At 34.6% G+C, this 72,089-nt stretch overlaps 1 pseudogene; it reads right to left on the bottom strand.

The window, feature by feature from the left end:
• Nucleotides 1-12,108: 12,108 nt before the first annotated feature.
• LOC139897458 (E3 ubiquitin protein ligase RIN2-like) lies at nt 12,109-25,432 on the bottom strand (annotated as a pseudogene).
• Between the last annotated feature and the right edge of the window lie 46,657 nt (nt 25,433-72,089).

Genomic DNA, 72,089 nt, shown 5'->3' on the forward strand with positions numbered 1-72,089 from the left:
AGTTCCTACTTCTGTCTTCTATAATTATTGTCATCTCCAGTTAATGTTTTCTTTTATTTGCTGCGATTTATACTCCAATTTCTATTTCGGAGTTTTGTCCCTTCGTTTCTTCTTCTTGTGACTAAGCATTGCTTGTAATGGTCCAGAATTCGTAGATATGAATTTCAGAATGAACATTGTTAATGTTCTAAGAAGAAAATGGTAATGGCACGATCTTGATTTGTTAAATTACCAGAATACCCTGGAAAAGACAGAATCATCAAGAAATATTTTCTTGATATTTTAGAGATTAACTAGAATACAAGAGTCGTATGACATAGCACATGATGACGTTATGATCTGTGAATCATCACGTTCCATTTAGAAACTCAGCATGACTTACTGTAATATAATCATGTTGATCAAGTGTCATTATATTATACTAACTCATGCTTCAGCTCCCAACACCACTTCAAAAATATTCATATTTTAAACTCAAAGGTTTCGAAATTTAGAAACTAAAATAGTTTCTTTTATGATGTAACACATATATCATAAGGAGAAAATTGATTTCCGATAAGAATGATTATGGAATTATCTCCAAAAATATGGAGGATATTTATAATGAAAGATACGATGATATCTTAGAATTTCTAATATCGAAAGATGATGAAGAAGATTTTGCCCGTAAAAGTTTAGAGTCAGGAGCAAGGTATTCGTTAATGACTTCAGCAGACACTGAATCATTTGGATTCTTTGAAGGCAGGTTTAGTCTTTGTGATATGTCCATAGCCTCCTTCATGGTTTGCTCAATTCGTTTTCCAGTTCCAAACTTTCTCTTTTTCTGAGCTTTGCCAACACATTATTCTTTATCATCAAACTTTTGGCTGTTAAGGTCGTTTACAGTTTTTGCTGCTTCATCAGCATTTTTCAAAATTTCGAGAAGCTAGTTCGCAGTTTAGGGTGTTTTTCAGAAACTTCACATTCGAAATATGTAAGTCCAGAAGATAGATGTTATATGTACACATATAACTGTTGGCGTAGACATGCTGCAAGATTTTAAAATACTGTTTGCTAATTCCCGATGAGTCGTATGACAATTCTCGTTACAAGATGCGGATGAGTAAATGATAGGGTTCTGATAAATATAACGATTTTTCAGAAAATCCTAGATCATTACGGTTGCTGATAAGTTTACTGCTAATTTGGTGGAATATGAAAGGTTCCCCAGTAACAAGAACGTATATGTCAAGGTTATAATAAGGCAGATCTGAAAAGTCGAAGTTGACTGGTTGGAAGTGTGGTAAAACTGGATACTTTGAAAAGGATTTGCAAGATTATTTTTAGTAATGACAACATTAAAGGATCTTGCACAGTTTTGAAGTCAAAGTATAGCTTTGAAAGATGTAGTGATCTAAGAATGATGTCACTGGTTTAGAGTTATGACTTGGATTCTGATCAATTAATATCAGGATATGTAATTGAATTTGTATGAAAACTATTGTATATCGTTGTGAGCATGGTTAATAAATTTGTGAATCAAAGTTGAAGAATGTACAGTGTAACATATTAATTGCGAACTTATATATTTCCCGGGTATTACCTACCCGTTAAAGATTTCACAATTAATACTTTGTATAAAAGAATTTTTATTACCGTCTTTATGAAAATATATGTATATATATTTTCTTCAGATGTAACACAGATTTAATGAGTAAATATCATATTAAGCTCATTTAATTTTTGGCTGGATTAGAAATGAATAATCTCTAAAACATTAAAGATTTCATAATCTTCGTGGAGTATTTTACTAATATAATCAATACTTCGTTATTCAGTTTTATTGATATTTCCTCAGTGAATCATGTTGGTGCTTATGGAACTCTTGCTAACTTCGCAAGGTAAAAATGATGTTTTCTGGAAAGTTTCGAGTATATCGAAAATGAAAATGTAAAATCAATTATGTAATTGAATAATACACTTGGTTTATTATGAAATGGAATTCATTAAGTTGAAACAGAGATTGTAGTTAATAATGGTTAAGTTGTTAAGGAAGGATGTACATCATTGCATATTAGTAATATGAACTAACCGAGTAGTACCTACCAGTTAAGATTCACACGTAATAGCTTAGTACGAAAAGATTTATTTTGATTTCAAAATTCATATATATTAAATATACATAAAATTTCTTCAGGGGAAATGAGTTAATACTTCATCGGTTATTGTTGCTGGTATTTCTTGGTAACTACGGTGCGTATGACGTTGATGCTCGTGGAATAGATTGTGAAGTTGAGGTTTGCGATGCGAATATTGTTGGTGGTGGTAATGGTACTGTTGGTGTTGTTGTCGGTGGTACTGTTAATGCCGGTGATGCTGCTGGTGCTTGTAACCTTTGCACCATATTCTCCCAAGCCACTACCTGAGTGCGAAGCTCGTTGACTTCTTCTACTACACCGGGGTGATTGGCGGTTCAGACGAGCGGATGAATAAGATCCAGAATTTGAGATAGTATATTATCGTGACGAGATACTCTGAAAATGAGAGAGAAAATGGTGTCTCGAACAGGTTCGCCGGTAAGTGCTTCAGGTTCTTCGCCAAGAGGGCAATGTGGTGGATGGAAGGGATCGCCTTCTTCTTGTCTCCAATAATTAAGTAGGCTACGAACCCATCCCCAATTCATCCAGAATAGATTATGGCTAATTGGTTGATCCATTCCGGTTACACTGTCTTCGGAATTCAGGTGAATATCCATATCGGAATAGCTGTCAGAGTTTAAGGAATTTGAACTAGATACGGGATCCATCTTGTATAATTAGGGAGATAATTTTTGATATGAATTAGATTATAGAATTTAGTTTGGTATTTCTTCAATACATAATTTACATATGTATATATAATACCAAATTTCATAAATCACGGAAAATTTTTGGAAGATGTCAGGAAAAGTTTACAGTAACAGATACGCTAAGATATGAATTTTGTCTATACAATATTCATGCAATCAATGCAGTAAAACGTGTCTAGACTAGGAATGATAAGCAGGTAATTTTCGACAAAAAAATGATAAGCAAAACTTTTGACATGCAGACACGGTCGAAGTTCAGACTTACTAATGCATCCTAACAACTATCAGTTAGACACACTCATGCAAGACCTGGTTCACTAGGACCAACGCTCTGATACCAACTGTGACGATCGCTCCAAATCCATATGGACGAACACATCATTCATCGATTTCATTGCGAGGTATTTGACCTCTATATGATATGTTTTGTAAACATTGCATTCTTTTGAAAAGGCACACCATAAAAGAATATTTAAATCAAAGGTTTTCTACATCTGATGATATCTACATATAGACAATCATCGTAAATAATAGTTTACAATGGTACTTTCGTTGATAATGCAGTCAAAATAAGATACATGGTGATGATTTGGTGAATGCAACGTTTCCTTGAAAAATATGTCATGTAAGACTCCATGCACATAGCTTGTCTAACATATAAGCAAACAGCGGAAGACTTCTAGGGAACCTGAGAATAAACATGCTAACAAGTGTCAACACAAAGGTTGGTGAGTTCATAGTTTTAATGTTTTGCATAATCTGTACATAAAGGTGGATCACAAGATTTCAGTTGTTTCATCCAGAAACGTTTATCAAAAGTTTGTCAATAGATTCTACGTAACAGAGCACCCTGGTAACTAAGCTTTAACGTTATAAGATAAATACCCCATTCGTTTTAATACACGTAAACCAACGTGTCCTAAACTCAAATAACACACGTCCATTAAAAGGCTAGCGCTCTAGCTCGAACGGGGATGTCAAGCCCTATGGATCCATATACTGTTATTCGTGCCCACCAGTCCATATCCTATGTACTGGCAGCTACTAGTTACCAAAGCTAAGGGATTTTTGATTCAAACTCAGTGTAGATTTAAGTATGTACTTGTATCCATTGTGTTTAAAATAAATTGCATGTATTCTCAGCCCAAAAATATATATTACAAAAGCAATTAAAAAGGGAGCAATGAAACTCACTTTAGCAGCATATAAAGTCGTTCACCAAGATGTGACCGAAACTCAGATTACCAAATAACCGTAGATCTCAACCTAGAGAACATATGTTGGTCAATAAATGTCTATCAAGCTAGGTCAGGTCATAGTGTATCACAATCCTAATGCTCGAGATTGACATACAAAAGTTATCCAATGTTGTTTCAAAAAGTCAATTTTGACAATAGTTCAACAAACGAGACGTACCTTATATAAAGATTCATTTACTCGGCTGGTAATATTTAAAAATCCATTTTATCAATCTTGTAAACAAGTTGTTTAAATCTTAATTACAGATTCAACAGCAATTTCAATTATCGTCAATCATAATTCAGTTGATCATATCTTTTAATCCGTTCATCGAAACTATTCGATATCTAAATGAAAAGTCATTGATTTTTCGCCAGCTTTCCAAAAACATGCATATCATATACTTTTTACCAGTAATATATGTATTTAATTCGTGATTCATTATAAACTGTTTAGCGATGAAATTTAGCATACAAGCATGTATAAATATATATACTCGAGCACTAGACATGGATACACAATTAATATATAAAAGATAAAATATGAGTGCTTACGTATCAATATTGAGATTCAATATTGTAGGAAAGTACGTAGACGCAACAGAGATGATAAACACTAGTTTGACTCACAAGCAAAACCCTCGAACAATACCCATAACCTCCTTAGTAATAACTCATATTTTCCTTAGCTCTATCCCGCTTGAAAACCCATTTTGAAAGTGACACGCTCATGACCTCGTCATAGTATTTTATGTATAATACTAATTAATAATAATACTACTATAATATTAAGAGTAATAATAATAATAATCTTAATAATAATAATAATAATAATAATAATAATAATAATAATAATAATAATAATAATAATAATAATAATAATAATAATAATAATAATAAATATATATATACGGAGGAATATAGATAGAAGAAGAAAGTGTGCACAAACTGAAAGAATTCGATCAAATTTATAGATGTGGCCTTCAATCTCAGCTCATGCGATCGCATGAGAAGTGTATGGGGAACTCATGCGATCGCATGAGGTCCCTGTCCAGCTCAAAAGTTGTTTGTCACATTGTTTGTCGGCATAATTATTAATAATATATATAATATATATAATTTAATTAATTAATTATATATTATATTAAATTCACGTGCATAGTTGACTTGTAATTTTTGTTCCGATAAGTCGTACGTCATCACTTGACTTATGTCCCGGTTCCGGTTTCTCGAACGCATTTTCGTACGCTTAGAAAACTAATACTTTTCGTTTCGCGAATCGTACCTTTGTCAAAATATAGTCTTAAATTATCCATAAACTATACCACTCAAAATGTATCTTAAACTTTCGAGTGTTTTAGTCATTTACTTCTATAAATCATCGTCTCGTAGTATATACATATACATATATACATTTTTCATTTTCCAGTGGTTTGAGGGGTGTGCGTGTTAGCGAGAGGTCTCGAGTTCGATTCTCGGCTTGGATATCTATTTTTTTAAAGCCTCCTTTAAGGTAGTTTCATGTTCTTTATTATTATTATTATTATTATTATTATTATTATTATTATTATTATTATTATTATTATTATTATTATTATTATTATTATTATTATTATTATTATTATTATTATATTTCATGTTCTTTATTATTATTATTATTATTATTATTATTATTATTATTATTATTATTATTATTATTATTATTATTATTATTATTATTATTATTATTATTATTATATTTCATGTTCTTTATTATTATTATTATTATTATTATTATTATTATTATTATTATTATTATTATTATTATTATTATTATTATTATTATTATTAGTTATGGTTATCATGTTGATTAATATGAATATTATGATTTATATAGTTTACATTATTATCAATTATATAAGTAGTATAATTATTATTATTACTAAATCAAACTTACATTTATAAGTATTAGAATTATAATTATTATTGGTAATAATATAATTATGTATTACTAACATTAGTTATTAGTATTATCATCGTTGCGAATACAAGTATTAGTAACATTTATAAATTTTATTAGTATTATTAACAAAAGTATTATTAATTAGGATTACCACTAATGATAAGATTGTATAATTATTATTATTATTATCAAGTGTTAGTTATTATTATCAAAATCATTATTTTCAATTACCGTTACTATTAAATTAATCACTTTATGAAGAACTACTATTATTATCATTATTATGAGATTTATTATCAAAATTTTCATTAATATTAACATATATAGAAATATTAATACTAATATTATTATCATTAATATTAGTACTATCATTATTATTATTGTCATCACTTAAAAAAAATTATCTTAAAATACTACTTTAACAAAAAAATGGTAATTATATAAATATATTTAATACATATTACATAACAAAAATTTAATATCTTTTATGTACAAAATGAATATATGAAAAATATATATATATATATATATATATATATATATATATATATATATATATATATATATATATATATATATATATATATATATATATATATATATATATATATATATTTAATATAAAAAGGATGTAACTAATAAAATTATATATATATTTGTTTGGTTACAAATATGTGTGTTAACAAATACAAATGATATAGGTTCATGAATCTGAGGCCAACCCTGCATTGTTCAATATAGTCATATGTATTTTTACTACAAAATACATTAGGTGAGTTTCATTATTCCCTTTTTAAATGTTTTTGCAATATATATTTTTGGGACTGAGAATACATGCGCTTTTATAAATGTTTTACGAAATAGACACAAGTAATCGAAACTACATTATATGGTTGAATTATCGAAATCGAATATGCCCTTTTTTATTAAGTCTGGTAATCTAAGAATTAGGAAACAGACACCCTAATTGACACGAATCCTAAAGATAGATCTATTGGGCCTAACAAATCCCATCCAAAGTACCGGATGCTTTAGTACTTCGAAATTTATATCATATCCGAAGGGTGTCCCGGAATGATGGGGATATTCTTATATATGCATCTTGTTAATGTCGGTTACCAGGTGTTCACCATATGAATGAATTTTATCTCTATGTATGGGATGTATATTGAAATATAAAATCTTGTGGTCTATTAAAATGATGGAAATGATTATTTATGTTAAACTAATGAACTCACCAACCTTTTGGTTGACACTTGAAAGCATGTTTATTCTCAGTTATGAAAGAAATCTTCCGCTGTGCATTTGCTCATTTTAGAGATATTACTTGGAGTCATTCATGACATATTTCAAAAGACGTTGCATTCGAGTCGTTGAGTTCATCAAGATTATTATTAAGTCAATTATAGTTGGTTGTATTATGAAATGGTATGCATGCCGTCAACTTTCATTGTAATGAAAGTTCGTCTTTTAAAAAACGAATGCAATGTTTGTAAAATGTATCATATAGAGGTCAAGTACCTCGCGATGTAATCAACTATTGTGAATCGTTTATAATCGATATGGACTTCGTCCAGATGGATTAGAACGGGTCGCTTCACACATGACTCAAAAGGATGTATTTACAATGAATGTAAACGCTTTAAAAAAATTCCCCACCGGTAAAAAAACAAATCTGGTTCCACCACTGTTAATGTATTCGTCAACAATTTACTTATTTTTTTTCATATATCTCGATCATTTTCATTTAAATTAGTTTCAAACCAAACAATTGTCGTTAAGTTCTAGAAATTTAATTTAAAGAATCTACAATAAGGATCAATATTGTAACCGAAAATGTATAATATTCGTATTATGGAGTATAAATTTTTTACCCGTAAAACTTATGTTCAAGTTCCGTCACTGATCACTCACAATCATAATACATTATTACAAATCAACATATTGTCACATTAATGTCACCTAAATATTTTTTTCTCAACACTCACCATCCCATTTCATTTTCATCCATAACACACTTATTCATCATCACACTGACCTACTTTAATAATTTTATTGAACCAAAATAATGCTCTTCGCAAAAGTTTATAAAATATACAACTCCCATCAAAGAAAATGTTAGTGATTTCACAAAATGGTTGGCGAAGTGTACACAAAGATTGGCTAGACACTGCCATGAGCCGATGATTAGAATTGGTCTTAATGATCTTTAAAATATGTTGAAGTTCGACTCAAACTCGTTTAAAGTTGACTCGAATCTAGTTTTTAACACTTCATTAATAATTTGACTCATTCACACCCATTACATTATCTCTCAGGCATAACTTCGTAGTCTAGCTTGTCTTGGTCACAAGGTCCATTTTTTTTTTCAATCAAATAATTTCTGACATCAATGTTCAACAATTATTGCTTCATTTTCAATTACGTGTATACGTGGATTTTTTGTGTTCAAATATTTTACGTGTGCCATAGACACATTATCTCAATTTTTATTGTCCAATGAAATACTCGTACAATTCCATACACTAAAACGATGAAATTGCTAAATGTTCGACGTAACATTATCTACCTAATTCAGTAACGTTAGTACGACTTTTCTTTGTTCAAAAAAAGTTAAAAAGAATACTTAACCGACTCTAACTCTATTCTTATGACTTCTAGATATTCATAAATCAGTTAATTATTTATCTTGTAAGAAAAATTAAAAATTTTAATTTGTGTACTAACAACTTAGCATCAATGATAATAAATTTATTTAAAAAATGCGATAGCCGATAGATCTAAAAGGTGTTACGGAGTATTCCGTATTAAATATGCGTCAATTTGTCAAATTCATTAGTTTATGGAGACAGAAAAAGGGTTGGAACACGATGTGGATTATGAACCACAGAAAACCGAAACACGTAACAGAGATGGCCCATCCGTTAGGGTCAATAAGCACGTGCTTTAAACATTTCTGACAAACAAAAATATTGTACTACTGTGCAAAAATACAACTCAGAAACGGGGCCAAGGCTCCAGCGGGACCCACTTACTGCTTACCCATATATGCTTGGGGGAACGCGGATAACCTTTCAATAATTTTGTTTTTCTTTTCGCAATATAAAATAAAAATATAATATATATTAAATACTGAACTTGAGGGCTTGATGGCTAAGGACACACTTTTATCATCGTAACACGTAGAGCTTCCATCGCCGAATCTATGTTCTCCATGATCGTCTCTACGATCGTAATAGACAATCAATACTAGAGTTTTTTCCTTTCGTCAATCGTTTTCGACTATTGGTCGGAGGGCAAATCGTTTACCACCCAGTAGCGGAGACAGGGAGGGGACAGTAGACCCGATTCCAATGAAATATTAATAGTTCATATTTAAGTATTTTAGCTAAACCTCCCTTAATTATTCATCTAACACAATTGTTTGGGTTACCTACCTTCCAAACATAAGTACAGAGCAATATTAACTGAAACATATCGTACAAATTTACTTATCAATTTCTTGATGGGCCATATCAATTTTCATATTGCAAATTTTTTCTTTTTGCAAAGTAAATATATTCACTCAACGAAAAGTTACAATGAAGAGGGGGATCCATACATCTCATGAATCACCCCATTGCTTAAGAGTATAAACAAAGCACACGAAGATTACAAGCTATTAAAATAGGGATGCAAAGAGAGCATCAATACTATACAAGTCATGGAATGTTAAGATAGGAACTTAGGTTAGAAAGCAAAGTGAGCCACTCAAGCTTCCTTCCTCTCGATCTATTGAAAATCCACTCGAAAGACTTAATTTGAATTTCATACTGCAAATTTTAAAGTAGCATTTTTTACTGTTTAATAGTTCTCAAAGTTTCGTAAAGTTGTTATCTATGTATGTTTAAAATAAATATGATATGTTTTACGTAGGAAGTTGACATCCTTTAGTTTTATTTCGTTTGCCTCTTTTAATTATCGAGTAAGCATCCCCTATCGTAAAATCCTGGCTCCGCCTACCACCCGAGATCATCATCTTGGCCACGAGCTATCCACGATTTACGGATCGGAGTTTAATATCGTTGACACCTAAAAAAAACTCTCTTATATCGTAAATTGGATGTATTTTTCCTCGAAAAATTATGCATGAACACAAACAAATAAATAGATACATTCGTACAGTATAAAGTAAAGAATAAGAGAATGAGATAACATTACCTTATAAACCCTAGAAACTAGCAAAGAGAAAATAGATAAATCATTATAGATACAAATCACGTATACATAAAGGAGATGAAGGAAAGAGCGCATAAAGTTAAGGAACTCAACAACATTGTCATCTGAAAGTTATCACACCTAGAACTTCCCAAATAGTTATCGTTACCAGTCATCATACGAACCTTTAACCCACCGTTTGACATTAACCGCCTACCATTTTTTCCCCTAAAATAATAATAACATAATAATTAATAATAGCTATTAAAATAGATGATAACTTCATAAATAATATGACCTAATAACTGGTACATGCAAACCAAGAACGAAATGGTTCGAAACTAGTAAACAAACTAGACCAATCTAAAAACGAGCTAACTCAAATCGAGTCCAAACATGACCAAAAGCCGAACGACACCTAAACCAAACTAAACAATACAAAAATATACAAGCGTCCACCACAACCAATAGACTAAACAAACGAAACATATAAAAAAACTAAAAATTCAAAACGCTAAAATTAGTATCAGTAAAAAACCCTAAATCCTAAAATTAGTATCAGTAGAACTGGTATGCTTTATAGTTTCGAGGTTCGTCGCCTTCTTAATTGTATCTCTCGGTTGAGGTGATTACATTTTTATTGAAAGTGGCTCGGCTATACTTTGTATATAGTTATCATTTTTTATTTTTTTTTTGAAAAAAAAAAAAAGTAAAATTAGTAGATGAGTAAATTAGTAATTAGTATATATTGGATTTGGATTATTCGAGGCCCATTTTTATTGAAGAACTATGAGGCCCATTTTTTATGGGACTTCAATTATTTAAGGCCCATTTGCTATTGGACTAATAACCATATTATCTTGAAAAGTATATTTGGGCCTTATCATAAAGCCCGGTCCATTTACAATAAGTATATTAGCCCACAGATAGGAATGGTACCCGGCTGACGTCATGCTGACGCCAGCATGGCGTCAGCAATTTCGTCCTGTAGTTTTTTTTTTTTATAGTAATTTTTAGTAATTTTTGGGGTTGCTGTCTTTCTTTTAAAAGTGTATTCAACATTAGCAGGATTGGGCCATGGCCCAATATGGCCCAACTACTAGTTGCAATATAATTGTAATATGAATGAATAGTGTAGCCAGTGATGAAAAATGAGAGGGCTTATCTCTTGTGATGTATCATGATTGGATGAAGGCTAAGTTGCAAGTTGAGTTAGTGTTCATTTAGATTGTTAACTTTGTACGTATGGCTTCGTCCTGTATCGTTGTATGGCTTCGTCCTGTATTGTTATATAGGGTTGTAGCTTTGTTTTTGAAGTTGTATTGTTCAAATGAAAAGGAAAAAGAAAACTGCTGGGTGCAGTTTTAATAGAATGGTTCATCTGGGAAACAAATAATGGATATTTGCTTTCGTATTGTTTCAAAGGAAAATTAAAAAAAATTTGGTCGTTCCAGTTTTAGTAGAATATAATGGTTCATTTGGTTAGCAAATGATGGATATTTTGCTTTCCAACATTTAATCTGTGTGCTGTAATGAGTACAAGCCTCAAAAAATGACAGTAGACAATAAGTAAAAGACAACAACATTATCCTTTAACTTTCATTCCAAAACGGAGTATATATTAACAATATGATATATATACTATTCCACGCCCATTTTCAAGACAAATATGCTGAACAGCTAAAGCATAAACTTCCATGCCCATTTTCAATTGTAGAACTATTGATTAATTTGTACATAACTTTTCAACGGTACATGTATAACGGGTACATATCACAAATACATCGAATGTATCCATGCAAATACGTATATTCAAGTGTATAAAAGGCCATTAGTTATGTATTGGTGTTTTCCTGTGAGGTGGTTGATAGTCCATCAAAACAACATCATCATTTTTAAGACCGTTAGACTTCTTCTTTTCCGGTGTATTGGGATATAGGTGGTCTTTCATGATCCTACAAATACATTAACATATGTTACTTGGCTATTTACTTATATTGTTTTAAAGTTTGTTTACAGGGCCCTATTTAATTCATTGGTACGTACTCGAGTACATGCTACCAGTGAAAAATTATTTGGGCTTTTAACAAGTGATACAAAAGAATAATATAAATTTTTTTTAGTGACACTATTGGATATACTGTAATTTTTTTTGAACTTTTAACTAGTGACACTAGTAACCAAGGTTGCAAAAGACGTGAGACGGGGTCGAGACGGTCGGGTCCTAAAAAGGTCGAGAAGTTCAAGACGGGGTCGAGACGGACGTTGACCAAAGTTGACCTTTAAATATATAAGTTTATAAATGTATATATGTGTACATATTTTAAAGTCAAAAACTTTAATTGACTAACTTGTACTCATAAACGCCATCACCGTTAATATAATACAGAAAATTCAAACAAAAATACGACAAATTTGACCGATATTACCGACTTTCTGGATTTTCCTATTTTTGAGAGATTTTGACCTGATTTTTTCAACTTTGACCCGAATTTGACCGGTGACTGTGATATTAGACGGTTTTCTTCGAGACGGGACGGGCTAATCACCAAACCGTCGCAACGGGCGTCGAGACGGCTCGAGACGGGGTGTTTTGCAACAATGCTAGTAACTATGATTCTTAGATCCGCCGGTGTTTGTTTATCCTCAATATAAATCAATATATTGCCTTTTATATTTAATTTAGAAGAAAGTTACTACTAAATTTGAAGCATGTTAAGGTTGTTGGTCAGCGGTCAAAGGTCAAAGTCAAAACTCTCCATACTTTATGGAAGAATTTTTCTCACAGACCAACATTTTATTTAGGAAACCGGATCCATGTTTGGTTCATGATTTCAATTACCAAGTAACTCAAAACCTATACAACTATTAATTAACTGTGTGAAAACTTAACGTTAGGGTTTTTACTATTCTCATTCTCATATATACTTGTAACAAGTAGTAATATATATGTTCAGCTTGCTACAGTTGACAATCATCTAAAATTGTATATGCACATTGAAGATTCAACTCTACTGATTTTTGCTATGTTTTAAGAAAGGTTATTAGATTCGAAATGTACTATATATAAACATTTACATACATTGATATGTAATTTTAAAATAATTTGATCTTGTGTAAATATATACTGAATAGAAGTTTATACAGTAATAAATAGTTTGAATGGTAGTATCCTCTTCCACATTTTAAGTAGCTAATTTGGTATGTTAATTTACTATATATTGATGCATGATTAATGATTAATTACCTTGACACATTTTCCTTTTTGCACTTCCACATGATGAGAGGAACGAGATTCAACAATTTTAGTTCCTGCATATTGATAATTCCTTTTTAGAATATAATGCAACTATAATTAAAAAACATATAATACATGTAGATGTGTTCAAATTAATTCAGAACCACTCATCTTTAAGTATAAATCACCGGTATATATATTATACAAAACTCGTTAGCAAACAAATTAATTTACTACCATGATATTAATAATAATGATATGAGTACTACGTACTACTAGTCTACTAATAACAGAAAATAATATTGCCATGCATGGATGTTAAATGTATCTCTTATATATATATATATATATATATATATATATATATATATATATATATATATGATGGTGTCAGTGAGAGCCATTTTAGTACCCCCCCTTGACCTTTTTTTGTAGATAGAATGTTCAATGAGTGGAAACAAGCAACCTTACTAAGCTAAGAAAGGTGCTTGTTGAGTAAGGCCGGCTTTCTTCCAATGCTTGAGCGCTTCTTTCTCATATTGATCATTCAATATCCTTGACTTTTCAATAAGGGGCGCGTTAGCTAGGCCGTTTTCTTGCAGGAGTGCTAGCGCGCGCCCTTACGTTTTCTTCGCTTGCTCTGCAGTACGAGCCTCATACAAAGCCACGCCCCTTTAGTGCTTATCCATGGATTGATCCACTATATATATATATATATATATATATATATATATATATATATATATATATATATATATATATATATATATATATGATCTATTAATCCCTACCAAATGTTAGTTTCTACAACAAGAATATGTTAATTATGGGAGGGAGGACGCATTCTTGGCCTTGAATAATCCGAATAAAGCACACCAAGATGTTCGTTTTGAGACGAACCTTCTTTAGACATCTCAACGATCTTCTTCTTCTTTTTTTGTTCATTTACTGTCAACGAGTGTCTCGAATGTGAATTCGTTTCTACAGGCTCAGGTTGAGTCCGTGTTCTATCTACCATCAATTCTGTAACCTGTTTACCATTAATTTTATCATCGTTAGTACTTCTGTAACATGAATATGAATATATTAGCCTTCAAAATACAATTAATTTCTGTATAGTATTACATAAAGAAACGAAGTGTAACCTGAAGAGAGATGGTAGGTTTAACAATGGCAGAAAAAACACGGGCATTGGAGGAATGCATGCAAATAAGTAGAAAAACAGAGGAAAATAAAGCCAAAGAGGCCATTGAAACCATATTAATTTGATCCCTGTTAATTCTTAACTTCACTAAGTTAAAACTTGGCAATAAATACTAGGAAACTGCTGCAAGTCAGTTTAAATAGGAGTTATTTGCCAACATTTGTTAGTAGGAGGGGTCAAAACGGGTGAGTTGACCCATTATATTATCAAATTTTCTACACTTTAATTAATTATATTTGTTTAAGACCATTTACAAACCCTGTCTGTGATATTATACACATAGGATGCACTTTTTAATGAAAAGTGGGTTTTTGGTGGTGAATGTATTTGACATTCATTAACTAAAATGTTAAATTTTTGTGTCAAATATTTATAGAATGATGTGGTAATTGAGTGGGAAAATAAATAAATAATAAAAAAATATTAATCTTATAAATATGATTGTTTTCGTCATGAACTTCGACTAACGCCTCCTGTTGGTGCATTATAGTCCCCGAGTTCATTACGATCACGTTGGAATGCTTTAACGTTTAACTTTCACTGTTGGAATGCAACCGTACGGTTGCAGGTATGCAACTGTACGGGTACACAGGGCAACCGCACGGTTGCACTTGCTGTGTATATATAAAGGGAATTACGGGTTCTTTGTTAGGTTAACGTTCCTAGCCGCACCTAAACGTCCAAATCGATTCCCTGATTAATGGTGTATCCTAGGAGATACACGCATAAAAACATCAATTTTATACAGAAAACTCGATCAAAGAGCACAAGACATAAGGAAATTTGGCAGTTTTCAGAGTTGCCGCCCAGCGTTTATCAGGCCGCCCAGCGTCAAGCGTAAGCCCTGCAGGCAGCTTCTATGCATAAGCCCTTTAACTCAGCGCGTGAACGGCACGCAGCCACGTCAGCACACGCCACCGACATTCCGGATACTTCACGTAACAGAACCATTCAGTGGTTGACACGTGTATCCCGTGAAATTCGGACATTCTACGCCTATAAATAGACCCCCTGGGTCACCACATTGGACATCATTCTGATCTGAACTTCAGTCAGAGAGAAGTACACTTTCTCTCTCACACAGTTCTTTCTCACTCTAAAATAATATTAGCCGCTTAGCAGCAGTGTGCTAGACGGATCATTACAGACTGATCCACAGATTGATTGAGGCCACCCCACAGATCTTATATCTGTGTTCCGGGTCTGCAGAGATTATTTCTCGAGGGCAAACAACAATCAACAGTATACGCCACACGCTGAGCAGCTAATCTTCTGTACTAGTACCTTACAGCAGCTATACGGAAAATCGTACTAACATCTAGCATTCATCTAGGTCCATCTTTAACACCCTAAAGTCGTTTATCATCTAAAAATCAAAGTATAATTGTGTGTTTTGAGTATAAAACTCTATATCGAGATTTTCCACACTCGATATAGAAGATTAGATCGTTTAATCCTGTTTACACGATCCTACAAGTGGTATCAGAGCTAGAGATCATCGAAATGTCGATTCAATTGAAGGTAATTGCTGAATTTGTGTTTTAGATCTCGGTTTTGACTTTTGTTAACTTTTTTGGGTTTTTGAGATTTAGCACGAATTGAAGAAAACTAAGAATGAGGAATTGTTGGTAATCATGTAGTGATTAATTCCTCAAAGTCTCAGCTCTCGAATCAAATTATTTTTCAAGAGAGTAACCCTAATTGGGAGAGCCGTTTGGCGATCCAGTGCATAGGGGAGATCATGCTGGATCTCCCCTGGTCACCAATGTTTCTCTGTTTAAATTAATATTGTAATCTCGACGTGTATTATATTATGTTGATTTATTCGTGTTCATAATGTTTATCACTTCATGTTCATCATTTATCTCAATCTAAATGTAAATCGATGCTTGTTTATGATCAAAAGATCTATGTTGGTGAATCAAGGGAACAACACCTCCAAGTGACGCCGCGGTAACCAGCATTACTTTCCGTCAATTCAGTCCAGCTCGACTCACGGAACATTTTGACGTTGGGTTGTATTTAGTCTAACTCTCAGGTTTTCTAGTTTTTTAGTTCGAGACAGCTGTCATGTTTATTTAATGTATGTTTCAGTGAAAGAGCTTAGTTATAAAGTTTTCATTTTTATTCTCGAATAATAAAAGAAAAAGAATATAAATGTATATGTATGTAATACAGTAATAAAAAGATACGATTGAAGAGACAAATGCATGCAAATTATATGGTTTCGATGAGACTTGTGAACTCCAAATTAAGTGCAAAATACTCACAAGATAAAGAAAAAGTTGTCCCCCGTTTTCTTAATCTGTCGTTTTCATCAATGGGCCCTTTCTAACCCTACTATTCAAAATCAAAATATATCTTTTGGTCAGTTCATGCTAACTATTTAGCTTATAGTATATTATTAATCTATCAGTTTGATTGATTTATTAGTTGCAAATACATGCTTGTCATGGAATTAGTGAACAAAGATATTATTATTATTAATCTTATTCTAAATCTAATTATTATATTATATTATATTATACCTATACTAAATGTCACCAGAATTTTTTTCGTTTTAGTTTTTATACCTATATACTAAATGTCACCAGAATTTTTTTCGTTTTAGTTTTACTCATTTCAAGTTTGCGTTCACACTACAAACGGTCCCTCAACTTCCGCCTACATTACACAACAACCCCTCAACTTTACACATTTTCAGGGGTAGAGAGTGTAAATATATAATCTTATAAAAATAAAATAAACTTACTTCACCCGAATTTATAACGGGCCCTATCTTCTTGCTCGGTACGAGTTAAATTTTTCCGAGACCACCGTTCAACTCGAAAAAATCTCACGAACACAACGTGACTAACTATACGCGAAACGGACATCGTTAAAAAAAAAATTAAATAACGGGTCCTATATTCGCGCTCGGTTCGAGTTAAATTTTTCCGAGACCACCGTTCAACTCGAAATAATTTTACGAACACAATGCGACTAACTATACGCAAAACGGACATCGTTAAAAAAACTAAATATTTTGAGCTATATTTCATACATATACATACACGTCCAACAAACAACCCAACCTACTAGATATATTAGGTACCAAACAACGTATATCCAAATTCGACCGCGCGTTGAATACAACTGCAGCAACGCGCGGTCAAATTTTTTTCTAGTTCTATATAAAAATACATCTAAAAGTAATACAGTATAATACTACGGAGTAATATGTAACATATTTGCTAATGTACGCTAACGATCCATATGATTTATTTACATTGCAAAAAACCATGCATAATCGATTTCCAACAATGTAAATGATCACATGTAAACTTAGATGTCGACTTAATTAAGGCAAATGTATTACGTTTATGGGGGTTCAAGTAAAATTGAAGCGATAAGCAGTCTTAATTATCCTAGAGACGAGCCATAGATGTAGAGTTACTTATATATGCGAAATCAATTGATGAAGGGTCAACATCGATCTCAAAGGCATTCAACTAAGTTCGAATCATTGCATTAATTTAGAGTAGCTAGGTACTCACAAGTCACAAGTACAACCTATCTAAATTGTACCGTCCCCATGTAAGAACACAAGGAGTGGTGACGCCTCAACCTGAAATTCTATTCAAAGTTCAGTTGAAGCTTTAAACTGGAAATAGTGGAGTGATCGAGTGTTCACAATATATGTGAACCAATAAAAAAATTGATTAAAAAAAAAACAAAACAAAAAACGCTTGGAATTTTGAAAAACCTAAAGTCTGTATCAAGATTTCCAACCCTGAATTTCATAGGAGTGCCGAAAGGGTGTGGCTGAACACCGAAAATCCGGCATTGCGAGTAAGGAAATTCGAAAAAAAAGTAGTCACTCCTAGTCTTGGTGCTCTGAGTAGAAGGACCTCTAATTTAATTCAAAAAAAAAAAAAAGTTATATCATATATAAGAATTAATTCTCCAATCAGATAGGAAACAATCATTTAATGTAAACTATATGCTGACCAAATTAGATACAAGTTCTATTACACTTCTACTATCTACATGTAGCCTATACGTCTACACATTTTTATAAAAGAGAATATTTATTTATACGGAGTATAATATAATAAAATTATAATTATATTTAAATTAAATATTTGAAAAATGGAGTGACGCATGTGTTTTTTCAAGAAATTACGGTGGTTCCGTGTTTTGTTGCCGGTTTACCTTTCACAATTTACAAGCAACGAAACCCGACGAGCAGATGAATACAGAAACATGTTTAACCAACTTTCTTTTTTTACATTTATTGCTTTTCACCTTTTTTTTTTTGGATCGGGTAACATTTATGTTTATGTAAGCTCCAACTAATTTGACCACCACTTAATCTATAGGTTCTTTTTCCTCTGCTTTAACAACAGATCAAAATATGTAATTGAGCTTATGAATAGCTAGTCTCATACAAAAAATGCAAGGTTTAAAGAATCTTGTACTTTTTTTTTTTTTAATTTAAAATTTAACTCTTTACTTTTTACCTATCATTTTGTTTTATTGACAAATGTTAAAGACATAAAATAACTTTATATTATTATTTTTAATTATTTATAAAAGTAAACTATTACTAATGGTGTCACTCAGAAAAATGGTGTCGCTCAGAAAAAAATTCTACTAGATGCCTTATTTCAATGGTGTCACTCAGAAAAATGTACACTATCCAGTGGTGTCAGTAGTTTAAACACTCAAAAAATTTCCTCTACATTACGTATTTCAGTGGTGTCCCGTAACACCACTGGGTACTACACAGATCCGCCCCTGGTAAGGAGTAATAAACAAGAGGTGATAAAAGAGGCAATCGGGCTTAAAATGAGTGGGGCTCTCACCTCAACCAACTATTTTCAAATTGAATGTAAAAACTGTCTCTACGACAATATCAGTTTTAACAAACACTCCGACAAAGACCTGCACAGGAATTTGAGCCACAATCCTACTACAGTTACAACTTTCCTTTTTTTTATTTCTCTTGCACCTTTTCAAACCACTTACTACACTATTGTATTCTATTTTAGTCACTCATTAACAAATTAGCTCTACTTACATAGTTACATATGTTTTTGAAAATTTGGAAAATTTTGAAGACCCTACTTCTATGGTCCTTAGAGACAAGGCAATCTAAGATGACCCACTGCTACTGCCCTAAATATTATATTTACGTTTTATTTGCAGACATTGCATGCAGCACTCTAAACCACTTGCACAACAAGACATATATATATAGGGGGATCAATGAATAGTACACCATAACTACAATTTTGTGTCCTATTTTCCCTAAAGCTCAAGTCTATAGTTAATCAATTTAGTCTAACTTATAGTTGATCAGTTGTATATACAAACTATGACCTTAGGATGAATCTTACGTACAGTGTTGGTGGGTGTTGCGTGCGGAAGACCTCCTTTCAAACATCACGCGTTTTTTGGTTATTACTTGGGAGAGAACGACTCTGATGAAAAAGTAGAGTGTTGGCGAGTTTACATTTGAAGAAGATTATTCACAGTAACAGAAACTGAATTTGTTCGCTGCAAATCTGGCAGGCTGCACAACACAACTCAGATAAACATCACCAAATATCTGAATGCATAGTGTTGTGATAAAACAGATGAAAAGGACATTATCAATTAACATCAATTCAATCAATTATATGCATCAATACAAACTAACTAATCACGTACTCCAATAATGTCACATTCATACCCTTAAACTTTAAAACTAATCAGTGATTAGGTAAAGTATTGAAACAGGTGTCTAAAACTTGGAATAGATCGCATGGTAGAAAATTCGATTGGCTCACTTGGTTAGGTAGCCCTAGAATTAACCTAAACATGTCGTGAATTCTTTTTAGTTGCTTCCTTTGCAATGACTCTCGTGTTGTATTGTCAATCGACACATTCCTAAGTAGATGGGTCAAACACTGATAGCAGATGACCGCAACAACTTCAGATTAATCATCATCTGAAACACATTGAGCAGTCATAACTAGCGAGCGAACCCCCTGGATGTCTTACGGTGGTGGTAGAAGGATTGTTTGAAGTAGATGTGATAGCCTGAGAGGAATTTTTATAGGCCAAAGGTTCCAAGCAGCATCTACAAGGGCAGTTTGGGCATACATTTCCCCAACCGCTGCAAGATGCCTCATCATCATTTGAAGTCTTCCCAAACCCACGGAGGATCTGATATCTGTAGATGAACCCGCCCCAACAAATCCTAACCAACCTGATTCTGGCCCAGACCCTGACCCCCTGTATGACATATGAAATAGGGATAAGAGATCCACTTTACAAACATGAGTATTTACGTAAAGATGATAAATTTGGAAACAAGTTTAGCAGAAACACAAACCTCCAATCATTATATTCTAACGGGGTTCGAATTTGACCAGGGACACTTAGTTGTTCAAATCTAGAGCTTAACTGGCAGGCAATTTGTTCATCACTTGAAACATCTGCCGGAAAAAGCACAGAAAGTGTACCAACAAAGAGGGGTTTTCAACAAGTGGGACAAGAATAATTTTCACGTAATCCTTGGTCTAACCTGGCGTTAACATGCTACTTAATCACTATCGGCATACCTAATTATAACATGAGGAGTAATAGCATTAAAATCTGACACTCAGCTTAAATTTCTATTTCAAGTAAAAAGGCTTAAAATTCAAAATATTATTATGGTTTACGGTGATCGGACCCAGATAGCAGTCAAATATGATGTCGTCGCAGTCTCCAACTTACTCTGATGCAAGAAGCAGGCAAGAAAGAGTTCTTCTTTTTTAATATGTTAACTTGTACGTTTACCCTAAATAAGAACTTTTGGAATCTTTTTTTACCTTTTGGTGAGTGCAAACAAAGTATTTTTTACCCAAAATAAAAACACAACTGAAGCCCATTACATGCTTATTTAATTAATTAGCCCCGGCATAATGCTATAATAACTTTAACTAAACATTATATAACCATACCAAGATCTTAGGCATGAAAGATGAAACAGGTGATTACAGGCGAGCTTCTTAGCCATGGCCATTGGTTCCTGAACTCATCACAATCTGAAAATGGTCGATGACAAAGGCATCGAGGATTATACTTCAAATACGAAAACTAAACAAAATTCAATTATTACCCGACAAATGGCACATTCATCATCATAAGCTTTTATTTCTTCAGATGTTGCATCAGGGAGTGCCCCACGAAGAGTAACTAAAGCTATCCTTAATTTTATAAATACTTTGGCGCGCTTCACAACAGCACTTAACAAGAACTGCCTATGACATAAAGTAAATCAGCAAAAGTAACACAATTTTTCTTTGTAGATATATAACAGACATAAATATATAGTTTAAAAAGGTCGAGAAATCACTACGTATATTTAGATAAAGCAATGCATCTATAAGATGGAATGGCATGCCGTGAAGCTGCCAACTATGCACATAATGACTGAGACATCAACAAAGTCATAATATCTAGAAAAAAATCCCAGATTCCATAATATAACATTCTCACATTCCCACAACGAACCTGCACACACACATCATACTAGGATATTAATTAACTCGTATGTGGCAATATGGGTTAACCAAATTAAACACATATGAGATACCACGTTCTTAAAAGATCAAATTAAGAATTAATTAAAAAAAGCCTTTCTTGCCTGCTGCTGACGTATCCAAAAGCTTTGACATATTGGAATTTGCAGTATTGCCTGCTGAGTGATGAAGCCATATATCAAGCAATTGAAATCCATGAACTACGACGACCTAAAAGCAATACAATGTAGACACAAGCTTCAGCGATTTTATAAAATCTGATAACTGATAAAAGGTATGAAATTCCATATATGCAGATGGAATTAGCAAATATGATAAAGAGTCAACTTACCTGAAGTGTTTCGAAAGCTATACTAAGAGGCTCAAAGAATCATAATAAAAATACAGATGATGGTATAGTTTTGTAGATGAGTAGAAACGTCCATATCCTGCAACACCAGTATCAAATTTAGGAGATATCTAAGCATAAAAATGCAAAAAATAGAGTTGATGTCATATGATCCAGCACGCTAGGTGAAATATCTAATACGTAAACTCATAAAGAGTATTCAAATGTAAAGAATTTAGATGTTTATAAAACTTTGTGCAGTAGATTTTTTAGCACAAACCACACTACATCCACAGTAACAGCCATCAACAAAACACAATATACACGAAAGTCCAGGGAGTCGTAGAAGGAGATGCATTGAACCGTTCGAGACGATCATTGGCTAAAGCTTGAAACATCAGTAGAAATGAAAAATAAAGGTTTGGTATTTGCCAATTCTTAAGGTCCCTCCACATATAAACACCAAAACCATTCTAGTATTACCTTTAAGGAGCATAGCCCAGTCAACCAAGTAGACCACAATGCTGCTTGAACTATTGTCGGTGTGACTAGCAACGGAAAATATGTTCCCTTTGAAGACATCACAAACAGTAAATCAACAGTTGAGGATTGAGTAACATTTACAAATTCAGCATTTAAATAGTGATAGTCAAAGTATATCCCTCAAATCCAAAAACTAGATTTACATATATGGTTCAGGAATTTGATCTGCAATCAATATAGTTCCACTATCTACTAGATAATAATGTTTAACAATTATTAACATTCTCATTTTTGACACGTCAGGTTGTGACAATGAGATCTTAACTATAACATTGCCCCGGAAGACAAGTCAGTGGCCAAGTAGTCATAATGATCAGAATAAAAACGGACAAATCGTAATTTACTTTAGACGACCATATTGCCTACCTTGTAGATAACATAATTAACTAGTCGCTCCACCAACTTTCGAGATTCAGTTGCGTGCAACTCAACAAAAAATATTGTCTGCGTCATAAAAAAGGTCAGCATATACTAGTTAGCAAAGAGAACATTATGGGGAATCAACGTCCTGCATCAGAATGAAACAAACGCAAGTAATATCCGCTAGTGACTAAAATATCAGTTCATTAGGTGCAAACAATCTATGACTTCTGTAAAAACTACTTAAATTCAGTAATAAATATGATTAGATAAATAAATATACACAAACATGTGCATTATCTATTTGTATGTAAGGATGTATAAGATATAGAGATAACTTGAATACCTTTAAAGACAAAACAGTCGGTATAAACACGTTGAGGACAAAACTGACCACTAATGCAAATGTGGTATAAGAACCCAAAAACAATTCTAGTACACGGATGGCAACCCCAGAGTGAAGACGATTTTCACCCATTAAACCATCTGTATTTAGTTTCAGATATGAAATGTCCGTGCAATACTGGAGGCCTATAAAGCTCAACACTGTACAGACTGCAGAAGTCGATAAATAGCCCACACCCATAGGATACAGAGAAAATTTCATTAGGACAAAAACAGTTCCAGAATTTCATGAGATAAAGTTATGCATGATCTTCCTTGGCCACTAAACTGGTCACTAAGCAAAATTAACAGAGAAGTCCACAAACTATAACTTAAATGTCTACACCTTCCCCAAAATAACACTTCACGGTATCTCCTATGATCCGAAATCGATATAAGTAGCCTGTATGTATCATGTATCAGAATATTTTAAAAATTAGTAATTCGTATAGCAACAATGAGCCACACTTTAATTAAACGTCATCATTTTCTAATTTAACACGGCTAAAAACTATACAAGCTCATACAAATCCCAATGCGACATACAACATGCGACATGACATGCATTAAAAAATCTAGGATAATGCATGTTCCATTTAGACATGGGACATGCCATAAACTTATGTATGTAATAGACTTATAAAAGTTTGGCTGCCAACAAGTTATTTTCTATTATGCACCAACCTACACAATTCACTAAATTTTCGGTAAATTTATCCATTGCAGCAAAAGCTTCTCGGATCTTTATGTTAGAAAGGATCTTTTGACCCATTTACCATCAGGGCACCATCAATGTTTTGTGTTTTTGATCCATTCATTACCCAATATTTCTGTTATACACATTCTGATTGCTGCACATTTGAAGGATGCGAAAGGTTAAGGCGCTGATCTACTTATTGGTATGATTTATGCTTAATAACTAACCCCTAATCAAATTCTTCTTATCATATACTCTTTATCAGTAACTTTTTTTAGGATAAAAGTTAAAGTGTATAAAATTTTGTTATGATATAGATTATACTCAAAGAGACGCAACGTCACTCCTGCCATTTATCATACGAAGTTAACACGAGGATGATAATTAAATACATATACATATACATTGTATGAGCAAAGCAACTCCTAGTAGTAAGTACTAAAGTAACGAAAACTGAGAATCCTTAGAGCAATTCTTTTATTAAATGGTAGTAGCACATGGTGACAACAAATTAAACTGATCTAACCAAGTCATCCGAATTCATAATTTAAGAAATTAACTGACACCAAATGCAAGAAAAGCAAAAGGACAACATACATCAAATACAAACGTCATTCTCGATCCAATTCCAAAAGTCAAACATCCACCTAGGAACCCTAGAGCTAGAGTTACACAATTAAATAAACAAATTAACAACAGCAAAAACGAATATCCTAAAAATCATAAACACATGATATTACATAAAAATTGTGCAAGTACAGAAGATGAATTACATGTAATAATCAAGAAACAGGTAGATTGATGAGCTGATTGATCTAAAGATATAGATACTGCAACACGATAATGAGATTAGGTAAGGAATATATAATATACAGCACCTGTATATATCGATCTAAGACCAAAAAAACATCCGATCTGTAGCCAGGCGCAGATTAGAAAGAGAGAAAATTAGGGAATTTTGCGGGAAAGGAAAGATGAGAAAATATAAATTCAAAAAATAGTTAAATTAAAATTCAAAATTAATAATTAATAATAATAATAATAATATCGTTTTGGGCTACATCTCAACGTGGAAAAAACAGAAATTTTCTGGCATACGGAGGACCCTCGCAGCAGGCAAGTAGGTGTCTTTCCTCCTAATATTGCTCGACCTTTAAATGGTGTTAAGTTGCTTGGGCCCCCCGCAAGTTCCGATCCTGGTTTTAGTAGTGAACTGGTGATGCAAAGGTGACCAAGTCCATTGCGCTTATGGATAAGGTTGCTAAGCTTGATGATCCTCAATGTGAGTTGTTGTTGCTTAGGGCATGTACGGGAGTTTCTAAACTCTACTTTACCTTGCGTACTTGTCCTCCTAGTATATTTGAGGCTGCTCAACGCGCTTTCGATGGAGCCCTTCGATCTTCCTTGGAGCGTATTGTTATTGCTTCCGGGCCTGGGTTTGGTGATTGGCAGTGGCGGCTTGCCACCTTGCCATTTGCATTTGGAGGGCTTGGTGTTTATTCTGCGGGAGATGTTCATCATTATGCTTTTGTGGCTTCTCGATTACAGTCTGCTGGGTTGCAGACCAAACTCCTACGTCGTGCGGGTATTGTTGGTCTTGGTCGTGCTTTTGAAGATGCATTGGGTCTGTTTAATAAAACTGTTGGGTTTGATATTTTAGGTAATCCGAGTGAGGTCGCTGCCCCAATACTCATGAAGAAATTGGCAGATGTTTATTTCACAAAGGTTACCGCTTCTGCAGAATCCAGTTTTTCGTTATCTCCCCGACAATCAGCCTTATGGAAATCACAGCAGGGTGATCACACCTCTGCTTGGCTAAGGGCAGTCCCTATTTTGGGGTTGGTTCAGACGATGAACGCAAAGACTTACCGATGTGTGTTGTGCTACCGGTTGGGTGTTCCATTGTTCTCTATCTCGATGGCATGCTCTGCTTGTTCAAGGGTTTTTACTGGGGATATTTTCGGGGATCACGCGGTGTCTTGTGCTGGTATGGTGGGTATTAAGCATCGACATAATGTTGTTCGGGATTCCCTTGTTGATGTTTGTTATCGATCTGGGATTTCTGCGAGAAAGGAGGTTGACATTGGGTTGTCTGGAGGGAACGACAGGGCCCTCAGACCTGCAGATGTGTTAATTTATTCCTGGGAGTGTGGTCGCGATGTTTGTGTTGACTTGACAGGGTCTTCTCCTTTGACACAGTCTGGGCTTTCTGACTTTGTCCCTGGACGTGTTGTGGTTGATGCGGCTCGTCGAAAGCGGGTCAAGTACGAATCTAGCTGTCAGCGATTGGTTATGGTTTCATTCCTTTCTCATTTTCTTCCCTTGGGGAATTAGAGAAGGAGGCTGTTTCTTTGCTAAAGCGGGTGCAGAAGAGTTCGATGGCGCAAGATATTGGTGCCGGTGCTGCTGCTCATATTTTTACTAGGATAGGTTTTGCTATTGCTAGAGGTGTGGAGCCCAGATTGTCTCTAGGCTTCCTACTAATTTTTTGTAAGTTTTAAAACTTTTAAGTTTATTATAATAATAATAATAATAATAATAATAATAATAATAATAATAATAATAATAATAATAATAATAATAATAATAATATAATAATAATAATAATAATAATAATAATATTGTCCCCAGATAAAAATTATATAGTTTAATAAAATTTTACTGATACATGTACTTTTCTGTTAACTTTCCAGTCTTACCTCTTACTTTTTACCAATCGTTTTGTCTTATATGTATAAATTAAGGGTATATAAGAACTTTATTACATTATTCTTTTTCATTTATGAAAGTGAACAATTAATTTGGGACATTTCAAAATAGAATACTGGACGATATAATTGGGACGGAAGTAGTAGTAATTACCAAAAAAAAAAAAAATGTGCCCAGGTTTAATCACGAATTAGAAACAGAATTAAGAGGTTTGTCTACATTCATTTTCTTCCACCGGTCCTAAATTAAGGTTAACATAATTGCCTTTCAAATCCACCATAAAATCAAAACATTCAATTTATGCATACATCTAATTAATTGAAGTATTTGTTCATCATCAAACAAACAATGATCGATTCCTTTTATTAAAAAACCATATACTGTAACTACAACAGATCTTGTTGTTCTCTTGAATCTCCTCCCAAACTAACATCATCGCCAACGGTGGTGAGTAGCGACGCCAACAATACCGCTTCCACTCCACCGCCACCCACAATTGATTGTTGATTTGTGAAAAATGCACCCACAATCAATTGTTGATTTGCAGTATGTGACGACCCGAAAAATTTTGACTAATTTTAAACCAAACTCTCGATACGATTTAATATTTTTGACACGATATGCAAAGTCTGTTAGGTTGAGTCTCAAAATTTTTGAACTGTTTCATATATTCATTTAACCTTCGACTATTCCCGACGATTCACGAACCACTATTTGTAAATAAATATATATATATATTTAAATATATATATATATATATATATATATATATATATATATATATATATATATATATATATATATATATATATATATATATGATTTAATTCATTTGTGTAAATAAAATAATATATGATATTACTATAAATCTCTATATATATATATATATATATATATATATATATATATATATATATATATATATATATATATATATATATATATATATATATATATATAAAGTATATTGAATATATATGATTTAGAATTTATTTAATAAACGCTCGTAGCACTCGTTTGTCATCTTGATAGTTATTAATCAAGTTAAAAACGAACTTATGTAATTTTAAAATAAACGGTGATCCAAAAATGAGTTATATAAATTTTAGGCTTATTAAAAATATATTTAGACGCTAATTAATAAATTTCAACACTTTTTATATTTTACCCAGGATCGAGCGCGGACAACTGAGTTACTTTTTATTTAATAATTAATGACCAAAATTTATACCATAATTACTAAAATAAAAAAAGATAATTACTGTAAAAATTTGGGATTTTTCCGAAACATTTTTGTCCGCCACTGAATTAACAACGAAGCGCGATTTAGCATTCCGTGAAAACTGTCGGTAGAAATTGACAAAAGAAGGTGGATGATATTTTTTCTTTTTCCTTACACGCTGTTAACATGAATTATTATTATAATAATATAATAATTTGTAACAACCCAAACCGTAACCGACCAAACTCGACGAAATTTCAAACAAAAAAAAATTTTCTGGTGCAGTTCATCCGCGCGGCGCGCCAGGTGGGAGCGCGGCGCGCCAAATCACCTGGACAGCCCGCTGTCCCCGGAAGTCAATTTAACGAAAATGTTTGACTAGTTCCCGACACATTTAGCCAAAACGCTTTTAACCGTACATTAATATATGTAAAACTAGCACATAACTAAGGTTTGAGCGAGTTTTACAAAGTGGGGCCCACACGTGCCCAAATTACCCCTTAAGTATAAAAATACAATTTTAAACCATAAGACTCTTAATACAAAACAAAGCCGAGCATGGCGATTGGGGATACACTACCCAATCCTAATAAATCCAAAAGCAAGCCTTCTACGCAAACTATGCAAGTCCTCTAATCCTCGCGCTTACCCGAGCCACCATCCGCATGCAATCTATAAAAAGAGTCAACAACGAGAGGGTAAGCTAACGCTTAGTGAATGATAATATACTACATACATATATATGTATAAAATGAATACGCCACACAAACAAATACCGCATACCGTAGCATCCAAATATAAAGCAACTACACTAAGCATACCGTACAATCTCTAAGCATCAAGCTAAAGGTACAACAACAAATATGAGTCCACCAACGACAAAGTGAACATCTCCAAATAGCTACACCCGGAGGGTTAGCTACAACACAACAATACATTAATATATATATAACAATATAAACGAACAAGGTTAACACCTTAACCCAATACCGAGAACCAAATACCACAATGAAGATTGGCCGAACTACACGAGCCTTAGTAATCCGAAACCACACGAGATTACTATCTTCACATCATCGAGGTTGGCCGAACTACACGAGCCTTAGTAATCCGAAACCACACGAGATTACTACCTCAATAAGATGACCGAACTACACGAGTCACCATGAATCCGAACTACACGAGATTCATTTGATAAGATGACCGAAACTACACGCGTCATCGTGAATCCGAAACCACACGCGATTCACTTCTCCAACTCAAACCCACGGTCACGGGATTATAAAATCCACCACATCGGGGCCACAACATCCAAATCACAATCACGTGTGATAATGTACACACGAACGTGTACTTCGCCAAAGATGGTCAACCAAAACGCACAACCGTGCCAATTGGACTTATACAAAAGTCCATCAAGTCCACCTACATGTGAAGTGAGCTCTAAAGCCGAGATTCACTTCACCCGACCCGCACCCATCCTACACATACATATGTACATAGGATAATATCACTCACCTCGAAGTCTTGAAGAAAGCTTCCAAGTAATCCGCAACTCGCCAATGGAAAATACCTATTCCATTATCACAATTACAACAATACACTTAGAGTGGGTTTACAAATCAACCCAATTCGCCACTTAGTGCAATTTCGACCCAAATGCACTTCCGAGCACAAACCGTGCCCAAACTAACCAATAATCACTAACGCAAGTGAGAATGGTCATAATAAGCCAATTAAACCCGAACTTAAGTGTCAAACACGTGTCATACCCATTTAGACACTTAAACCCTAATTTTGACCCATAAAGGTCAAAATCTCGTCCTTTATAAGTTTTGACACCAAAACACATTTAACACGGTTTAATATTCCAACTTAATCCATTTTAAGTTCATAAACCTCATTAAGTCACCAAATGGGTCATAATCACCACCAAACCCTAATTTGACCCAAAGTCAAAGTTAGTCAATCAAATAACCCTAAATAGGTTTCAACACTTCCATAATCACTAATCCAAGTGATAAATCCCAAGATTAAAGCCTAATCAAGGCCAAATCGTCAATCAACCCAAAACCCGCCAAGTGACAAGAATAACTAGTCACCATAAACCCATTTCATCATCTAAGAGGTTTTACAACTAATTAACTCAAAACCCTAACTTGAATATCAAATTAAATAATTGAAATTCGGAGTTTGAGCTTACCAATACTATCACCGTGTAGCCGAGAACGAAAGGAACAACATTAAAACCCGAGACTTTGAACGATTCGAGCTTCTTCCTCACCAAAACCTCCAATCTCTCTCTAAACTCTTACTCTCTCTCTAAAATGGATGAAGATGATGAGTGGATGTGAATGGGATCCAAAACTGATCCAAACTAGCTCATAAGCCTCACAAATCCGGCCTCAAGTGAAATTACCCATTTGCCCTTCATTTAAACCAATTAAAAACAAGGGATTCTGTCAGCAGCAAACGGCGCGGCGCGCCGAATCCCCGCGCGGCGCGCGACCTAACTGAAACAGATTCTTTTGCATTTTAAACTTTATATAAATAATCCGCGAAACCCAATCTCAAACGTCTTAATACACAAACAAGCAAGATAAATATTCGGGTCTTACAACTCTCCCCCACTTAAACTCGATCACGTCCTCGTGATCCTCATCACTTAACCAAGTGGACCTCACCCTACGGTCCTCGACATAAGTCCCAATCCGACTTTCCTAAGCAATTCCTTCCCAACGAATCGCCTTCCACAACTAAATCGTCACCCGCGATTTATTCAAATCACCATCCGAGCACTAAAACCATGCTCATTCCCTAACATCGGGAAAACTCAACCAATCTCATACCGAGATATCAATCCCTTAGCGTACTATTACCGAGTACAACGCTAAAAGCAACCAAGTCTCAACCTAAGGTCAACAACCCGAAACGATGAAGAACGAACCAAACGAATCCTTACGGACAACACCAACCACTAACATCCCTTGTAGTGCGCAATACGACCAAAGTGCAACTACCGTAACATCATAACAAACGGCTAAAACCGATAACGTCCAAAACGATGATGGCAACGCTAAACCAAGGTGTACAAAATCGACTTTCGTCACACCCGTAACAACATGTGAGCGAAACACGGCTATCGCATCACTAATCACACAACATGGTCCTCACGACCCCACCATCGGTGTATAAAACAACCGACAGATCACACAACACGAAGGCTGGCCGAAAACACACGCGCCTTAGTGAATCCGAACTACACGCGACTCACTACCTTCACCACAACAACAATCGGGAATGGCCGAACTACACGCGCCATAGTGAATCCGAACTACACGAGAGTCACTATCCCGGAGGAATGACCGAACTACACGAGTCATTTGTGAATCCGAACTACACGAGATTCACTTCCACAACATCGAGGTTGGCCGAACTACACGAGCCTTAGTAATCCGAAACCACACGAGATTACTACCTCAATAAGATGACCGAACTACACGAGTCACCATGAATCCGAACTACACGAGATTCATTCGATAAGATGACCGAAACTACACGCGTCATCGTGAATCCGAAAACACACGCGATTCACAACCATGATGAAGTCAGCGGACCCGAAGATCATGCTTCACCAATCTCAACACCGGATGAAGTCAGCGGACCCGAAGATCATGCTTCACCGATATAACACCACGCTCATGATGAAGTCAGCGGACCCCGAAAGTCATGCTCCACCAATCACGTACTCCCATGATGAAGTCAGCGGACCCTAGAGATCATGCTTCATCAATCAACCATACCATAATGAAGTCAGCGGACCCGAAGATCATGCTTCATTAATCATCAATACCACGATGAAGTCAGCGGACCCTAAAGATCATGCTTCATCGATCACATACGCACTTTCGGCCTCAAACAACGAGTAGTGCAACATCGCGCCCTGCTACACTATAGTGAATCCTAACGGATACCACTAACCATCCCCAAAATCGAGCAAGAACCACCTATATCAAACATAGGTACCAAACAATGATTCCCCAACAGAGAATCCGACACACACCTCCCTTAACCGAAGGATTTCACCTTGCTCACTAAACACGTCCATTATCTCTCAACGAGATTTACCACATTACCACCTCAGTGGTAATTCCAATCCAATATCATAAGTACAATTTAACCAAAATTGTACTCTACCACAAGTTGACCAAAACTAGGTCTCGACGAAATTTCCGGATCTACTAAAAACATCATCCGAAATATCACACTAAAACTTCCTCATGCGGGAGTGCGACTCCTCCACTTGGAACCACGTTCCTATAACACAATTCGTACAACCGTACAATGCTACCGAAGGTAGACTTTACCAACAATTGGGTACACGCGACCCATCCTACTTCTTGCTCTAACCTCGAGCACACAAAGGATTTCAAATGATCCTTAGACACTTCAAACGAAAAGTGTACCACGATTTCGCAAACCATACCCTCGCAATCATCCAATTGCTTAGTTTGTCAAGTTTCACCTAGTCACTCATGTACCTAAGGGTTTCTCCCGGGACCCTAAGTACAATGTAACCACAACACAATCGGAGTCGACACCACGCTAGTAGGTATAAAAGAGGCACCTAATGTCGCGTCATAAAGACTCCATTACCAACGCCCATCGAGATTTAAAACACTCGATCTCAAGGGTTCCAACCAACCGACGAACCTCATGATTCGTCAACTTCGACACGCAAGCGAACACGCGCTTAACAGTCGAACACCAAAACCATTTCCGTGGCTTGGTAGAAACATACCCCAAATACTAAGGAACGCTTGGTTGCACCAAGTCTTACGCCCTTCGCCCGACAATCAAACATCACCTTAGGGTACTTCCATTAGGAACGTCACCCATAGCATAACGTACACAACAAAGGCATGCAACTCAAACTCAAACGGCATTTAATAAATAATCAAAAGACATATTTATCAAAATTAAACGTACCTTAACGTCTCATGGCCGCACCCGTCCCCGCTAACTTGGGACATTCCGACTTACGATGTCCTTCCTTTTGGCAATTGAAGCACACCATACCACCACCCTTTGGTACCGAACATTCCCAAGACTTGTGACCCCTTACGCCACAATTGTAACATCTAGCCGCACTAGAATCCGATATACCCGTTCGCGTACCACCCGTGCTCACACTCGGACCCTTAGTCCTCTTACTCGGAGCACCATAAGAAACAACTCTTCTCTCACTTGAAGATTCACCCCTCTTCGATCGTGAATACGACTCGAAACCTCTAGCCAAGTCGAATAATTCCGAAAACGATTTCGCTTGACCCCGACTAATCTTACCCTTCAAGTCATCATTCAAGGTCCGATAGAAATCCCCCATTAACAAACGATCATTCCCCAAATACTCCGGACAAAAACGAGCCTTCGCCATAAAGGTCGTCTTAAGAGTACTCAAATCCATAGATCCTTGTCGCAAATTTCGCAACTCATTACGCAATTCCCACAAATCGGCCGAAGTCCGGAACTCCTCAAAGAATTCCTCCTTAAACTCATCCCACGATAAGGCCATAAACGTCTCACCACCGACAAGATCAATCTTACCATCCAACCAATCCCTTGCCCTACCACGCAACAAACTCGTAGCGAGTCTCGTCTTCCTCTCGGGAGGGCAATCAATAGTACGAAAACACCCTTCGACATCCGAAATCCAAGTTGTGCTTACCAAAGGATCCGGCTTTCCGTCATACATCGGGGGTTTAGTCCTCATGAAGCTCTTAAGATAACGCTCCATTTCACCACTACTTTGAAGTTCGGAATACCTCCTTTCCATTCTTTCTTCTAACGCACTCATTTGCTCCGCAACGGCGGCCGCAACTCTAGTATTAACCTCCGCGTTGTTCGTATCGATCCCACTTCCCGTCGCCATTCTAAGGAATGCAAAGCGATTAGATCACGAACGTGTAAAACCGTACGCACGACACAGCCCCATCTTGCTAAACACTCATCGTACATCACTTGTTAGACACGATTTGCACCCGTAATAAGGTTTGCAAGTTCTTATTACGCACACATGCCGCATCGACTCGTTAGTACAACGACCGTCTCGCTCGATGATATACACAAACACAACCAAAATTCTACGCGGTACAAACACACGCGAGAATTATTATCACAACACAACAACATATTAATAATATCCGCATTACTAATATAAACGTTTGTCAACCTATAGCCAAGGCACTAACCAACCCATTCCGACCCGTAATCCTACAAGTCCCGCAACAATTTAAGCACACACAAGTCTAAGTCTAGGCACCTATCTCAAGTCACCTAAATCCCTTAGACCATGCTCTGATACCACTTGTAACAACCCAAACCGTAACCGACCAAACTCGACGAAATTTCAAACAAAAAAAAATTTTCTGGTGCAGTTCATCCGCGCGGCGCGCCAGGTGGGCGCGCGGCGCGCCAAATCACCTGGACAGCCCGCTGTCCCCGGAAGTCAATTTAACGAAAATGTTTGACTAGTTCCCGACACATTTAGCCAAAACGCTTTTAACCGTACATTAATATATGTAAAACTAGCACATAACTAAGGTTTGAGCGAGTTTTACAAAGTGGGGCCCACACGTGCCCAAATTACCCCTTAAGTATAAAAATACAATTTTAAACCATAAGACTCTTAATACAAAACAAAGCCGAGCATGGCGATTGGGGATACACTACCCAATCCTAATAAATCCAAAAGCAAGCCTTCTACGCAAACTATGCAAGTCCTCTAATCCTCGCGCTTACCCGAGCCACCATCCGCATGCAATCTATAAAAAGAGTCAACAACGAGAGGGTAAGCTAACGCTTAGTGAATGATAATATACTACATACATATATATGTATAAAATGAATACGCCACACAAACAAATACCGCATACCGTAGCATCCAAATATAAAGCAACTACACTAAGCATACCGTACAATCTCTAAGCATCAAGCTAAAGGTACAACAACAAATATGAGTCCACCAACGACAAAGTGAACATCTCCAAATAGCTACACCCGGAGGGTTAGCTACAACACAACAATACATTAATATATATATAACAATATAAACGAACAAGGTTAACACCTTAACCCAATACCGAGAACCAAATACCACAATGAAGATTGGCCGAACTACACGAGCCTTAGTAATCCGAAACCACACGAGATTACTATCTTCACATCATCGAGGTTGGCCGAACTACACGAGCCTTAGTAATCCGAAACCACACGAGATTACTACCTCAATAAGATGACCGAACTACACGAGTCACCATGAATCCGAACTACACGAGATTCATTTGATAAGATGACCGAAACTACACGCGTCATCGTGAATCCGAAACCACACGCGATTCACTTCTCCAACTCAAACCCACGGTCACGGGATTATAAAATCCACCACATCGGGGCCACAACATCCAAATCACAATCACGTGTGATAATGTACACACGAACGTGTACTTCGCCAAAGATGGTCAACCAAAACGCACAACCGTGCCAATTGGACTTATACAAAAGTCCATCAAGTCCACCTACATGTGAAGTGAGCTCTAAAGCCGAGATTCACTTCACCCGACCCGCACCCATCCTACACATACATATGTACATAGGATAATATCACTCACCTCGAAGTCTTGAAGAAAGCTTCCAAGTAATCCGCAACTCGCCAATGGAAAATACCTATTCCATTATCACAATTACAACAATACACTTAGAGTGGGTTTACAAATCAACCCAAATCGCCACTTAGTGCAATTTCGACCCAAATGCACTTCCGAGCACAAACCGTGCCCAAACTAACCAATAATCACTAACGCAAGTGAGAATGGTCATAATAAGCCAATTAAACCCGAACTCAAGTGTCAAACACGTGTCATACCCATTTAGACACTTAAACCCTAATTTTGACCCATAAAGGTCAAAATCTCGTCCTTTATAAGTTTTGACACCAAAACACATTTAACACGGTTTAATATTCCAACTTAATCCATTTTAAGTTCATAAACCTCATTAAGTCACCAAATGGGTCATAATCACCACCAAACCCTAATTTGACCCAAAGTCAAAGTTAGTCAATCAAATAACCCTAAATAGGTTTCAACACTTCCATAATCACTAATCCAAGTGATAAATCCCAAGATTAAAGCCTAATCAAGGCCAAATCGTCAATCAACCCAAAACCCGCCAAGTGACAAGAATAACTAGTCACCATAAACCCATTTCATCATCTAAGAGGTTTTACAACTAATTAACTCAAAACCCTAACTTGAATATCAAATTAAATAATTGAAATTCGGAGTTTGAGCTTACCAATACTATCACCGTGTAGCCGAGAACGAAAGGAACAACATTAAAACCCGAGACTTTGAACGATTCGAGCTTCTTCCTCACCAAAACCTCCAATCTCTCTCTAAACTCTTACTCTCTCTCTAAAATGGATGAAGATGATGAGTGGATGTGAATGGGATCCAAAACTGATCCAAACTAGCTCATAAGCCTCACAAATCCGGCCTCAAGTGAAATTACCCATTTGCCCTTCATTTAAACCAATTAAAAACAAGGGATTCTGTCAGCAGCAAACGGCGCGGCGCGCCGAATCCCCGCGCGGCGCGCGACCTAACTGAAACAGATTCTTTTGCATTTTAAACTTTATATAAATAATCCGCGAAACCCAATCTCAAACGTCTTAATACACAAACAAGCAAGATAAATATTCGGGTCTTACATAATTAGTGGAGGTTTACTGTAATTGTTGTTCTTGCATCCTTACACTTATTATTTATATACATGTATGTTGCTATTATATCCCATCCATAACCACATTAGTGTTGGTCCTCTGCAACGCCCAAATACATCACAACTCATCATCTTTTTCATATTGCTACTACCTATATTACTTTATTTTCAGAACTCTGCTATTCAAGCATGATTCCCAACTATTATCTTGTTTCTGTCCATCACCAAAGCCATCACAAAATTCCACCATCTTCATCACCTTCATCATTATCGGTCACCAAGCATCATCACCACAACCTACAACCTTCTTGTTGCTAGATGAACCTTCTACTATTCCGGTCACTAAACCAACACTGCCCTATATGCTTCTACTACGGATAACAACCATCATGATCTAATATTCGACTAAAACAAAACACCATAACCCCCACTTATTCTTACTCCCGTTCAATTTACACCCACCACCATTTTCTATTTTGTTTCTTTTCTTTCCTTTTAAACACCACAGAAAGCCACCATCATCAAACTACAACTTGTTCCCACTTTGGTGTGTTCTTGTCTTCGTTCGTAACCCACCTGCTACTATCAACTTGTTTCCACTTTTGTTTGTTCGAAAATCACCACAAACCGCCAGCTCACAACCCCCACTAACCACCAGACTGCTACCCGCCGTTTGTATTGCTTATTCACTGTTGTAAGTCGAAAACCCACTTCAATTAACTTGATACTACTGCTATTCGATCACCCTAAACCACCATCTTCAACCTTGAACATACACCATAAACGAATCACTGTTACGCTGATATGTTTCTGTTAAACCGCCATCGTAATGTGCTGCAAACTGTTTCGGTTCAGCTCACGAACCCTGCTGTTTTGTTGCTACGATTTACTATTTGAAGTATATATAATTAATGCAACTTTCTATTTCTATTTGTTATCAAAACCAAAACCCATTTGCTCTAGTTTTTAATATTCGATAACTATTACTTTTTGATGGTCGTTTTCTAATTGTTCGACCCATGAAACCATTACTAACCTGCTATAATCTTTCTGTTTTACATCGCACCATCACAACCCATGCCACCGCCACCATTGAACCATCTCCATCACCAAACCATCACCCAATTCGATATTTTTTTCTTTTTCCTGTATCCCTTCGAAACCACCACCGTTAACACCAACCAAGCTATTGTTGCACCTGCGTTGTTCTATTCAGCTGAAGAAGATGATGAATCGCGTTGATAGTGATGATAAACAGTAAAAACACGATGATAGTGACTTGGTGATGAGAATAAGCATGACAGGCTGCTGTGTGATGTTTCTGTAAACAATCATAACGTAACCCTTTGATGCTAAACGGATCGTCTATATATTTTAAAGCTGCTATCCGATTCCTTTTAAACATCAACGACACCCCATGATTTTATTTGGGCTTCAAAAAGTAACCAGGCCTTAATTAAACTAAATATTGCTAATTGGGTTTCTGTAAACTTGGGTTTAGGAAAATGCTGTTGGGCCGAGATCAAATTATATGTTAGGCCGAGACCTATTGTATTTTGTTGGGCCGAAAGAAGCTAGTTATATATAAATGGTATACGGGTTATATCAGAAAAGAAAGTTAGAGCAGATGGTATGGGTGTGTTGTCGGGTTTCGAGAGGTCGTAGGTTCAAACCTTGGTAGAGGCGTTTATTTCTTTTAAAGGGTTGTTACAATGAGGTATTTATTTTATTATTTCTATTATTATTATTACTACTATTATTTTTATTATTATTATTATTATTATTTTTATTATTATTATTATTATTATTATTATTATTATTATTATTATTATTATTATTATTATTATTATTATTATTAGTATTGTTATTATTATTAATTATTGTTGTTATATGATTAATATTATTATCATTAATAAGTATTAGCATTAGGTATTATAAGTATTATTATCATTAATATCATTATTATTATTAAAATAAGTATTATTAGTATTAATATCATTATTATTATTATCATTATTAGAAAAAAAAATTTATATAGTTATTATTATTACTACCCTTATAATTATCATTTTTATTATTAAAAATATTAAAAATATCATTTTTATTATTGTTATCACTTTTATTATTATCATTATTAGAAAAATTATTATTTTTATAGTTACTATAGTTATTATTATTACTACTCTTATTATCATTATTATCATTTTTCTCAAAATTTATATTATTATTAAAACTATCATTTAGATTATTAGTAGTATCAATATTATTATTATTATTATCATAAAAAGATACAAGTTGTTATTTATTACTATTGATATTATTTTACCAAATAAATAACTATATAAGAATATATTTAATACATATCACATAACAACATTAATATTTTCAGTTGGTATCAGAGCGGTGGTCTTAGCGAACCAGGTTATAACAACCCTCACTTTTCGACTTCTAAATTTACTGAATTGACCCTAGGGTTTTCTGCCCGACTATATGTATTAATTATTTAAGGGTTGTTATATACAATTAAACATTGACCGAATAGTAATTTTAGTCAACAACGTACGCTTAAATAAATTATATAATATTAATTTATATAATTTGACATAATTTAATTTATCTAAGTATATAAACTTTATATTACTTTTAATATAATAAATACAAATAAAAAAAATGTAATAACATTTGTAAACCTAATAAAAACCATAAGTAATAATCATAATTAAATTAAAATCATAATTTTTAATTAACATATACATAATACCAAAATAAATCATAATTATGTATTAAAAATGTAAAATACAGAAATTATTTGATATTTTATACAAAAATTTGTATTTATCAATTAAAAAAATAAAAATAAAAATAAGTTAGTAAATATTTTTAGAAAACAAAAATATACTAAATCTTTTTCTTGATTTAAAAAAAAAAAATAAAAATCCTTTAAAAAAATTAATAAAAAAATAAAATACTTTTTGCTTTTTATTTTTTTAATACAAATGGAAAACTACTTTTATTATTTTATTTTGTAGTTGATTCCATGACCTAACATTTAATACTTTTAATTTTTAAAATCCCATTAAGAATTAAAATATTTTTTCTTTTAATTATTTTATTCTTTTTACCTAATTTTTTTCAAGTATAAATACCCCTCATTTCTCATTCAAACTTACACCAAAATTTCTCTCATTCTCTCTTTGAAGAATTACTACTAAGTAAGTATTCTTTTCTTTCTTTTTACTTTTTTACTATTTACTTCGGTAATTTTTTTTACCGAAAAATGTAAATAATGTTATAATTATATGTAATTGAAATAAAAATAAATACCATGTTATAATTATTCTACAATTAATATTAAGTATGAAAACATATTATAAAATTATTTGAAATCAGATTTATAATTGTTAAGTAATTAAAATGAATTATTGAATATATATGTGTATGAGATAATTATTAGTATATTGTAGATATTAAATAATCTAAATTAAGATAGTAATTATAGCTTGAATAATACTGCGTATATAATTATAAAACTATTAATAGTTATGTAATACTATTAGTAACTACATATATAATTAACTTAGTTATATAATAAAGTTTATACACCTATAATATGTGAAGGTTATAATCAAGATAACGTGCACTATATATGAATCTCACCGCTACATATGGCCTAGGGTGGTCCTTGTTGCCTTATGGGAACCGCTTGTGGATTTCGAATGCCATGACATAGATTCTGGTCAAGAATCCTGGGCGTCTGGTAACAACTGATCATTCAAGTGACTTGTATGATAGCAACGAGATTTGAGATAGTCGTACAACGTCTTGTTAAAGATTATAACCCGAACTTTCTATAATTGGAAAGTTACTAAAAGTGGAAACTTTCCATAGATAGTAACCTTTCCGAAAATGGAATTGCTTTTAGAAAACTATTATCATTAGTATAGTTACTATACTTATGTCTATTAGACAACATCTGATCGTACATTCTATCTCTAGGTTGAGATTTCAGGTCTACTTCAATTACAACTACTTCCTAGTGAAATCTTTGCTGTGCTATTTTAAGGTGATTTTCATAGCCCCACTTTTACTGTTTACTTAACTATTTATAACTTTTGGGGTGAGACACATGCTTGATTTATAACTATTTTATGTTTAGACACAAGTACTCAAATGTTATTATGCTGTCTTGCTTTGTCATGCAAATCCTCACCGTAATATCGTTAATTGCTGCGTATAAAAGGCAAACTTAATTATTGTGAATAGACCTATTGAGAGTAACGTCTCTAACCATTTGACCTCTAGTCTTTGGTTACATAATAATGATTCAACGACACTGACTGTACAAGGTGTCATGGGGTAACTTTTGTTTTGTCACGATATTACAAACTGCATCAACACTTTTAGATTGATATATTTGGTATCAATCAACTTTTAACTAAATCTTGTGGTCTAATACATATTATATAAACCTATGAACTTCACTCAACCTTTTTGGTTGACACTTTAAGCATGTTTTGTCTCAAGTGACGAATAAGATGATTGCTATGACTGCTACTTGATGAATTGAATGCTGCTGCATGGAGTCTTCATTTCATTACATTTACTCTACATTTTAAAACTTTTACTATTTCAGTTTGGATTTGATGTAAACACTCTTAATGCTTCCGCTGTTTTAATAATAAAGGTTTTATTCAAAACGTCTCATATAGAATCATTCTCGTTTATACAACTGTGTTATGATATGAATGGTCACAAATACCCCTGGCCCTATTTAGGGGTGTGACAGATTGATATCAGAGCAGGGTTGTTATAGAGAACCAGGATTGCATTTTATGTGTGTCTTATGTGTTAGCTAGGGTGCCTTAGCAATCTTTAGGACTATAGCCTTTCCTGCTTTAGTTTTAATTGCCTATTCCTTATTATCTTGCTATCTATTATCCATACTTTACTTCTTGCCTTACGTCTTCCTTAGAATGCTAACCTTATTGTGTTTCGAAGAAACATGGTTCACGACGAATCAAGCAACGCAATTCCAAACGTCACCTTGATATCTCCCCAATTCCAACAACTGCTGGCTGTGGTACAAAGCAATGGAAACAATAGCGCACCGCGAAACCTTCCGACTATTTATTCATATCAGAATTTCATGAACTACCAGCTCCCTACATACAAGGGTATTGAAAGACCTGAGTTTGGGAACATGGAAATGGTGGATGCTGATCTCATAAACTACACCAACCAATTCCAAGAATTTGCTTTCATGAATCCTTACATGACTACTCTCAAGTATCTAGGGATCTAACACTACATCAATGGGTTACCCGATGGACTCCGAAGGGGCGTCGCCATATTAAACTCAAGGACTATACAAGAAGCCATTTGTATGGCAAATCAGCTAATTAACAAACCTGGGAGGAAAGGAGATGCTAAAAGAAAGTGGGAAGAGATAGAGCAAAAAGACTCTAAGGGTGAACCCAACAAATGCTATAAAGGAACCCTTCCTTGTTGCCAAAGGTGTGAGAAACATCACTTTGGGAAATGTAACGCTATGTGCTCCAAATGTAAGAAAGTGGGTCACATAGTCAAAAATTGTAGAGTTATGATTCCCTCAACTCAAACTTCTGCAACCAAAGCTAATGCAACCATTCCTACTTGCAATATATGTGGAGGAGTAGGCAACCATAAGCATTAATACCCGAATGGGAAAAAGGATCAACACAAACCCTCCATTTCAAAGAAGGACTGATAATCCTCAGGATTTTCGTTTCATCCATTATGTCTATGTCATTTATGTAAAGGCATTTCCTACCGTACTTCTCATTTCCTTTGTGTAATAAGGATGATTTATCCATTAGTTGTTAATAACAAGTTAAGTGGTTGTTTTTATATATCTTGATTTATCTTGCCTTAGCCACATGTGTGTGATTATGTGATTATTATTGATGATAATTACAAATTATATTTATTGCACCATAACTCTTCAACTAATACTGTAATTATGTATTGAAAAAACAATGGCTGGAGGACAACAACCAAATGACAATACCAACTCTTCTAACATTACTCTCACAAGTGTACAATTTCAACAACTCCTTGCTGCCGCTCAAGGCAACAACAATAATCAAAACAACAATAACGGAAGCCGAAACCCTCCGAACTCATGCTCACATAAAGAATTTATGAATTGTAAGCCACCAAGCTATAAAGGAACTGAAGGACCAATTGAACTAAACCGCTGGTTCGAAAAGATGGAATCTGTGTTTCGTCTGTATAACTGCGGTGAAGCTGACAAGGTCAAGTATGCTACTGGAACTCTATCAGGTGGAGCTTTAACCTGGTGGGCTGCATATGCTGGTACAGTTGGATGGACTGCTGCCCTAGCTGAAGCGACCCGTCCTAATCCATAAGGACGAATACAATAACATATGATTACATCGCGAGATATTTAACCTCTAAATGATACATTTTACAAACATTGCATTCATTTTTAAAAGACAAACTTTCATTACATCAAAAGTTGACAGGCATGCATACCATTTCATAATATATATCAAACTATCAATGACTTAATAATAATCTTGTTGAACTCAACGACTCGAATGCAACGTCTTTTGAAATATGCCATGAATGACTCCAAGTAATATCTCTAAAATGAGAAAATGCACAGCGGAAGATTTCTTTAATACCTGAGAATAAACATGCTTTCAAGTGTCAACCAAAAGGTTGGTGAGTTCATAGGTTTATCATAAACAATCATTCCCATTATTTTATTAGACCACAAGATTTCGTTTTTTCATAAATACACATCTCATATCAGGCATTTCGCAAACTGCATAGAGATAAAAATTATTCATATGGTGAACACCTGGTAACCGACCTTAACAAGATGCATATAGAATATCCCCATCATTCCGGGACCTCCTTCGAACATGATAAATTTGAAGTACTAAAGCATCCGGTACTTTAGATGGGGCTTGTTGGGCCCAATAGATCTATCTTTAGGATTCACGTCAATTAGGGTGTCTGTTCCCTAATTCTTAGATTACCAGACTAAAAAGGGGCATTTTCGGTTTAATAATCCAGTCATAGAATGTAGTTTTCGATTTCTTGTGTCTATTTCGCAAAACATTTATAAAAGCAGCGCATGTATTCTCAGTCCCAAAAATATATATTGTAAAAGCATTTAAAAAGGGAGCAAATGAAACTCACTATCCAATATTTTATAGTAAAAATATTCATACGACGAAACTGAACAATGCAAGGTTGGCCTCGGATTCACGAACCTATATTAAGTATATATATATTAACACATTGTAATATTAATCACCTAAATTTATATATATTTTATAATATATATGGATTAATATTCTTATATATAATTATATTAATCCTTATAATTTGTTATAATACTTATATGATATATATACTTTAATAAATGCTATATTAATATAAATAATATTATGCTAGTTAATATATTAAAAATCTAATATTAGTATACTTATGATGTATGTAATAAATATATTTTTATATAATCTCTTTTGTTTATAAAAATAATAATTATAATAATAATAATAATAATAATAATAATAATAATAATAATAATAATAATAATAATAATAATAATGATAATATTATCCAAAACCTTTTAATTCCTACTTAATAATATTCGTAATAATCATAAAAATGTTAATAATAATAATGATTAGTTTCATAATAATAATAATAATAATAATAATAATAATAATAATAATAATAATAATAATAATAATAATAATAATAATAATAATAAGTATACTACCTTAAAGAAGTAGCTTCCATAAAAATAATGTCACAGCTGGGGCTCGAACCCGCGACCTCTCACTAACTAACAATATTCCTTAACCAACTGATCCGTTTAGCTTTTCTGATATTACTCAGCTCATGATTTTATTTATCCCATTATAATTTATCATTCATATACCCATCATCACTTAACATCATAATCTGGCCCAGTTTCGTTTGGCCCTACAGAATATGGAACTCGGCCCAAATCAGATAAATAGGCTTTCGGTTTTGGGCTTCCACAAACGGACCCCGTCACAAAACCTCATCAATGATTATTGTAATTACGGAGTAATATTTTTTTAAGATAATGATTGATTTAAGTCCTCAGGTTTTAGGTTATAACGGTGTGATTTGGTTTTGTGTTGTAATCGTACCAAGATCAAAAACAGAAATAAATTACGCTAGTATGGTGATCTTCGTTCAACAATAAAAGATGAGTAACATCGTCAATCATCATTCTTCATCATCATAGTTCCATCATAACATCGTTATTTTCAGATTAAATATCTTATCATCTCCATCATTCTATTGTTCATCATCAAAAGATAAAGAAAAATATATCGATGGTGTTTGGTGGCAGGCTATTCGATCAGTAAGAAAAATATGATTGTGATTCGGTTGGGTTTGTTGGGCGAACCAGGAACGAAACCGATGCAGCAGGTTTATAATGGTGTTGAGAGTTGGTTTTACTGTTGCAAACCACGACTCCATTGATGAGGGTTCTCGCTTAATTAACAGAAATAAAAATAGAAAGAAATAAAAGAGAAACGTTGTAGTAGGAGTGATGGGTTGTGATGGTTGGAACAGAAACAGAAAACAACGAAACAGTAGCTTTATTTGATGGAGATTAAGTTGTAAATCAGGAAACGAGAAGGTGTTGTTGGTGGTGTTTGGATCATGGTTGGTGACTGAATGGTAACTTGTTGATCACAAAAAGGGTTCACGATGAAACGGGAGGGAGGGATATTCAGATAAAGAGATTGAGATGGTGGTTACGGTGGTGGTTGTGATGGGGTTTGATGGTAGTGGTTAGTGGTGTGTAATCGATGGTGGTCTCTTCGAACTTGGCACTAGGTGATTGTGGTTGGAGATTTCAAAACAATAACAAAAGACGATGATGTTTATGGGTGGCCGGATGGTTTGGTGTAGGTGATAGTATCGAACGAGCAATTGCAGGAACTGGATGAAAGTGATGAATGGTTTGTGTTAGTCATGAGATGTATGTATATGGGTTATAGATATGTAATTGTATGCGTAAGTTGGTTTAATGATTCACACAAAACAGGATACAGAAAAAGAATATGGTAATCTATATGCAAATATGTGCTCATATATATAATATATAATGTAAGATATTTGTGGTATCCAATAAACACAGTGTCTCCATAATTCAACATTGACACAGTATCTAATTAATCAATTTACAATAGTTAAGCTGCCATAAGTTTTAAATTCATCCGCCGACACTTACCTTGGGTATTATATCAGGGTCCGTTGTTAATCAGCGACAGATAAAAGTCCTTAGAAAAATCTCAAATTTTAATATTAAGTTTCTTTAATTATTTCAGTTATTATGGTATAAAATTTTATCATTAACTATTAAATAAAAATTACATTAATTATTCACTCCCAACCCCCAAGTAAAATATAAAAACTTTTAAAATTCAACAAATAGTTCCTAAATATATTTTTAATAAGTCTAAAATTTATAGAACTCATTTTCGTATCACCGTTTATTTTAAAATTACATATGTTTGAATTTACTTGCTTAATATCAATCGGAACATCAGACGAGTATTACAATCATTTAATATTTATTTTTAATATACTTTATTTATATATATAGATATATTTTACATAAAAATTATTATAATATCCTATTTTTATTTTATTAATTTTTAATAACAACATCATATAATACTTCAAATTATATTTCAAATTATTATATATATATATATATATATATATATATATATATATATATATATATATATATATATATATATATATATATATATATATATATATATATATATATCTACTTACAATTAGTTGTTCGTGAATCGTCGAGATCAGTCGAAGGTCAATTGAATAGTTCAAAATTTTGAGACTCAACCTAACAGTCTTGGCTTATCGTGTCACGATCATATGAAGATCAAGTTTAAATTTAGTCAGAAATTTTCGGGTCGTCACATTACCTACCCGTTAAAAAAATTTCGTTCCCGAAATTTTATCGAGGTCGTCATGGCTAACAATTAGAATGTTTTCATGACAAATATGAGTTGATAGATAGAGTTTTATTACTATAGAGTAATATGAATAAAACAATTCGTTTATATGAAGAGTACAAGTGAAGCTATCACAAAAGGTTGAGATAGGATTTGACTTTTGACGTAGTCACGGTGTATTTTCGGAATTCAAGGGATTTAGAGAAAATCTTCGTAATAAGATTTGATTCTTAAGGAAATTAGAATTCTCCTTGGTTAAATGCGATGATCTGTTTCGATTGCTCGGTCGGATATTTCACTATAAATTAACCCTCCTCGTTTCCTTTATATTTTGGAGTTCCATCCTTTTGTTTTCTCTTCCCGACTTTAAGTAAAGTGAATAATGGTTCAGAATTTTGTAAGTATGAAGTTCGAATGAACATGACTAATGTTCTAGGAGAGAGTTGGTGATATCGGCTAAAAAGTCACGTTTTCACCCCGACATTAAGGCCCAAAAACAAGAAAGATTCGAACTTTGTCAGAAAAATACCCACTTCATCGGTTAGAATTAAAGAACAAGTAATTATGAAGGTGGTGCAAAAAGAATCAAGAGAATCGGAGCTAAAACAAAGATTCTAGAGCAAAAACGGTGAAAGTCAAGAAATCAAGTTACGATCCAGGGAATCAAGGCTGGCCAACACCAGAAACGGCCTGCCATACGGCTTGCCAGTATGGAGTACGGCCTGCCAAACGGCTCAGTAAACGACCCCAAGAAACAGGCTGCCAGGCAAACGGGCTGCCAAATACGGCCCACCAAACGGGCTGCCAAACAGCCTGCCAGCCGTATTTTGGCAAAATCCTAGTCTATTTAAAGGGTCTTTGTCATTCATTCCAACACACACTTCAATTCACTTCTTTCTCTCTCTTGTACAATATTAGTCATACTCTCAAGGCCTTCGACTCCGTGCGAGAAACCTAGTACCCGGAGAAGAACGCTGAAGATTGTATTAGGAGCGGTCTGGAGTCTTGAAGTTGTCACTTTTGTATTCGGAACTCGTTTAATCTACTGGTACTTCTATCCTTTATCTTATATAATGTTTTATGATATTATTACCATGATTAACGAGTAGTTATCTTTAGTGTATGCTATGATGTAAGCAGTTATAATGCCGAAATAATATTATGATTTGTGTATGCTGTCGAAATGCTTTTCGATTATGCTTTAAACTCAATCGCTTTTCCAACTAATAGAACGTAGTTATAGGCTCTGTTATTGGGAAGTCGCGAACCCCGATTCAGAGTACACTATCTGTGTCACCCCTTGGTAAGAGAAGTCTATCGGATACAACGTAAGATCGACTGAGGCACACTGGTTGTAGTAAGTCTATCGAGCTTTGGATTCTGACTGAGGACTCTTTCGTAGTGAAACATCTGACTAGACCCTTAGTACATTGTCGGTCCTAGACCATGCTAGTGTAGTCACCAAGCATATAAACTTCGCACGTGCATGATGAAGCACAGCGGTTATTGTAAGCTGTACCTCTGCTAAGTAAGGCCATGGAACCCGGTTAGTGTTGACCAGTACACTGCACCATAACGCGGTCTCAAGCATTGCACCCCGCTTGAGGGATTCTTAGTTAATTAAGGAACTGTTTGTTTAGACACATAAAGGATTGGACCGTTAGGATAACCGAACGTGTTCATGGAAGTCAGCTTGACTTGGCCATGGAGTTCTTCATGCTTGAACTCTTTTTTTTAAGGGCCTAACTATCTTTTACCAATCATTAACAAAAGCATTGAAACACATCACGTCTCTTGGATTTGGTAAACCATGTATTCTATTATGCTTAAGAAAGTTTAGACCATTTCAGAATGTTAATACATCACCCAACCGAGTCGCTCAATTGGATGAGCCGTCTGAACGTGTATGCCTGTAGTCAGACTGCACGGGTGTCGAGGGTAAGGGACGTTGCTGTCTACTCAGAATCTTCAAGCCTAACGCAGTACCCAGTGACATGTCTTATGACAGGGGCGTTTAGGACCAGTGTAATGAATACAAGGCATCTGCCTATTCATGAGCCAGCATTCCATAATCTCGGCAGAATAACTGATGAAGTCATAGTATGCACTCACTTTAACCTTATCTGAATTACAAATTTTATCGCATTTACTTTATCTGTCTTATAAATTAGAAAATCCCAAAAATAAATATTCGCTACTCCCTAACTATCTTAGGCTTAAATATAGGTTTGATTCTACTGATATCTCAAAAATACGACTCTAGGTCATACTTCCCTTACTTATAAGGAGTAGTAAGATTTAGGCCCCGCTAAATATAAATTTAAAACAGTACCTTCCTCCCACGAGTGGCTGATCCTGGAGAGCCGCGGCCTGACGACACCGCGCAAATAAAAACTGTCCGTTTCGGCCATATCACGGGAGGATACTAGTTTTTGGCGCTGCTGCCGGGGAACTGGTATCAGGCAATACTGCTCTCTATCAAAGTTATTCACAAGCATTTAGTGGTGTCTAATAAAGACAATTATACATGGACTTGGTTATTGGATTTTCCGAACAGTCTTCAATTATATTGGGACCAAAAGGATCCTGCCTCTCCGTAGTCGGCCTGGCCACTTGGTTTGTTGAATAGTTCGTGCGGAGCACTGTTACCGAAATACCAGGGAATCAGTAGCCAGAACCAAAAACATATTCCACCGTAGGATAGTTAGTTAATTAAATTAGATTACCTTAGATTACCTTAGATTACAATTAGATTAAATTAGATTACCTTAGAATTAGATTACCCTAGAATAGATTAGATTAGTTTAGCTTATTATAATTTTAGTTTATTTGCGAAAAATTAAAAACAAAAAGGCATACCCAGTGTATGACCCAAACCCGATCTAGACCAGGGCCGTTGTTATTCGTACCTGATCCAGACGCAATAATCTCTAAAGCACGCAAGGAAGCACGAATCAGAAATCAAATGGCGTTACGCATTACTTTAGCAGAAATCAAACCCTCGATTGAAGGTCTAGGAGGACCAATCAGATTTCCAGAGATTCAAGGACACTCGTTCGAGTTAAAACATCACATCATCCAGCTCATTCAGAATAGCTGTCAGTTTCATGGATTACCGAATGACGATCCTAATTCTCACCTTGATAAATTCATATCTCTTTCAAACTCCTACAAACAGCCAAGGATAGAACAAGGTATAGTCCGACTATACTTGTTCCCCTATTCTCTCACTCATCATGCTCAAACTTGGTTTGAAGGACTGGAAAAAGATTCCATCACGTCATGGACGGAGATAGCTACTAAATTCCTAACCAAATATTTCCCTCCTTCTAAACAAACCAAACTGAAGAATGACATCATTAAATTCAAACAAAGTTATGATGAATCTCTTTACACTGCATGGGAGCGATTCAAAACCCTGCTGAAGAAATGCCCTAATCACCAGCTAGAACGGTCAGCCCAAATCTGTACCTTCTACAATGGTCTTACGGTAAATCATAGGACGACGATCGATGCAGCAGCTCAAGGGAATCTGATGAACCAAACCACAGACGAAGCATGGGAATTGCTCGAGAACATGACAATGCATCATCATGACTGGAACAGTGGTGAAACAGCTTTATCATCTGCCCCAGTCTCTGCACTTAACAATCAAACGGAGGCCATCAAATCCCTCACGGATAAGATGGAATCTCTTTCTAAACAACTCAGAGAATTGAAGACGCAGCCGCAGCAGGTTAACCAAACTCAGGCTTGTGTTAATTGTACCAACCCACAACCTACTGAAGAATATCAAGTTGAGTACGAAAACCCTGACGGTTCAGTCTGTTACGTCCAATACCCAACTCGTCCACCAAATCCCGGATTCAATCAACCACCTAGGGTTAATCAATTTCAGCGAAGCAATCAACCTTTTCGCTATCGCTATCCACCTTATCCAGCCCAACAATCTCAATTGACCTACGATCAACCACTTCCACTCACTGGTCCCCCAGTTGAGGAAAATTCCCTACCACCCAGATTACAAAAGCAGCTAACCCCACTCTCGGAGCTGATGATCAGTTAACTTAGTTCATTCAAGGACAACAATAGCTAAATCAGAGAACTGCAACCAGACAAGATCAGACGGAGATACTAATGAGAAATCAATTGGCTCTGCTCAAAAGTTTGGAAACGCAGCTCGGACAGTTATCACAACGCCTTGAAACCCGACCACAGGGAAGATTGCCAAGTAATACTATCCAAAATCCCCACATAGAAGAAGCAAAGCAAATGGATTCTGTAATCCCAGAGGAAGAACCGCGGAGAAGGTCAACTAAGCTCAAGAACAAATCGACATATACTCAGAAGCTGACTCCTGAAACTCCAGTTCGCGTACCTTATCCTGGAAGGCTATAAGAAGAACCATCCAAGCTTGATTCCTTCAAACTTGATGGAAGATTCCTGGACACCATGTCCAAAGTTTCCAACCAGAAGAGATACATCCGAAGGCTTCTCTCTACAAAGGAAAGGATACCAAACTCTAACAAAATTCCACTGAGTGAAGAATGCTCTGCATTACTCAGAAACTCTCTACCACCTAAGCTAGGAGATATGGGCCGATTCGTTTTCCCATGTTTAATCTACCAATCTGTAATCATCCATGCGCTAGCAGATTTAGGAGCAAGTATCAACCAAATACCCTACTCTCTCTACAAGAGATTAGAGTCAGGAGACTTGTCACCAACCAAAATGACAATCCAACTTGCTGATCATACAATTCGATATCCTAAGGGCATAGTTGAGAACATCTTGGTGAAAGTCGACAAATTTTTGTACCCTACAGATTTCGTAGTAATGGATATTAAGGAAGACCTAGACACACCAGTAGTGTTAGGAAGACCTTTCATGAATACGGCTAGGACTGTCATTAATGTGTACAATCAAACCTTGATCTTACGATCACATGGGGAGAGCATTACCTTCAAAATTGACCGACCAACTGATCTTTATGGACAGGCAGAGATGTTTACTATTTCCGCCAGACGAATCACTTCCGATGACGAGTCTTCACCACCAGCCAATGATATCGAGATGGGTGTCGAATCACAGTCTGTAGACGACCCAGAAATGGAAGAAGAGGATCCCAATGAAGAAATAGAGGAAGAGGAGGAATCTGAAGAGGAAGAGGAAATGGAAGACGTAAAAGAAACTGCAACAATACCCGTTCCAAGCACTGAGCGTCATGAAGAAATAATGAGGCTTGAGACGAAAGATCACAGTTTAATCATTCGCTTCAAGAAGAAGACTAATAAGGCTGAGGTTAAGGATATAGAAATTGATCCTGCAAGTATCAAAGTGGAGAATCAGAATACTGAAGAAACCCGTTCATCAGAGGCATCCTCAGAAGAACAAGACACCGATGATAACGAGGAAGAGCATCATGAAGACATTCTGAATAACTCGCACTCTCCAACCGAACCAGGTCAAGGGGGGCCGGACTCTTCCTCAGATCGAATTCTGGTTATATCCACACATGCAGACATGATTACCTTCATCAATGATACCGATGAATTTGAAGACATTCTCGAAGCCATCCGAAAATCAACCATTGATTTCTCGCTACGCTTAACAAAACAAATTATGGCTATCAGAGAAGAACACCACCTCTATCTCTGAAGAGAAGACAATGATATTGAAATCCTATAAGAACGCATTCAAGACTTTATCAATTCTCTTCACGATCATATCTATCACGAAGAAAGGCAACGAGAGCATAATTCAGTGGTTTGCACTATCCTTGAGACAAGATTCTATCGAGATCAGAAGATCATTTACTCTAGGGTTTATAACGCCTTAGCCGGATCTGCACTTCCGTTCTCATGAAACCAACAAGCACTACTGACTCTCATCCGGAAGCATATGGATCTTTCCACCAGACGCCCGACTTATCACTCTGATTTGCAAATGATCGAGGATATTCACAACTTTTTCGCTCTTATGGATAGAGATAATTTCGAAAGCACACCAGACAGACTAGTGATTTACATAACAATTGATCACCTCGCTGATCTGATTATCAAAGAGTTACGAGACGCTGTTATGGAGGAAGCAAGGCGAAACAATCCGTTCTCTCATCTTGAACCAGACCGAGTCAACATTGCCACCTATGTTACAAAGTAGCTATCACGTATCTTCCATGAATCCACAGATCCTAGTTTCACATTTAAAGCTGGATGTCAGGAGATATACTCAAAGACGGTGAAGTTAATACTTGGATCAGGATTGCTGTTCACTTCTTTCCAGCTTCATCTCTTAACTAATCTGTGCAAAGCAACAGACTCTTACTGTGGAGATCACCGTTCTGAAGACTTTGAAATTCTAAAGATACAGTTTTTGACATTGTTTGAAGACCTCCAAAATGAGCATCCCATCAGAGAAATCATCAACACCAGCACTGCTTCTATGATTGACATTTATGGGTCAACCAGCAAAGCTGTGGACCACATTCTCATCGGACTTTAAGACTTATCAAGAGCCGAAACTGCGCACTACTTTTCCTTCAGAAGATCTTCAAGAGAAGTACCGGATCTGTTACCACTATTGGTCCGACACTTTCTCAGGATTTATCCACCAAGACTCACATTCCCTCGAGAAGACCAATATCACAACCATCAGCGAGGAATGTTTGCTTTTTGAAGCATCACTACGGTCGAGCCAACGACCTTAAACAAAAGTGCTTCTCGGGAGGCAACCCGTGCAATAAAGTAGAGTAGAAGAATAAAGGACGACAAATGAGCCGATAAAGACGCAAGGATTGGAAGCCAGCCGCATCTGCTAGGGGTATTTCTTTCTTTTCGCTACTAGCTCAAGATTCAAACTATGCCACATCCTAGCTTATCACTAAGTGTGAGATACACTAGGAACATTGAGGACAATGTTCGTCTAAGTGTGGGATGTTGGTATCTTTTTATGCTGTATTATAATAACCCATTACGAAGATTCCAAATCCTTAAATCAAATTTCAAAATTTTTTCAAAAGAAACTCTTTTCGACAGAGTATTTTTGAAAACCTGAAATGTTTGTCAATAAAAATAAGGCTTAAGTAAGGTGGAAATCTTGTTAGATTGAAATCTCTAATAGAGCATTGCATGACTAAGGCATTACCGACCTAAATTGATTATGGTGAGGCACCCCAAATAAGACCAGCATTCATCTTTAATGCTTCACTATTTTCCGTTGAGAGTGCCGATGTCTGTGCTCAGAATCGGAACTTGCTTTAGATCTACATCTCCAAGAAGCAAAACGTGATTCGGTTGTAATCAAAACAGCTAGCCATTTGTCAAATATAAACCATCCGCACCTCCAATACTTCTACTCCACCACCACATCCACATCACTATTTCTCGAAAAATCCAGAAAACGAGATTCCTTCCGAAAACCCGATGTTATAAACCTCTCAAGTATCATGGCAAAGGTCTTGAAAAAGTTTACCGGCAAAAAGTTTCTCGAGATGAAGTCTCCAAAACAAAAAAAATGAATGATTTTCAAGTTCTGAAAAAGGAGCAGAACTAAATAAGAGAAACTCCGAAGAGAACTCGATAGAAAATGATTATCAAATGAAGAAAAGTTCAAAAGTGTTTCTCAAAATACTTCAGCACTCCTATCTATCCGAATTAAAGTCTGTATAAAGACTACATTATCCTTTATCTCACCCCTCAAAAACAACTTCACTACCACTCCAAAATTCCTTTCCCATCATTGACAAATGACCTATAAAGCTGAGATTACTATTGTTCTCGCATTAGCAGCAAGAATTTGAGTCTTTATCAAGCCTATGACGATGGGTGCAGCATGACTGGCTATGAGTGTATTCATTTCTTAGATCTATAGGGAACTTCAAACACTTGAGTGATTTGAGTGACTCGTGAAAGCTAGCCTATGTCATGTAACCTCCTCGCATGCTTGCAGAGATAATTTCAATCCTAACATAGATGAATCACCTTATCTTTTTGCTCTTATAATAAAAGTAAACCGCTTAGGCTATTAGAAAAGAAACACCGAAAAGATTCTTAAAGAATGAGAGTTTGCTTGAGGATAAGTAAAGTCTAAGTGTGGGATATTTGATATCGGCAAAAAAGTCACGTTTTCACCTCGGTATTAAGGCCCAAAAACAAGAAAGATTCGAACTTTGTCAGCAAAATACCCACTTCGTCAGTTAGAATTGAAGAACAAGTAATTACGAAGGCGGTGCAAAAAGAATCAAGAGAATCGGAGCTAAAACGAAGATTCTAGAGCTAACACGGTGAAAGACAAGAAATCAAGTTACGATCCAGGGAATCAAGGCTGACCAGTGCCATACGGCCTACCATACGGCCTGCCAAACGGCTCAGCAAACGGCCCCAAGAAATGGGCTGCTAGGCAAACGGGCTGCCAAATGGCCAGCCAGCCGTATTTTGGCAAAATCCTAGTCTATTTAAAGGGTCTTTTTCATTCATTCCAACACACACTTCAATTCACTTCTTTCTTTCTCTTGTACAATATTAGTCATACTCTCAAGGCCTTCGACTCCGTGCGGGAAACCTAGTACCCGGAGAAGAACGCTGAAGATTGTATTAGGAGCGGTCTAGAGTCTTGAAGTTGTCACTTTTGTATTTGGAACTCGTTTAATCTACTGGTACTTCTATCCTTTATCTTAAATAATGTTTTATGATATTGTTGCCATGATTAGCGAGTAGTTATCTTTAGTGTATGCTATGATGTAAACAGTTATAATGCTGAAATTATATTATGGTTTGTGTATGCTGTCGAAATGCTTTCCGATTATGCTTTAAACTCAATCGCTTTTCCAACTAATAGAACGTAGTTATTAGCTCTGTTATTGGGAAGTCGCGAACCCCGATTCAGTAGTAAAAACTACATGATGATATATATATATATATATATATATATATATATATATATATATATATATATATATATATGTATATATATATATATATATATATATATATATATATATATATATATATATATATATATATATATGGATATATATATGGTTAACATGAGATTATGATAAGTAAGTATCTTACTAAGTGTATTAACAATGAGTGATATACATAAAAATGAGATTATTGAATTAAGAAACTCGAAACGATATATATAACGATTATCGTTATAACAACGTCTTATTAAATACATATAAATCATATTAAGATATTGATACACTATGTTTAACATGATAAAGTGATAATTAAGCATATCAATAAGTGTGTTAACAATGAACTACATATGTAAAAACAAGACTACTAACTTAAGGATTTCGAAACGAGACAAATATGTAACGATTATCGTTGTAACGACATTTTAATGTATATATATCATATTAAGATATATTCATACATCATAATATCATTATAATGTAATAATTTAACATCTCATTAGATATAATAAACAATGGGTTAACAACATTAAATGAGATCGTTAACTTAAAGGTTTCAAAACAACACTTACATGTAACGACTAATGATGACTTAACGACTCAGTTAAAATGTATATATATGTAGTGTTTTAATATGTATTAATATACTTTTGAAAGACTTCAAGACACTTATCAAAGTACTTCTACTTAACAAAAATTCTTACAATTACATCCTCATTCATTTTTATCAACAATTCTACTCGTATGTACTCGTATTTGTACTCGTAGAATACATAGCTTCTAAATGTATTTACTATTGATATATACACTCCAATGATCAGCTCTTAGTAGCCCTTGTGAGTCACCTAACCATGTGGGAACCATCATTTAACATCTAGCATGAAATATCTCACAAAATTACAAAATTATTATAAATCATTCATGAATTATTTACATGAAAACAAACTTACACATCCTTTATATCTAATCCATATACCAACGACCAAAAACACCTACAAATACTTTCATTTTTCAATTTTCTTCATCTAATTGATCTCTCTCAAGTTCTATCTTCAAGTTCTAAGTGTTCTTCATAAATTCTATAAGTTCCAGTTTCATAAAATCGAGAACACTTTCAAGTTTGCAAGATTACTTCCAAGCTTTCTAATCCATTCCAAGTAATCATTCAAGTTCAAGAAACCTTTGTTATTTACAGTAGGTTATCTTTCTAATACAAGGTAATACTCATATTCAAACTTTGATTCAATTTCTATAACTACAACAATCTTATTTCGAGTGGAAATCTTACTTGAACTTGTTTTCGTGTCATGATTCTACTTCAAGAACTTTCAAGCCATCCAAGGATCCTTTGAAGCTAGATCTATTTTTCTCATTTCCAGTAGGTTTATCCACAAAACTTGAGGTAGTAATGATGTTCATAACATCATTCGATTCATATATATAAAACAATCTTATTCGACGGTTTAAACTTGTAATCAGTAGAACATAGTTTAGTTAATTCTAAACTTGTTCGCAAACAAAAGTTAATCCTTCTAACTTGACTTTTAAAATCAACTAGACACATATTATATATCTATATGATATGCTAACTTAATGATTTAAAACCTGGAAACACGAAGAACACCTTAAAACCGGACATACGCCGTCGTAATAACACCGCGGGCTGTTTTGGGTTAGTTAATTAAAAACTATGATAAACTTTGATTTAAAAGTTGTTCTTCTGGGAAAATGATTTTTCTTATGAACATGAAACTATATCCAAAAATCATGGTTAAACTCAAAGTGGAAGTATGTTTTTCAAAATGGTCATCAAGACGTCGTTCTTTCGACTGAAATGACTACCTCATATAATTTTGACTTGTAACCTGTATTTCCAACTATACACTTATACTTTTTCTGTTTATATTCATAAACTTAAGTTCAATATGAAAACATAGCAACTTGAATCACTCAAAACGGATTTAAAATGAAGAAGTTATGGGTAAAACAAGATTGGATAATTTTGCTTGTTGTAACTACGTGAAAATTGGTAACAAATCTATATTAATCATATCCTAGCTAACTTATATGGTATTATACATGTATTCTAATATATTATGTAATCTTGGGATACCATAGACACGTATACAATGTTTTGACATATCATATCGACCCATGTATATATATTATTTGGAACAACCATAGACACTCTATATGCAGTAATGTTTGAGTTAGCTATACAGGGTTGAGGTTGATTCCAAAAATATGTATACTTTGAGTTGTGATCTAGCCTGAGACGTGTATACACTGGGTTATGGATTGATTCAAGATAATATATATCGATTTATTTCTGTACATCTAACTGTGGACAACTAGTTGTAGGTTACTAACGAGGACAGCTGACTTAATAAACTTAAATCATTTTAAAACATAATAAAAATGTTGTAAATATATTTCGATCATACTTTGATGTATATGTACATATTGTTATAGGTTCGTGAATCGACCAGTGGCCAAGTCTTATTTTCCGATGAAGGAAAAATCTGTGAAAGTGAGTTATAGTCCCACTTTTAAATCTAATATTTTTGGGATGAAAATACATATAGTTTTATAAAGGTTTTACAAAATAGACACAAGTACTTAAAATTATATTCTATGTTGGATTATGAATACCGAATATCACCCTTTTAGCTTGGTAGCCTAAGAATTAGGGAACATACACCCTACATGACGCGAATCCTAAAGGTAGATCTATGGGTACTAACTCCCCCCATACTGGAAAATGGTATGCTTTAGTACTTCGAGTTATTAATACAGATGGATTTCTGTTTTGGGGATATTCTATATGCATTTTGTTAATGTCGGTTACCAGGTGTTTAATATATGAATGGTTTTTATGCAGTTCGCATGTTATTGAAAAATGGAAATGGAAATCTTGTGGTCTATTATTACAATTTAATAAATATATAGGTTAAACCTATAACTCACCAACATTTTTTGTTGACGTTTAAAGCATGTTTATTCTCAGGTGATTATTAAGAGCTTCCGCTGTTGCATGCTAAAATATGGACAAGATTCGGTGTCAGCATGCTTGTATAATATTGTTTAAAACTGCATTCGAGATTTACTTTGTTGTAACATATTAATATTGTAAACCAATATGTATTGGTAGTGTGTAAGTGTGATATTTTTAGATTATCATTTCTTGATAATCTAGGTAGTGTCCTTTTAATCTTGTCGATAAAATAAAGGTTATGGTTTATTTTAAAAAAAACAAATGCAGTCTTTGAAAAACGTCTCATATAGAGGTCAAAACCTCGCAAAGAGATCAATTAATATGAAACGTTTATAATCGATATGAATGGGACATTTCAGTTGGTATCAGAGCGTTGGTCTTAGAGAACCAGAAATTTGCATTAGTGTGTCTTACCGAGTTTGTTAGGATGCATTAGTGAGTCTGGACTTCGATCGTGTTTTCTTTAAAAATGATTGCTTAACACTTTTTGTTGGAAACTATATATTATTAACATTGTAAATATTATGTGATATATTAATCTCTTAACATGTTTGATATTATGTGATAGATGTCTACCTCTAGTACAAATCCCAACGACTCACCTAATAATAATGAAGAGTCGAATATATTTTGGGAAGATTCACAAATTCCCGAGGAATAACCGGAAGAGGAGGAACCGGAAGAGGAAGAACCGGAAGAGGAGGAACCGGAAGAAGAGGAACCGAAAGAAGAAGAGGTTCCGGAGGAAGAAATATTAATAACTACAGAAAAATGGTTAAATAAAAGAAAATCTTCAACCAATGGTCCAAAATTAATAATGGTCAATGGTGTTTCCGCCGAGGAAGCAAAATATTGGGAAGATTACAAATTTTTCGATGAATCGAATCTCGATGAGGATTCTGATGATGTTATAGAAATTACCTCGACTCAATTTGAAAAAGCAAAAGAAAATAATAAGGGAAAAGGTATAAAAATAGAGAAACCTGATTCCAACCCCGATGAACTTTATATGTATCGGCAACATCCGTATTTCCTAAATTGTAACAATAACCCGAGAATCTCTAAACCACCAGGTTTTTCTAAACCATTGTGGAAAACGACGGCTCGTATTAGAGGAACACCATATATCCCTAGAAAATTAGGAAAACGAACCAAGTCCGAAGAAGAAACCAGTGATTCAGATTAGAGGGTTGTAATCATGTTGTGTAATATATGTATTGTAATGTGCTTGTACTTTTATGTTCTATGTAAAAATTGCTTGTATTGTTTGTTAATTATCTTTTACGAATCTAATCCTTGTCTATTTTACAGTATAAAAACACAAAATGGACGTTAAGGGTAGACAACCGAATATTTTAGAAGACCTACCAGAGGATATGATTGATGAAATCTTGTCTAGAGTCGGTCAGAATTCATCAGCACAATTAGTTATGGCAAAATTAACTTGTCAAACATTTGAAAGACTTTTCAGAAATGCCTTAGTTTATAAAAGGCTTTCCTTTGATAGTTGGGGTATATCACATTGGGGAGACTTTAAGTTACGCCGTGTTTTCTTTAAGGCATTGAATGCGGGGAACCCAAATGCAATTTTATGCTACGGGTTAAGAACCTATTTTGACTCAATATATCCCAACATAGGATTTCGTGAGTTAGAAAGAGCTTCTAACATGCAACATAAAGAAGCATGTTATACTTACGGGTTAGTGATGTTCGCTTCTCACCAAAGTGAGAAAAAGAACATCGGATTACAACTTTTAAATAAAACCTTCCCACAAGTGACGGATTCAGTAGTTGGGGTGAGAAACAAGGTTTTTAGATTATTACAGGGCTGTTGGACATTACGAAACCCTCGTCCCTTTGACGACATTACAACATGCTGTCTTGTCAATGGTCACAACAGTTATGTTCCACTAGACCAAGGATGGGAAGTAGTCTTAGTAAAACCAGAATGCATGACTTGTTTCTGGACTTATGAATTCCGTGTCTTTATTGCCTTTGCTGAACGACTTGCGTATTAACTAGAACTGTCTTCAAAACTGTCTTGTATCCAGGTTATTGTGTACTATATTTCATGTTATATGTAAATATCGAAATTGTAATTTTGAAAAATATTTGAATGTGAAATATTATTATAATCAGTTTTTCATATGAAATTGTAGTAGTTGAATTGTATATTAGCTACTAAGTATGAACTTACCAGGTAGGTATTACCCGAATTATATATTATAAAACGCTAATACGAAGAAAAAGCTTTTATAAATGAGTTCATATCATGCTACAAAATACTATTGACTACTCTTAATATTCTGTATGAATAACTTGATTCATTGACTATTTGAAGGAAATAGCACCGACTACTCAACACACCATGAATATGAGCGAAGAGGAATTCCGTACCTTTCTTGCTGCAAACATAGCCGCAGTACAGGCTGCACTACATACCAACAATAAATCTGAATCTAGCAATGCAGCTAACGGTTTAAGAAATCGTGTAGGATGCTCCTACAAAGAATCCACTGCCTGCAGACCTTTGGAATTTGATGGAACCGAAGGACCGATTGGATTGAAACGGTGGACCGAAAAGGTCGAATCGGTATTTGCCATAAGTAAGTGTACTGAAGAGGACAAGTTTAAGTACGCTACGCATACCTTCACAGTTACTGCGTTAACGTGGTGGAACACCTATCTTGAACAGGTAGGACAAAATGCTGCTTACGCACTACCGTGGTCAGCATTCAAGAAATTGATGAACGAGCAGTACCGTCCTAGAAACAAAGTCAATAAGCTCAAGGTAGAGCTTAGAGAGTTACGAACACAAGGGTTCTACATTACCATATATGAACGAGGATTCACAGAGTTGTGCCTATTGTGTCCGGAAGCGTTCGAAGATGAAGAAGAGAAGATCGACGAGTTTGTAAAAGGTTACCAGAAAGGATTCAAGAAGATGTGAGTTCACACGAGCCCGCTTCCATACAAAATGCAAGTCGAATGGCTCATAAACTCATAAATCAGATTAAGGAAAGAATTAAAGAGCAGGCGGCTGAAGAAGCCAACACGAAACAACTCAAGAGGAAGTGGGAGGAAAACGGTGACAAAAGTCACCAGTACAATAACAACAAAAATTACAACCACAATCGCAACAACTATCCCAACAACCGCAACAACAATCGCAACAATAACCGCAATCCTAACAATAACTACAACAAACATCCCAACAACAACAACAACCACAACAACAACCATCCCAACAATAATAACAAAAGGCAAAAACCATGTCAGAGGTGTGAAGGATACCATCCAACTGGGTTCTGCACGACAACGTGTACTAAGTGTAATAGAGGTGGTCATAGCGCGACGAAGTGTGAAATTTACGGACCGGTGATTAACAAGAATAATGCAACAAGTAATGTCGGGACAAGTAATGCCGCCTTTATTTGTTATGGATGTGGAAAACCGGGCCACGTCAAGAGTAAATGCCCAAACCAAGGAAATACAAATGGGCAAAGCCGTGGAAGAGTCTTCAACATTAATTCAGCAGAAGCGCAGGAAGACTCGGAGCTTGTTACGGGTACGTTTCTTATTGACGATAAATTTGCTTATGTTTTATTTGATTTGGGTGCGGATAGAAGCTATATGAGTAGAGATTTTTGTGCTAAATTAATTTGCTCATTGATGCCTTTGGATAATAAATTTTTACTCGAATTAGCAAACGGTAAATTAATTTCAGCAGATAATATATGTCGGGATAGAGAAATTAAACTGGGTGATGAAATGTTTAAGATTAATTTAATCCCAGTCGAGTTAGGGAGTTTTGATGTAATAATTGGCATGGATTGGTTGAAAAAGGTGAGAGCAGAGGTTTTTTGTTACAAAAATGCGATTCGTATTATGCGCAAAAAAGGAAAACCTTTAATGGTGTTCGGAGAAAAGAACAACGCGAAGTTAAATCTTATTAGTAGTTTGAAAGCACAAAAACTAATAAGAAAAGGTTGTTACGTCATTCTAGCACACATCGAGGAAGTTAAACCTGAAGAAAAGAACATCAGTGATGTTCCCGTCGCAAAAGAATTTCCCGATGTATTTCCGAAAGAATTACCGGGATTACCCCCACATCGATCCGTTGAATTTCAAATAGACCTTATACCAGGAGCTGCACCAATAGCTCATGCTCCATACAGACTCGCACTGAGCGAAATGAAAGAATTACAAAGTCAGTTACAGGAACTTTTGGAGCGTGGTTTCATTCGACCAAGTACATCACCATGGGGAGCTCCTGTTCTGTTTGTCAAGAAGAAAGATGGTACATTCAGGTTGTGTATCGATTACTGAGAGTTGAACAAACTTACCATCAAGAACCGTTACCCATTACCAAGAATCGACGACTTATTTGATCAGCTGCAAGGCTCGTCAGTTTATTCGAAGATTGATTTACGTTTTGGGTATCATCAAATGCGGGTGAAGGAGGATGATATTCCGAAGACTGCTTTTAGGATGCGTTGCGGTCATTATGAGTTTATGGTTATGCTGTTTGGATTGACTAACGCACCAGCTGTGTTCATGGACCTCATGAACTGAGTGTGTGGGCCATATCTTGACAAGTTTGTCATTGTTTTCATTGATGACATACTTATTTACTCGAAGAATGATCAAGAGCATGAAGAACATTTGAGAAAAGTGCTAGAGTTGTTGAGAAAAGAAAAATTGTACGCTAAGTTTTCAAAGTGTGCATTTTGGTTGGAAGAAGTTCAATTCCTCGGTCACATAGTGAACAAAGAAGGTATTCAGGTGGATCCAGCAAAGATTGAAACCGTTGAAAAGTGGGAAACCCCAAAAACTCCGAAGCATATATGCCAATTTTTAGGACTGGCCGGTTACTATAGAAGGTTCATCCAAGATTTTTCCATAATAGCAAAACCCTTGACTGCATTAACGCATAAAGGGAAGAAATTTGAATGGAAGGATGAGCAGGAGAAAGCGTTTCAATTGTTGAATAAAAAGTTAACTACGACACCTATATTATCATTGCCTGAAGGGAATGATGATTTTGTGATATATTGTGACGCCTCAAAGCAAGGCCTTGGCTGTGTATTAATGCAACGAGCGAATGTAATTGCTTATACGTTTAGACAATTGAAGATTCACGAGCAAAATTATACGACTCACTATTTGGAATTAGGCGCTGTTGTTTTTGCATTAAAGACTTGGAGGCACTACTTATATGGTGTCAAAAGTATTATATATACTGACCACAAAAGTCTCCAACATATATTTAATCAGAAACAACTGAACATGAGACAGCGTAGGTGGATTGAACTGTTGAATGATTACGATTTTGAGATTCGTTACCACCCGGGGAAGGCAAATGTGGTAGCTGACGCTTTGAATAGAAAGGACAGAGAACCTATACGGGTAAAAGCTATGAATATAATTATTCGTACTAACCTTACTACTCAAATAAAGGAGGCGCAACAGGGAGTTGTAAAAGAAGGAAATTTAAAGAATGAAATACCCAAAGGATCAGAGAAACATCTTAATATTCGGGAAGACGGAACCCGGTATAGGGCTGAAAGAATTTGGGTACCAAAGTTTGGAGATGTAAGAGAAAAGGTACTTAAGGAAGCACATAAAACCAGATATTCAATACATCCCGGAGCGAGGAAGATGTACAAAGATCTCAAGAAACACTTTTGGTGGCCGGGTATGAAGGCCGATATTGCTAGATATGTAGGAGAATGTTTGACGTGTTCTAAGGTCAAAGCTGAACATCAGAAACCATCAGGTCTACTTCAATAACCCGAAATCCCGGAATGGAAATGGGAAAACATTACCATGGATTTCATTACTAAATTGCCAAGGATTGCAAGTGGTTATGATACTATTTGGGTAATAGCCGATCGTCTCACCAAGTCAGCACACTTTCTACCAATGAGAGAAGATGATAAAATGGAGAAGTTAGCACGACTATACTTGAAGGAAGTTGTCTCCAGACATGGAATACCATTCTCTATTATCTCTGATAGAGATGGCAGATTTGTTTCAAGGTTTTGGCAGACATTACAGCAAGCATTGGGAACTCGTCTAGACATGAGTACTGCCTATCATCCACAAACTGATGGGCAGAGCGAAAGGACGATACAAACACTGGAAGACATGTTACGAGTATGTGTTATTGATTTTTGAAACAGTTGGGATCGACATCTACCATTAGCAGAGTTTTCCTACAACAACAGTTACCATTCGAGTATTGAGATGGCACCATTTGAAGCACTTTATGGTAGAAAGTGCAGGTCTCCGATTTGTTGGAATGAAGTGGGGGATAGACAGATTATGGGTCCGCGGATAATACAAGAAACTACCGAGAAGATCATCCAAATTCAACAACGGTTGAAAACCGCCCAAAGTCGACAAAAGAGCTACGCTGACATTAAAAGAAAAGATATAGAATTTGAAATTGGAGAGATGGTCATGCTTAAATTTGCACCTTGGAAAGGCGTTGTTCAATTTGGTAAACGAGGGAAATTAAATCCAAGGTATATTGGACCATTCAAGATTATTGATCGTGTCGGACCAGTAGCTTAACGACTTGAGTTACCTCAATAACTCGCGACTGTACATAACACTTTCCACGTCTCAAATTTGAAGAAATGTTTTGCTAAAGAAGATCTCACTATTCCGTTAGATGAAATCCAAATCAACGAAAAACTTCAATTCATCGAAGAACCCGTCGAAATAATGGATCGTGAGGTTAACGGACTTAAGCAAAATAAGATACCAATTGTTAAGGTTTGATGGAATGCTCGTAAAGGACCCGAGTTCACCTGGGAGCGTGAAGATCAGATGAAGAAGAAATACCCGCACCTATTTTCAAGAAGATTCGTCAACACCTTCAACAGCTTAAAATTTCGGGATGAAATTTATTTAACGGGTAGGTACTGTAGTGACCCGAACTTTTCCATGATTATATATTAAATGAAAAATATATTTACATGATTAAATGTTTCTAACATGTTAAGCAATCAAACTTGTTAAGACTTGATTATTTGAAATGAGTTTCATGTAGACAATTGACCACCCAAGTTGACCGGCGATTCACGAACGTTAAAAACTTGTAAAAACTACATGATATATATATATATATATATATATATATATATATATATATATATATATATATATATATATATATATATATGGATATATATATGGTTAACATGAGATTATGATAAGTAAGTATCTTACTAAGTGTACTAACAATGAGTGATATACATAAAAATGAGATTATTGAATTAAGAAACTCGAAACGATATATATAACGATTATCGTTATAACAACGTCTTACTAAATACATATGAATCATATTAAGATATCGATACACTATGTTTAACATGATAAAATGATAATTAAGTATATCATTAAGTGTGTTAACAATGAACTACATATGTAAAAACAAGACTACTAACTTAAGGATTTTGAAACGAGACATATATGTAACGATTATCGTTGTAACGACATTTTAATGTATATATATCATATTAAGATATATTCATACATCATAATATCATGATAATGTAATAATTTAACATCTCATTAGATATAATAAACAATGGGTTAACAACATTAAATGAGATCGTTAACTTAAAGGTTTCAAAAAAACCACTTACATGTAACGACTAACGATGACTTAACGACTCAGTTAAAATGTATATACATGTAGTGTTTTAATATGTATTCATACACTTTTGAAATACTTCAAGACACTTATCAAAGTACTTCTACTTAACAAAAATGCTTACAATTACATCCTCATTCATTTTCATCAATAATTCTACTCGTATGCACTCGTATTTGTACTCGTACAATACACAGCATCTAAATGTATTTACTATTAGTATATACACTCCAATGATCAGCTTTTAGCAGCCCTTGTGAGTCACCTAACTATGTGGGAACCATCATTTAACAACTAGCATGAAATATCTCTCAAAATTACAAAAATATTATAAATCATTCATGAATTATTTACATGAAAACAAACTTACACATCCTTTATATCTAATCCATATACCAACGACCAAAAACACCTATAAATACTTTCATTCTTCAATTTTATTCTTCTAATTAATCTCTCTCAAGTTCTATCTTCAAGTTCTAAGTGTTCTTCATAAATTCTATAAGTTCTAGTTTCATAAAATCAAGAACACTTTCAAGTTTGCAAGATTACTTCCAAGCTTTCTAATACATTCCAAGTAATCATCCAAGATCAAGAAACCTTTGTTATTTACAGTAGGTTATCTTTCTAATACAAGGTAATACTCATATTCAAACTTTGATTCAATTTATATAACTACAATAATCTTATTTCGAGTGGAAATCTTACTTGAACTTGTTTTCGTGTTATGATTCTACTTCAAGAACTTTCAAGCCATCCAAGGATCCTTTAAATCTAGATCTATTTTTCTCATTTCCAGTAGGTTTATCCACAAAACTTCAGGTAGTAATGATGTTCATAACATCATTCGATTCATATATATAAAACAATCTTATTCGAAGGTTTAAACTTGTAATCAGTAGAACATAGTTTAGTTAATTCTAAACTTGTTCGTAAACAAAAGTTAATCCTTCTAACTTGACTTTTAAAATCAACTAGATACATATTCTATATCTATATGATATTCTACCTTAATGATTTAAAACCCAGAAACACGAAGAACACCGTAAAACCGGACATACGCCGTCGTAATAACACCGTGGGCTATTTTGGGTTAGTTAATTAAAAACTATGATAAACTTTGATTTAAAAGTTGTTCTTCTGGGAAAATTATTTTTATTATGAACATAAAACTATATCCAAAAATCATGGTTAAACTCAAAGTGGAAGTATGTTTTTCAAAATGGTCATCAAGATGTCGTTCTTTCGACTGAAATGACTACCTCATATAATTTTGACTTGTAACCTGTATTTCTGACTATAAAATTATACTTTTTATATTTAGATTCATAAAATTAATTTCAATATGAAAACATAGCAACTTGAATGAAATGTCCCGTTCTTATTGATTAAAAACGTTCCATATTAATTGATTTCGTTGCGAGGTTTTGACCTCTATATGAGACGTTTTTCAAAGACTGCATTCATTTTAAAACAAACCATAACCTTTATTTCATCAATAAAGGTTTAAAAAGTTTTACGTAGATTATCAAATAATGATAATCTAAAATATCATGTCTACACACGACCATTACATAATGGTTTACAATACAAATATGTTACAACAAAATAAGTTTCTTGAATGCAGTTTTTACACAATATCATACAAGCATGGACTCCAAATCTCGTCCTTATTTAAGTATGCGACAGCGGAAGCTCTTAATAATCACCTGAGAATAAACATGCTTAAAACGTCAACAAAAATGTTGGTGAGTTATAGGTTTAGCCTATATATATCAAATCATAATAATAGACCACAAGATTTCATATTTCAATACACATCCCATACATAGAGATAAAAATCATTCATATGGTGAACACCTGGTAACCGACAATAACAAGATGCATATATAAGAATATCCCCATCATTCCGGGACACCCTTCGGATATGATATAAATTTCGAAGTACTAAAGCATCCGGTACTTTGGATGGGGTTTGTTAGGCCCAATAGATCTATCTTTAGGATTCGCGTCAATTAGGGTGTCTGTTCCCTAATTCTTAGATTACCAGACTTAATAAAAAGGGGCATATTCGATTTCGATAATTCAACCATAGAATGTAGTTTCACGTACTTGTGTCTATTTTGTAAATCATTTATAAAACCTGCATGTATTCTCATCCCAAAAATATTAGATTTTAAAAGTGGGACTATAACTCACTTTCACAGATTTTTACTTCGTCGGGAAGTAAGACTTGGCCACTGGTTGATTCACGAACCTATAACAATATATACATATATATCAAAGTATGTTCAAAATATATTTACAACACTTTTAATATATTTTGATGTTTTAAGTTTATTAAGTCAGCTGTCCTCGTTAGTAACCTACAACTAGTTGTCCACAGTTAGATGTACAGAAATAAATCGATAAATATTATCTTGAATCAATCCACGACCCAGTGTATACGTATCTCAGTATTGATCACAACTCAAACTATATATATTTTGGAATCAACCTCAACCCTGTATAGCTAACTCCAACATTCACATATAGAGTGTCTATGGTTGTTCCGAAATATATATAGATGTGTCGACATGATAGGTCGAAACATTGTATACGTGTCTATGGTATCTCAAGATTACATAATATATAATACAAGTTGATTAAGTTATGGTTGGAATAGATTTGTTATCAATTTTCACGTAGCTAAAATGAGAAAAATTATCCAATCTTGTTTTACCCATAACTTCTTCATTTTAAATCCGTTTTGAGTGAATCAAATTGCTATGGTTTCATATTGAACTCTATTTTATGAATCTAAACAAAAAAAAGTATAGGTTTCTAGTCGGAAAAATAAGTTACAAGTCGTTTTTGTAAAGGTAGTCATTTCAGTCGAAAGAACGACGTCTAGATGACCATTTTAGAAAACATACTTCCACTTTGAGTTTAACCATAATTTTTGGATATAGTTTCATGTTCATAATAAAAATCATTTTCTCAGAATAACAACTTTTAAATCAAAGTTTATCATAGTTTTTAATTAACTAACCCAAAACAGCCCGCGGTGTTACTACGACGGCGTAAATCCGGTTTTACGGTGTTTTTCGTGTTTCCAGGTTTTAAATCATTAAGTTAGCATATCATATAGATATATAACATGTGTTTAGTTGATTTTAAAAGTCAAGTTAGAAGGATTAACTTTTGTTTGCGAACAAGTTTAGAATTAACTAAACTATGTTCTAGTGATTACAAGTTTAAACCTTCGAATAAGATAGCTTTATATGTATGAATCGAATGATGTTATGAACATCATTACTACCTTAAGTTCCTTGGATGAACCTACTGGAAAAGAGAAAAATGGATCTAGCTTCAATGGATCCTTGGATGGCTCAAAGTTCTTGAAGCAAAATCATGACACGATAACAAGTTCAAGTAAGATCATCACTTGAAATAAGATTGTTATAGTTATAGAAATTGAACCAAAGTTTGAATATGATTATTACCTTGTATTAGAATGATAACCTACTGTAAGAAACAAAGATTTCTTGAGGTTGGATGATCACCTTACAAGATTGGAAGTGAGCTAGCAAACTTGAAAGTATTCTTGATTTTATGAAACTAGAACTTTTGGAATTTATGAAGAACACTTAGAACTTGAAGATAGAACTTGAGAGAGTTCAATTAGATGAAGAAAATTGAAGAATGAAAGTGTTTGTAGGTGTTTTTGGTCGTTGGTGTATGGATTAGATATAAAGGATATGTAATTTTGTTTTCATGTAAATAAGTCATGAATGATTACTCATATTTTTGTAATCTTATGAGATATTTCATGCTAGTTGCCAAATGATGGTTCCCACATGTGTTAGGTGACTCACATGGGCTGCTAAGAGCTGATCATTGGAGTGTATATACCAATAGTACATACATCTAAAAGCTGTGTATTGTACGAGTACGAATACGGGTGCATACGAGTAGAATTGTTGATGAAACTGAACGAGAATGTAATTGTAAGCATTTTTGTTAAGTAGAAGTATTTTGATAAGTGTATTGAAGTCTTTCAAAAGTGTATAAATACATATTAAAACACTACATGTATATACATTTTAACTGAGTCGTTAAGTCATCGTTAGTCGTTACATGTAAGTGTTGTTTTGAAACCTTTAGGTTAACGATCTTGTTAAATGTTGTTAACCCAATGTTTATAATATCAAAATAGATTTTAAATTATTATATTATCATGATATTATGATGTACGAATATCTCTTAATATGATATATATACATTAAATGTCGTTACAACGATAAACGTTACATATATGTCTCGTTTCAAAATCATTAAGTTAGTAGTCTTGTTTTTACATATGTAGTTCATTGTTAATATAATTAATGATATGTTTACTTATCATAATATCATTTTAACTATATATATAACCATATATATGTCATCATATAGTTTTTTACAAGTTTTAACGTTCGTGAATCACCGGTCAACTTGGGTGGTCAATTGTCTATATGAAACCTATTTCAATTAATCAAGTCTTAACAAGTTTGATTGCTTAACATGTTGGAAACATTTAATCATGTAAACATCAATCTCAATTAATATATATAAACATGGAAAAGTTCGGGTCACTACAGTACCTACCCGTTAAATAAATTTCGTCCCGAAATTTTAAGCTGTTGAAGGTGTTGACGAATCTTCTGGAAATAGATGCGGGTATTTCTTCTTCATCTGATCTTCACGCTCCCAGGTGAACTCGGGTCCTCTACGAGCATTCCATCGAACCTTAACAATTGGTATCTTGTTTTGCTTAAGTCTTTTAACCTCACGATCCATTATTTCGATGGGTTCTTCGATGAATTGGAGTTTTTCGTTGATTTGGATTTCATCTAACGGAATAGTGAGATCTTCTTTAGCAAAACATTTCTTCAAATTCGAGACGTGGAAAGTGTTATGTACAGCCGCGAGTTGTTGAGGTAACTCAAGTCGGTAAGCTACTGGTCCGACACGATCAATAATCTTGAATGGTCCAATATACCTTGGATTTAATTTCCCTCGTTTACCAAATCGAACAACGCCTTTCCAAGGTGAAACTTTAAGCATGACCATCTCTCCAATTTCAAATTCTATATCTTTTCTTTTAATGTCAGCGTAGCTCTTTTGTCGACTTTGGGCGGTTTTCAACCGTTGTTGAATTTGGATGATCTTCTCGGTAGTTTCTTGTATAATCTCTGGACCCGTA

Source organism: Rutidosis leptorrhynchoides, chromosome 3, assembly GCF_046630445.1.
Source record: "Rutidosis leptorrhynchoides isolate AG116_Rl617_1_P2 chromosome 3, CSIRO_AGI_Rlap_v1, whole genome shotgun sequence".
Classification (NCBI taxonomy): Eukaryota; Viridiplantae; Streptophyta; class Magnoliopsida; order Asterales; family Asteraceae; genus Rutidosis; species Rutidosis leptorrhynchoides.